This window comes from Schistosoma mansoni, chromosome W, assembly GCF_000237925.1.
Source record: "Schistosoma mansoni strain Puerto Rico chromosome W, complete genome".
Classification (NCBI taxonomy): domain Eukaryota; kingdom Metazoa; phylum Platyhelminthes; class Trematoda; order Strigeidida; family Schistosomatidae; genus Schistosoma; species Schistosoma mansoni.
In genome coordinates, this window is record NC_031502.1 from 2,433,880 (window position 1) to 2,505,968 (window position 72,089).

General features: G+C 35.9%; 3 protein-coding genes across 3 annotated transcripts in view; 1 reads left to right on the plus strand and 2 right to left on the minus strand.

Moving 5' to 3' along the window:
• Window positions 1–2,706: 2,706 nt before the first annotated feature.
• Smp_038330 (hypothetical protein) lies at window positions 2,707–4,893 on the minus strand (the record flags this gene model as incomplete). The annotated part of the gene is made up of 5 exons (XM_018799913.1): window positions 4,605–4,893; window positions 4,460–4,573; window positions 4,293–4,421; window positions 4,160–4,259; window positions 2,707–2,797 (listed from the first exon to the last, which is right to left on the minus strand). The coding sequence occupies exons 1-5, from the start codon at window positions 4,870–4,872 to the stop codon at window positions 2,707–2,709; spliced, it is 702 nt and encodes a 233-aa protein (XP_018653779.1). The 5' UTR covers window positions 4,873–4,893.
• A 3,493-nt stretch (window positions 4,894–8,386) lies between these two features.
• Window positions 8,387–45,036, plus strand: Smp_038340 (putative palmitoyltransferase ZDHHC). The gene is made up of 7 exons (XM_018799914.1): window positions 8,387–8,545; window positions 11,136–11,662; window positions 15,451–15,584; window positions 35,757–35,853; window positions 38,835–38,916; window positions 42,335–42,492; window positions 44,542–45,036. Exons 1-7 carry the CDS (start codon window positions 8,485–8,487, stop codon window positions 44,800–44,802), a joined length of 1,320 nt encoding a protein of 439 aa, XP_018653780.1. The 5' UTR covers window positions 8,387–8,484; the 3' UTR covers window positions 44,803–45,036.
• A 1,483-nt stretch (window positions 45,037–46,519) lies between these two features.
• The window catches only part of Smp_142990 (serine/threonine kinase), a gene marked incomplete at its 5' end in the record, with an annotated part of 29,768 nt that continues 4,198 nt past the window's right edge, over window positions 46,520–72,089 (minus strand). Inside the window, 12 exons of the mRNA XM_018799915.1 lie at window positions 46,520–47,173; window positions 49,152–49,275; window positions 51,237–51,524; window positions 54,177–54,486; window positions 55,951–56,072; window positions 57,502–57,651; window positions 59,333–59,577; window positions 60,725–61,255; window positions 66,092–66,177; window positions 66,217–66,269; window positions 66,320–66,388; window positions 68,329–68,431. Of these exons, the coding sequence (XP_018653781.1) occupies window positions 46,944–47,173; window positions 49,152–49,275; window positions 51,237–51,524; window positions 54,177–54,486; window positions 55,951–56,072; window positions 57,502–57,651; window positions 59,333–59,577; window positions 60,725–61,255; window positions 66,092–66,177; window positions 66,217–66,269; window positions 66,320–66,388; window positions 68,329–68,431 (2,311 nt within the window). The 3' untranslated portion in view covers window positions 46,520–46,943. The remainder of the gene's footprint in view (window positions 47,174–49,151; window positions 49,276–51,236; window positions 51,525–54,176; window positions 54,487–55,950; window positions 56,073–57,501; window positions 57,652–59,332; window positions 59,578–60,724; window positions 61,256–66,091; window positions 66,178–66,216; window positions 66,270–66,319; window positions 66,389–68,328; window positions 68,432–72,089) is intronic.

The window sequence follows — 72,089 nt, forward strand, 5'->3', positions numbered from 1 at the left end:
AATTGTTGCACTGGTTGTTAGAAGGGGTATCGGCCTCGTGACTCCCTAAGAATTCCAGCTTTCATCCTGGGGCGTAAAAATTCTTCCTTCAACTCGGAGGACAGAGTTTACATGGTTTAATTTTTTAACCTGGTTGGCGTTTTTTAGCAAACTTTTTATACAGGATTGAATTTCCGACCCCATGCCCAATCCTCCTCCTTTATCCGGGCTTGGGACAGGCAGTAGCCGTAGAAAAGCTACAGGAGTTAAAACTAATTGTTCAACCAACTTTAATTTGTCACTGTCACGTTTACAGAATATTACTGATAATTCTAACGATGACGTGAATACTGTATACAACAGCTCTTCTTTTCTAGCTTCAGCTATCTAGAAAATAAATCTTGGTAAGTAAATTTATTCGAAGACTATAGTATAAATTTATATCCGATGTAATTCAGTTAAACATGAATTGATTTCAATAATAATCAACTGAGCATTTATCACAGGTATAAAATAACATTGAATTAACTAAACAGAATCAAATGTCTTGAAATTCACCGAACAGAATCCTTTTCATAGTAATATGTAAGTTCTAGAAATTGGTTTCTTTTTAAATACTGTATTTGGAAATATAAGATTTTTAACAGTTATACGATTCTATAAGTAGCACGCATACACTAGAGAATTAAAGTTAACAGGTCTTAAAGATATTTAGTTCCGTGATTGTTTCATAATTTCCAAAATATAAGGTAGTGACTGACATGAGTAACTAGAAGTACGCAGAAAGTGGTTGTAATAATTTCTATGACTAATTTAACATGTGATATAAATATGAGGTGACCATTAAGTTTCAACGATTTGGATTGTCAATAATGATCCTGCATAGTGTCAGCTCCAGAAATTAACTTTTCAAACCATCTGTCTGTTCCGCCATATTGTAAAGTTAAAATATGGGTATAACACTGATGATATTGGAATCGGGTAATCTGGTGTAAAGATAGAACGAATCTCGTTAGCAACTATTATCAAATGTTGAGACAACACTTATATAATTCGAGTTAACAAAATATAGACACTGCATAGCACTATAATCGTTGTCAAGATTAGAATTTATGATTTAAGTAATTATTTATCCACACCGAATCATCATGTAATTTCCTTAGATTTCTTTTAATAACTGATTCGATCCCTTAAAGAATAGAGTGGTTTGATTTACACTAGACACTATCACGAAACACATAATTGGTGAGCAAATCGTAGGATACAAATGAATACATTTATCACAAAAGAAAACTCGAATCTATTTTTCTACATGAAGCTTCTTCAATAGGACTAGAATTAATAGATTACAGCGACTACCAAAGGTTACTGTGTCTCAGTAGAGATTCTCGAAAACTACCAAGCTGTGAGAGGCTAAAGGTTAATTTGCTGGTTGATGTTAGAAACCATTGAATATCAAACAAGTGATAAACAGATTGGGCGCTGGATGAGAGCTACCGAAGCTAAACATGCTAGGAAAAAGTTGCCCGGTGCATACTGATTTTCAACGGTTACAAGGTCAGTCCGTGATATAAAATGCAACAATCTTCACAAAACCGCTAGTAAGAATTAGACCATTCAAAATAAAATATATCTCACCAAGTTATCTGCAAGGGTGACCTTGTGTTTTTTCGAGAAGCATACAACCGAGCGACTACATTGATCACACCCTCTTTTCATATCTTAGTTTTTTAAATATTGGGAAGGTATGCATCGCGGACTATATTGATGTATACAAGTGAAAAGTCAAAACAGCATTCAAACTGAATAAGCTAAATATCTTAGGGAGCCAAAACTATCAAATTATTATTTTTCAAATTAATTTGGTTTGCAGCTAACGGTGGAAAGCAGGAGGCGCACTTAACTCATTAGAGACTCGTCAGATGCACGTATTTACCCCCTTGTATTTACACGTACTCGAGTCCAGTTCCTAACGATCTTAAAGCCAATGTATCATCTATGAAGCTGATTAGTTCAGATAACTACTAACCTGTTCTGAGGGGATGAAAATATTAGCGACAGTTTGCATTTTTGCTATTAATGCTTAGGAGTTTGTATAAAGTCTCTGATGCCATATACGTATCGTGAATGGATGCCTCGATTTTGTCTTTCAGTTACACGAATTTACTTTGTTTGAACGACTAATTTCAGAAAAGAGTAACGAGTGTTACTAAGTAAACTTGAAAAAGGAGAACAGAAAAAGTAGTAAAATAAGTTGTTCATATTTAAAAAAGTTGTTGCTAAAAATGTAATTGGAATAGCAGTAGTGGTAGTAAACACAAAAAACCTTGTCAGTTAAATATAGCTCGTATGTACATGCCAATTAAGTCAGTGAACAACACAGAGGAGAAAAGCCACTGAAAATTTTGAACAATATTCCCAATCGGTTTAGTTATTATCATACTGTACAGTTTTAGTGGGTAAAAAGTGAGGAAGTAAAATAACACCAATATTCTTTTCATACAAATACGAGTAGTATAGAATGTTACTGGCTATATATATATATATATCCTGATTTTGAAGGACTTGACATAGTAGAGAAATAATCATACATCTTTAACATGGCAGTAGTTTTTACTAACAATAGTCTGAAATAGTTTAACAGTGAACAGAGAAAAAGACGTAACAGCTGTTACTAAGATAATTATTATGACTATGAGTATAGATATTATGAATTGCGAAAATTTTTCAACGACCCCAACGTTGTTTGACCATCCCAAAACGACATACAATTTGACGGAAGTCAGACAACCGAAGGCCTCGGACTGAAGGACATTGTCTACCAATAAATTACCAACATATATAACAAAAAGAGAACATTCCGAAATTAGACCGACAAACTGGAGTTGAAACTTTATGCACATAAATAACAAAAAACTTAATTTTTCAACAAGTTCATTGTATCTAGACGACTTACCGATTAATAAAGTCATGAGAAGCTCTAATCCTCGCAGCTTCATTGTAAGTGAAATTAGAGCGAGTTTAAGCACGAAAGCAGATACTAAAGCGAAATGATTATCAATGAATAAACGTGCTGAAAGGACGGCGACAATGTGTAAAACTACGTGACTATGCTTTGAAGGAAGTTTTGTGGTTTTTGAAACGTTCTAAGGAATCAGTGTTTACAACCAGTACAATACTTAGTTTGTCCAAAGCTCTTCAGCATCCTAAGAAACTCGCTGTCAACTCAAAACGCTGGTGTTCCTGACTATTCTTTTAGGGATTCAGTCTGTCATAGGCAACGTGGAGCAAGACACGAATGTTTGTTGCTAAATATCAAATTAGCACAGCAAAAAAGCAGCAAGATAAGGAGCAGGGGAAATGCTACAATGATACCTATTGAATTTGAAAGCTATACATACAATGAAACAAAAATATTTACATTACATGTGAAAATTATATTTGAAATTCAAATAATTCCGAGGTTTCGTCCCGACAAATTTGCTGGACGAGAAGTTGGAATTATTTGAATTTCAAATGCTGAGATTATCTCAAATATAATTTTTACATATAATAGCTTCTCTATACTCAGCACGCAATTTTCGACGAACTATTTGTTCTAATATTGACATATACACGTACAGAAACATTTACAGTTAGCTCATTTATATTTTTCGAACTATAATGCCTCACTCTTACGGTTCGATAGGTTTCTAATCTTCCTAAATGTATTAAGCTCTTAGTGAGAACCAAATCCCTATAGACTTGGCCAAGTGTGAGGTCCTAGACGTGCACTGCGATAATGAATGACAGGAAACCAACTATACATGTCAGTGAAGAAATAGGTGAAGGTCAAGTAGTTTCCTTGTTTAACCTGTACTGTTTAGCTGAAACGCACAAATACTAATTTAAAGCACTATCATGTAAAATCACAGACTATAGATGCTAGCTACTGCGATTCCGAGTATTGGATAGTTTGCCTTCTTCGATATCACAGATTAATGACACAAATAATTGAAACTCATTCCTAATTGTGGCTTAACTGTGCTTGATAATATGCAGTGTAAGTATAAAGAGTGGTCAAATAGAACAAAAGATCTGAACTACTTTAGGCGAAGATTCATGACCTCTTAAAACTAGTTTACTGTACACTTGACGTCAATAAGTACGAAATATGAAACTTAAGACCAGTAGTACATACATGAACTCTGAAAATCGACTTTGCCATGGCAAAAGACCAGAGAAACTTGAAGACAATCCGCAATGAATAGTGAGGTCAACGTCAGGAACTTTAGTTAATTCTAAAATTAAGGTTAGGAATCGAGTGAACAGACCAGTAATAGTTTGGTTGACCCTTTCATCCGTAAGAGTACTGGTAGATGTGCTTAAATAACGTGCAGACTGACATATCTGATCAAATCCGTCATCACAATTAAGATAGTTCACAGTGATTTTTGACAGTACTGTAGATGGATTAAAATCATCCATATAAAGTGATTACCACGACTCAAAGGACTGTATATGACAGAAGATTTAATCCCGTTGTTCTTTTTTACAGAATAGTCTTTTTCCTTGATAAACTGTTCAACGCTATCTCTTAGATGTAAAATATTGCCTTTGAACATTAGTTTAGTATTTGAGCTTACCCTTCATATCGGACAGCGACAGGTACGAAACGCCAATCGCTGAGCACCATATTACCAAATTCGCAATATCCTGTGCAGAGAATATTTCCTCAAAAATCACAAATGATATATGTTGTGGTATTTTCGGTAACTTTGTATGATTCTTTTCAAGATCAGACCAAGATGATTGAAAATAAGCACTCAGAGAAGACTTCAGTATAAGCAACTGGAGGATCTTAAGGACGAATATTTTTAGCTTATACACAAAAATAATAAATGTAAGTATCATGATTGCAGATGCTTCCAAACGTTACACAACTGTTTGAAAATCCTCTTAATTATCAAGCGTCTATATCCAACATCCAATATCTTTGCTATGAGCCTTTTATAACCCATTGATTGTTTGGGATTTCCCCTCGTTGTTTCGGCACAGTTCCAGGTCTCTAGTGCTGCTACTCGACTGAACTAGTTTTAGTCACATTGATGGTTATTTGTAAGTATGTTTATTTTGTAATCTAGATGAGTGAGTTTGTCATAGGACAGTAGGGATTCTGAAAACAAATACCATCCATCGCAAGCCAGAACGATGGGCAGTTGAAATGTGCAAAACGATGAAAAAGATATTCGAATACATGGGAGATAAAAGGAGACGATTATCTGAGGAATAGGTCAACCTTATCTAAGACTCTCACCTACACGATGTGATTAAGACCTTCTCAGTGAACAGTTTTAAAAGACGACTCGATAACCACGTAAATAAACATGATTTTCAACTTGGACACCACACAACCACATAGCCTCTTGGGATATACCATTTCTATTAGTTGACATCCTCACAACAAAGCTCTCACTTCGTCCAAGATTTCATCAATCATTACTGATTGTGGAAAACCTTCAGCCACTTTATTGTTCCTCAACCCCTTCAATCTGCCTATTTGTATCATCCGATCTTTTCGCTTCTTTTTTTAAAACCATCCATACAACAACCAACTAGTCAACCGTCCTCTAACCTGAAAGCTTATGGTTCTATCAACTTCACTGGACAAGTGTTAGTGACTATAGGAAGAGTATATCGTAGCCCACGTTGTCTTGATGACGACTTTGTCTTAAGTCATATCTATCTTGGAGTTAGGCTGATTGCTATTTGATTGTCGGACATTTCAATGCGCCACAAATCAACAGGGGCTCACAGCTTCAGGTAGATGTGTTTTACGGGAACTTGGTTTAGACCATTATTCGGAGTATACTTGTACTAAGTATCGCAAAACTGACGAATATCGACATGGCACTCGTGTTTACACACCATTGTAACGATGTTACTGAAAGTTAGTATCTGTTCTCACTAGCAACCAGTGATAACTTTGTACTGTGCTTTAGGTTTCGGACACATAAAATACAGTATGATCTCCCTCACCTTGCCTGAATATCTGACGGGCTAACATACTGGTAATTAGACACTGTTCTATCTCAAGAAACTGATCAGTCATTGCATATTTATTGATTGAAGACGAATAGAACATATATAAAGTCCCATTCCAGTCCGTAACATTACCGTTTCTCCCATGGTGAACATTGCTCTCCATAGATCGATAAAGAAAACCGAAGGCTATTGAGAAGTGGGAAACGCTTATTAGACTTGTTCTTCTTGAAAAGTCATCAGTAATTTAGATTTGATGGGAATCCGAGATAATCGATTATCGAAATTTTTGATACACAATCTGAATCGGACTTGGTCAAAGCTGAGACTTATTCAAACAATTTCAGTGACAACCACCCTGCGGCAATTCTTAACAGCGATTCCCACAACCACCTATAGAGCCTGTACATATGACTAAAGGAGCTTTTCTTCGACTGCTATTTAGCCTCAGACCTTACAAATTACCGGGTCTTGTTAGGTTACATTAACAATTCCTTCTATCCATCGCAAACAATACTTCAGAGATACGTAATGTTGCTCAACATATGCCTTTCGAGAACTCAACTTCCTAGGGATTCGAAAGGTGCTTTAGTTAAGCCTATATTAAATATGGAAAGAGGTAGATGGTGTCTAACTGCTGACCTATCAGTCTATCAAGCATAGTGGTTCGGCTATTTGGAAAAAAAATTAGGGCTAATTTACTAATTAAAATAGAAACATACATTCTGTTAAAACCTGAGCAACACTGGTTCCGTAATAAGGATTCATGACTAGCAAATTTACTGATAGAGGGGACTGGACGATTGTTAATTCTAATAGCCCCCAAATGCCCTGGTATGGCCGAGAGTGGGGAGAGCCCACTCTTCCTCCCGAAATGCTCTCACATGGCCACACGTATATAGCCTCTGTCAGGGAAGTCCTACTCACTGCCTTCTCGTGGCGGGGGTGTTGTTTACGAAAGTGAGAGGACGAAAAGCGAATGTCCGGCGCTTTAACCGGGTTGGTGGACACGGAGGGTCCACCTAGGAGAGTTGGAAAACCCTCATTCCAAACCTATGGTGCACATGGTCTCCAGTATCCTGATGGAACGAATGGCGAATGAACCTGCTGCTGGTCAACGGCTACCATGGGACTGCATCTCCTCACGATGCTCCACTGCCTTATGGATCAGACCTTTCGTTCAAAGGCTCGGGGTGTGACCCCCTAAGAAAACCACCTGCTTCAGTTCGGGCACCTGGGCAGTATCACAGCCCTCAAGCAAATCGGATGAGATTTGTATGGCGCATATGTATCTGGTGCTTCCTTGTACCAATATTTATGTGTTTAAATAAATAAATAAATAATAAATAATTCTAATACTAACGAGTGCATTCTAGATAATACAGAGTCTACATCCAATACGCTGTCCGACAGATGTAAGATCAACTTCAAAAGAAGACGTACAATAGATCACAGACACTGAAGCTCCAATTTCAGCAGTCGCGGATGTACTGTTTATATGAACCAATGACTCCTTTGTATTGATGACTGTCTTAATTTTGAATTCGAAATACAATACATTCGTTCATGCTCATCTAATACTTCTCGATTAAATCGCGTTATCGCTGGGATTACCAGTTCATACCATAATTTAAATACTTCAAATCATTACAGTTTCTTACTTCGGGCTTATTCAGAAGTTCTAGACTTTCGGAATAACAGTTGGTGTATTAGCGTGGACAAGAAAGTTTATTTGTAGCCGAATCGTACACCATCTAAGTGAAAGCCGGTCAGAAATAGCGTACTTTAGGACACAATCTTAGGTCCTCTGCTTTTTCTCTTCCATATAAATATACTACCAAGATTGCTGAATTCGTCGACACTTGATAGAAAATTATATCAAAATCTTGGGAACAGTAAATATTGAGGCTGATCATTTTGGTTTCCAAACTGACCTCAACGGACTAGTTAGACGTTCTTAAGGTTAAAACTTAGGAATTAACTCTGAAAAGAATGTGCTAATACACATCAAACATACCACTTTTTACCAGCATACTATTAACGGTACATCGCTTCCATGTGTTCAGAAACAAAATGACTTAAAAAGAACAGTAGCTCATCACCCGCTTGAGAGGGACATATCAGAGGACATATCAGGCGAGTAGAAAAGTGAAGGACGAACGAAATGCCAGTGACATACTGGTTTCACACCGAGTCATCAATTCTTGGAACCTACTACTTGATGAAATGGTGTCCTCACTTTCAATTGACCCATTCAAGAGAAGACCGTACACTCATGTAAGCATACTTGTAAATTAATAGCATAGGCCATAGCCCTTCTGTCCTTACTATACAAATCTGGATCTGAATTCTGCTGACTGATATTGGGCATTGGACGCTGTCTACACTTTCAACATATACGGTACAATTAGTTGACTCAAGATGAATGAATTCTAAATACTAGTTGCCGTATAACGCAACCCTCGTGATTATAGAGCACAACATATGAGTCAAAACTCTTCGGAATCTTCGTTATTACAAAGTGCAGATCGAAAACTCACCACCGGTATGCATTTTCATTTTCCTTTACGTTTTCATTCGAATTATCTGGTTTCTAATATTACGGGAGAATGTTTTGTTCTCCAAGAAGTCCTTGTTCAACAAACATGGTTTCTCATGAAAATTCGAAATTCTCAAGTGTCTTTTCTTACTAGAACTTATATCTACTTCATTTAAATGTACTGGATAGTAGTATCATTATTTTCAGTTAGTTGTTGCGTCGTTACGTAGATTTTCATATTGTGTCGATGTCTCTGTCATTTTGGTCTGGTTGATGTGTCCTTTACCTCTTATTGCATATTCCTATAGCTTATATAGGATATGACCGTATACCAAAGGACCGCAGACACTGTACTTTATCATATTTGATCTGAAGTGTAAAATACTGACCAAGTGTTTACAGTGGCTTATAAATTTGAATGATGAATCATTGCAGTTGGAAAAGTCGAAAAAATACACGAACATTCAAATTCGTAGAATAGGTGATAAAAACGTTTAACATTTTATGCAATCTTATTTTGCCAAAGTGAATTCGCCTGATATTTCTTTTAACTCACTTTGGAGGTGGTAGATAATCTACCTGTATTCACTCAACAGTTACAGATGTACTGAACTTTGTTCTACACATTCCTTGTGAGAACTAGTGATCCTATCCTGTTGCTTCATCCAAACGAAATACCTAGTCCGAAAATTCTCAATATGGTGTCGAAACTCCTGTTCTATAGTTGTCATTGTTGATTCATCCTTAATTCTGTTAATAGTTCACGCTTCTAAATCAAAAACCCTTTCAGATAGTTAATATAATATTAAGATCCATTTTTCAATATATATGGATATATGGATTTGTTTTCCTTTTAAAATATGAGCCTAGACATTATTTTTTACCGATTTCATCATTGACTCATGTCTTTTAGGCTATCCTTAGTGTCAGTAAATGGTTGTGGACTAATAGGAAACATTGAATTTTTCATACTTTTCTTGCGTTTTGTTTATCCAGAGTAACATTGTGATTTTGTTGCATCAACGGAATTAAGCTTTCTTAATTTTAAGATTCCTTTGCTATTTAGAACATTACACAAATGAAGCTAGTATGTTAAAGTTTCCTATCGCTATATCTAAAACTTCCTTTCATCCTAGTAGCTTATCTCACTTTTTCGCTCTTGTGATATTAAAACACCTCTTGAGCCCAGAAAATGTCATGGATCTATCATCTTCCTTTCTTTCTCTGAAGTGGGGTTGAATAAAGTAGAGCCTTTTAATATACAGCCTCTTTGCTGTACAATTAACTGAATCTTTGCTTCTTGGTAATTTATTCTTGGCTATAATTCATTATAAACGTACACCAAACCCTTAGTTTTAGCAAAATCTATGGTTTTAGCCTCGTGATCATTTGACAATAATTATTATTTGATTACTTAAATATTGGTACGAAGAAAAACCAGATATATATGTGCCACTTACAAAATTTTCATTTCATTTAATTGTGTGGTGGGCTATGACACTGCTCGGGTGCCCAGACCGAAGCAGGTGGTTTTCTTAGGGGGCCACACCCCGAGCCTTCGACCTAAAGGTCTAGTCCACAAGGCAGTGGAACACCGTGAGAAGATGCAGTCCCATGGTAGCCGGTGACCAATAATTGGTTCATATGCCCTTTATTCCGTCAGGATACTGCAGCTCATATGCACCACTGGTTTAGGATCAGGATTTTCCAACTCCTAGATGAACCCTCAGTGTCCACCAACCCGGTTAGAGCGCCGGACATTCGCTTTCGTCCTCTCAATTTCGTAAACAACAGTAATGCCACGAGAAGGCAGTGAGTAGAAAAGGTCTACGAAAGCGAATGTTCGGCGCTTTAACCGGGTTGGTGGACAAGGGAAGTCCATGTAGGGGAGTTGGAAAACCCTGATTTCAAACCAATGGTGCACATAGGCTCCAGTGTCCTGATGGCGTATGAACCAATCGATGGTCACCGGCTACCATAGGACTGTCGTGATCAGAAAAGGCTTTTGCATATAGTTCCTACCGGTCACTAATTAATTACGTAGTTAATGAAATCCAGTACGCGAGTCGCAAGCTTTTGTTAATTCGTATGACGTTGTGCTTAAAATGTTCTGTCGTGAAACGCATCGTCTGAACTTGCTTGTATTCTTTAATTCCTTGACCCACTGCTTGACATACGAACTTGGATTTCAGCCTTCATATCATTAGAAAAAATCTATTCACATTCAAGCAATAAGTTATTTAGTTTTGTGAGGATGAGGTAGTAGCATACTCAACGTTCTAAAAAGTCCGATATAGGTTTTAGAATTAAAGTTTGTAAATCGCTTCCATTCATATTAGTAGATTTGATGTTAAGTAGTATGTTTTTGTACTACATTCTGGGAATACACTCATATATAAGTAAACAGTTTAGTTTCGAAGCCTAGTTGAATGGTCATCAAGATCGTTTAAGTTTCAACTCGTGTCTTCGATAAATATCTGATAAAATCCGTTCAGCGTTTTATTTTCGTTTCTTCACATCAATCTAAAACACTTATTTTGATTGAAGCATTATTTTATGTTGCATATATGGTTACTTTTTCAACTTTTACATTTAGACAATCAAGCTTCAGACCATGGCAACATGAATTCGATTCCTTCCGTTTATAGAAAGGGTCTCTCAGTTTCGTCTTATCCACAAGAAACATTGAACAAAGAAACCGTCCACATCAATTTAGATCCTAATACAGCGCCCGCTCGATACCGTGGCATTCGTGATTTAGATTTAAATTCGTGGGATGACGAAGCGGCGGGGAAATTACGTGTATCATTTCGTCCTTCTGGAGATTTATACGACTTTTTATCTCCATGTAGACGTTCTTTCGGTCTTCGTGCTGTAACTCGCTCTGTAAATTCGCGGCCTCTAAGACGAACATTTGGTGTTATCTGGTTTGTTAACGACTGTTGTGGGGTTGCTTGTATTTTTATCACCTGGCTTCTTATTCTGTATGCAGAGTTTGTTATAGACTTCATAATACTAAATCATTCTCCATCACATACCTTCTACTGGATAAGTGGAACAATTTACCATTTGTTTGCTATCCTGGCAGTAGTTTCTCATTTCAAAGCATTCAGCACTGACCCAGTAAGTTGTTAACCACTATTTTATTGTCTACAATGTACTGTAATCGTTTTTTGTTGCACACTACTAATGAGCTGGTTGTTACATAATCGGGGACTATAATTTTCTTTAAGATTGTCATTATTAAGCTATTGGTTGCTATAGACTCGAGTTTTTCAGGTATGAATGCATGCTGGTTCACTTGGGGCTCAATAGTAGGTATTTAAATGATCAAACTTATCTACTGCTTTTATTTTTGTAGGGATTAATTCTCGTACTGGTGTTCTAACCTCTAAGTGTTTGGTTAAGATATCCATTTGAGCTTCAACATTTGTGTTTAACATACTAATATTCTCTCCTAAACCACATATTCACCATTCGTCAAGTTTTAGAGCACAGACACGCTTATCGGCGTCCGACAATGATAGTTTTTCTTGACTTGAAAGCAGCATTTGACTCTGTAGACCGAGAGGTTCTGTGGCAGTGTCTGTCATTGAAAGGTGTACCTGAGAAGTACATAAACCTTGTGAAGGCTCTTTACTCGAACACTACCAGTCGAGTGAGAGCTTATGGCGAACTGTCATATGATTTTACAACCTCAAGTGGTGTCCGTCAAGGTTGTCCACTATCCCCATTTTTGTTTAACTTCATTATAGACCTGTTGCTGCAAATAACACTCTCTGCGACTGAATTTTCGGGAATTGATCTCCTACTAGGGGGACCACTAAGCGACTTAGAATACGCAGATGACATAGTCCTGTTTGGTGAAGACGCTGACAAAATGCAGAATCTTCTGTTGGAACTCAGTAATAATGCCAGGATGTTTGGGATGCGTTTCTCCCCATCCAAATGTAAATTGTTACTCCAGGACTGGCCTGCGTCAACACCCGAACTAAGGATAGGGAGTGAAGTAGTCGAACGCGTGGACAACTTCATTCATCTTGGAAGTCTGATCAGTCCTAATGGGTTGGTGTCTGACGAAATCTCAGCACGGATTCAAAAAGCTCGTTTGGCTTTTGCCAACTTACGTCACCTATGGCGAAGACGAGATATCCGTCTATCAATTAAGGGGCGAGTATACTGTGCGGCAGTTCGCTCTGTTCTACTTTACGGCTGCGAAACATGGCCATTAAGAATAGAAGATACTCGGAAGTTACTAGTATTTGACCACAGATGCCTTAGAAATATTGCTCGCATCTGCTAGGATAACCGGGTAAGTAATAGCGAGGTTAGACGCAGGGTATTAGGGAATGATGGTAAATCAGTTGATGAGGTGATGAATCTTCATCGACTGAGATGGTTGGGCCACGTGTTACGTATGCCTGAACACCGATTACCACGACGATCTATGATGACTAGTATTGGGGATGGTTGGAAGAGAGTTAGGGGCGGCCAAACCAAAACATGGCATCAGTGCTTGAAGTCACTAACTTCTAGCCTGAGCCATGTTGGCAGATGCAGACTACCTGGTTGGGGTCCGCGTGACTATCGTAACCAATGGTTGGAGACTCTAGGTGACATGGCTCAGAATCGATCACAATGGCGTAGGTGTATACACTCTTTATCTTCCCTTAAACCTTGAGATTAAAATTGCTTCATAACTTTCTTCCTTCCTATACTATATCCTTATATACAACCTATAATTTATATACTACCACCACCACTAAATTAACTACTATGAATCCGGTGTTAATCTTGTTGTGCTAACGAGGTATGGCAACTTGGACCGATGCATAAATGTGCCTGGTCCTACGTTGTAGCTGACTGACTGACTCTCTCCTAAACTGTATTTCTACAAAAAAATCAGCGTTGTAGATCTGTAACATGAATGAATCCTGTAATGTCCTGAAATGATTAAATAAAACGGTTGGTTGAGAGTTTTACAATAAGTAAGAGAAAATTCATCTGGTGACATTTTAGCGTTTGTCAAAATGAAAAGCTAGGGTAAGAAAGCGTCAGTATAACCACCAGATTTTATAATGTTAGTGCGCGACGTCATTGTCTTGTAACCCAAATTAAGTTATTGTTAATTTACTGATTGCTATTAAAGAGATATACAAAGACTGATTGAATATGTTTATTAACATGCTCCGAAGTTGATATCTGTTGTTTTGTTGGATCCGACTCCCAATTCACTAAAGCTGGTGGTCATTCTGTTAATTTCTTTCCTTGCTTTATTCGTGTGGGGTGTATTAACTTGAAACGATATCCATTCCTGTTACCTCGTACGTTGACTATGACCAACTGGTGATCATTTCCCGATCTCATGTTTGCCGATTTCCTCTTACTTTTGATAAATTAAATTAACGCAATATTTTGCTTCATTTTAATATCTAAAATAGAAACATTCTTACACAAATATCATTGATATTCCTGACAAGATGATGAAGTAACTAAAAGCTTAGTAGAACACTTAATCGCAAATAATATTTTTACTACTTATATAGCAGTGATTTAAAAGACTGAAATCAGCTGCATATCAAACGATACATGAATGGGTGGTCGAAAGATACGACATCAAACTGTTTTGTGAAACGGTAAATGGACTACATAGCACTTCAGTACTACTAAAAAGTACAATCTTTATAGAATCCTAACCGAATTATGTTTGTGACGTGTCAAAGTTTGTTTGTGGAAATTTAAGTTTTCAACTAACTGAATACATATTCTATAAAAAGTGTGAAAATGTTTTCTGTCTTTTGTTAACTTGTAGCTATAACCGTTATACACTGAAGAAGTAAAAACCTTAATAATAGTTGTTCTACCCTTCATGTAATCTACGAAGTTAGCTTAAATCTGGCTTCGTGATCCAGCTGGATGTTTAACATATGCTTGTCAGTAGTGAACTTGATCTTTAAGACATTACAAATCAGTTGAAGTGCATTCAAACTTTGATTTTTTTCCAACTACATAAAGTAATGTAGTGAAATGAATCACTTCCAAAATATATATAAGCCTATATGATATATAATTATTAACTGGCTGGTGTCCAATATAGCAAACTGTTTTCAGTGACCATATATTTCATGTTTTAGTGACAATAAGCGTTGTCTTTGTTATTTACCGAACAAAGAAAATAAATTCACTTCACCGCTATCAGTTGTGTAGTCTTTTGTACCAAGCCATTTAAACACAAGGATTTTGTGCACAGTGTAATGAAGAATCAGTTGTAGGTCAACTGTAGGTCAACTCAACCATGACTAATGTTGCCATATTTTATTGTAATGGATATAAATACCTTCTGCTTATTATATATATATATATATATGTCCTTTTTAGATTTGCTATTAGTATTAATAATCCTATTCTCTGGAAACCCTTCACAACAGTAAACACCACCAATTACTTGGGTTGCTTAATGATAAAATACGCTATTATCTGAAGATAGTGAATATCATTTAAAACATGTATAAACCTTTCACTGTATACAGCTACACGTGATTCGACGCAGATCGTGACCACTTATCTGTGATCATACTGGTTGGATTCCAATGTCATGTTTTTCGAGTCCTTAGTGGTAATTGAATTCTATAGATTAGGTTGCTATGTGACCACTATTCCAAGTCATTCAACATCGTATGCAGTACGATTTAATGTTTATTGATTGAAGGTACTCGGTAGGAATCTATGGGTCTGATTCCCATACTGATTTCCATTTGTCGGCAAAGCGCTCTCGGAGTTATGAGGAAACTGCTCCTCTCTGTGGGATCTGAACTCGCGTCACTTAGCTCTACTCTGAGATATTACTATCAGAAATACTTTTAGTCATTTTGTTAATATTTTTCTCCTTTCCATTTTAAATTTTTTATAAGGGTAGCATTCCAATCGGTGCAGCAAATCAAGCATTTGCAAAATGTTTACAACAGTATTCTTCTTATTTATCTGCTCCTCCTATACGTTGCACAAAGTGCCTTACTATTAAGCCTATTCGTGCCCATCATTGTCGGTAAGTATACGCTATCTGTAATATTTTAATTGATTAGAACATTCTGACTGCATTTGTTATTTTTTACGGCTACAATAAATTATATTTTAAAGATGCACTGTCAACTGGTTCACAAAAGGCTGATAGTTTAGCAAAGAATAAGATGGGGATTTATGTCATTTAAGCTGTACGTGGTTTATTTTACATAAAAACTTATTTTTACTTTCCAACTGACCTGTTCGAGATTGAAAATTCATAGTGTCGTGTAAAACATTGAGTTCATTTTATCTGACTAATATTGTGGATCATGATTTAATAAAGAGATGTACAATTCAATAACTGTTAAAATGAACAAATATATTACTGGCAGTCGAATCCATGACCCGTGTTTCGTCTTATGTACGATACACCAGCTGGACGTGCCTGCATCCCAGAGTTGATGTTCATTCAGGGACCCGCACACGATGTTTATATTACCAGCTAAAACTGGTCAAATTTCAGTCCAAGATATCAACAACGAAATCATCTAAATCACTTCAAATTGAATGAAATCTCTTCTTTTGATCATTGTAACAATTTTAAGTATCAAACGTTCGACTCATTGAACCATGAGATCACATCAAATGTTAACAACAATGTCAGATATGACTCAGTGTTGATACAAAAAAGAATTGGATAGTTATCATCTAGAGGAGTAAACACTTCACTGCACCTCAACATGTATACAATATGGCGGGATATTTTGAAATTCCACTAAATTTTATCACTACATAAAATATTAAATTCACCTTTTTTGTTATAGATATTGTATTTTAGTAGCCTCATCTACTCTCTTTTTAGAAATAATAGTTAATAATACTGTCCGTTATCTTACTCCTTGAAAAGTATGTTTTAGACTTTTAAACCAGCTAGTCTACTGTGAGTAAACTCAATAATTTACTGATATTATCATCTGTTTAAGCTTTAAAAACCAAGTATTATTGTTGAAAAAAATTTAACACCTAGTCCCTAGTACAATAACCCATATTTTGCTGATGAGTCACATTTATTTTCCGGATCGAAATGTACCGTAAACAAATTTAGATCAGTTTTATTTTACAAGTATTCCTTAATGGTTTTTAGTTGTATTAAACAATGGCAAATATCAAGTTTCTCATTCTTTAATAATATTGTTCCTTGTATTAATGTCATTTAGTTAAACATTGACAATTAAACGGATCCAACACACTAACCAAGTCTAGGTTTATTTACTCGACTTTGAGATTCAATTTTTCAATATCGTAATATTACTCAATTGCCCAAACTTAAACTCATGAGGTAGGATTCGGTCTGACAAACTAGTAGTTGGAAAAAGAAGTTTCATAATCAAAAAACTATAATTCTACTGAATTTGCAGTTTGTATATCTGTTGTATCATGCGATCCACTGTATCAATATCGTTATGTAATTTGCAGTCATAAAAGCTGACACTTGAAATGTCAGGCATAATGTTATGAAAATAGATAAATAGAATGTAGTGTAATTTGGATCTTAATGTCACATATTTCAATAATAACCATTAAATTTACCCCATTGTCTTTAATATTATTGTAGTACTTGTTCCTCAAATGGTTGATCCCTTTATACGCCAATTGAATGTTGGTTGGTTTTATCTTGAAGTTTTCATTTTCATCATTTTATGTCACCTCATGTTGTTGCAAAAGACCATGAACCATATTATCAGTCTTGGTGTTATTCAAGCTATCCCTTTTTGCCAAACTAGATCTGGTTTATGTATTTTAACCCTTTTATTTCAATTGTTCATGTCTACATAAATAATAATGAAAATAATATTTGAAGATTCATTTCTGAAATAGAAATCATTTTATTAAGATCACAGTCAGTCAGTCAGCTACAACGTAGGACCAGGCACATTTATGCATCGGTCCAAGTTGCCATACCTCTTTAGCACAACAAGATGAACACCGGATTCATAGAAGTAGATAATTTAGTGGTGGTAGTATATGAATTATAGGTTGTATATAAGGATATAGTATAGGAAGGAAGAAAGTTATGAATCAATTTTAATCTCAAGGTTTAAGGGAAGATAAAGAGTGTATACACCTATGCCATTGTGATCGATTCTGAGCTTATTGAAAACATGGAAGCACTGGACAACCGTTTGTTTTAGTATGGGAGTCTTAAACAGCGTCCATCCATGACCCCACTTCAGGGGATTAAGCCTAAAACCTTCGGTTTCTCGCGTGAACGCTTAACCTCTAGACCACTGAGCCTGTATCCAATGGTGCACATGTCTAGCTTCAATCAATTCATGAAATCATTTTAAAACGGTTTATACTTTGAGCATATTATTATATTTATATATTCTTATAAACATTCAAAACACTATTCCTATGTGCCTATTTTCGAATTTTCTTGTTGTTGTGACTCAGTGGGAAATGAAACTTTGAACCGATAAATGACAATCTTGTAGTTCTGTATTATTTAATTGTTCATTAGTGGGGTTTGCTCAGTGATTACTTCTCAGATTCAAACTCGTTTTCAAGTACTTTAGTCTGAGCGGTTGTGTAGCACCACTTGCTCTTACATTTAAAGTCTGCTTGAAATCAAATACATGAATTTGTACCTGGTAAATGAGCTGTTTTTCTTGTTCATTAATCTCTTTATATTACATAGTTTTACCAGAGTAAATAATAAATTGTCATCAAAATAAGAGTATTCAAGTTACAATATGTCAGGCTACTAGTTGTATTCTTTTCAATCATAACTCAACTTAATTGATTTCAGTCTTTCACTAATAATTGTTGTCTTTAAGCTAGGCAAAGTGTAAGTCTTAGTTTTCGGTCGTGTGTGTGTGTATTCACGTCTAAATGTTAGATACAACTGGTGTATTTGTATATTGAAGTTGGTAAACAAATGACAAAATATCTTATTACATTTTGTAACTACCTTTTAATCAGTGTTTTCGTGAACGATATGAAAAATAGTCTTAAATGGTTCATAAAAAACTGGTCAGAACCACGCCTATATATATAAGCGCTGACGATTCTGTCCAAACTGACGATAAAAGCTCATAAAAGTTCATAAAACGCGACACCATCAAAAGCATCCACCTGAGATGAAAATCCTTTTTATCATTTTAAGTATATTTATGCGTGTATATGTTTTGTCTCGTTTACTCAACTTTCATGTTGTCTGTGAATTTAAAATACGATATAACAGCTTAATATTAAACTAATTAATCGACAGTATTCATTCTAAAGGGCACCGATTAATGAACGTGAGCATTGAAATGAGAAATACAGTTTTTAAGGTTTTCTGTCTGTTTGCCTGTACAATCAATCGAAAACGTTGTTTTCTAAACGTCTAATACGAAGTCCACGTTCGAGTTTTATAACGATTTGTTATTCTTATTACCTCAGTCATGCCATATCATACGTTTATTTCAAATAGCTATGCGACAAAGTACTTAAAGGAATTCTTAAAAAAACGTTTGAGAAATGTTTGTCGAATGTTACATTGAATAAGTTTTAAATGTTAAAAACACACCTTTTTAAAGTTAGAAATTCGTACTCAGTATTCTTTATTATATGTATTCCCAAAAACATTGTACTTTTTACTATCCAGAAAAACTTAATGAACCTTGGTTCTGTTATTATTATTATTTATTATTTAAACACATAAATATTGGTACAAGGAAGCACCAGATACATATGCGTCGCACAAATCTCATTTGATTTGTGTGAGGGCTGTGATACTGCCAAGGTGCCCAAACTGAAGCAGGTGGTTTTCTTAGGGGGGGCCACACCCCGAGCCTTCGACCTAAAGGTCTGATCCACAAGGCAGTGGAGCATCGTGAGGAGATTCAGTCCCATGGTAGCCGGTGACCAACGATTGATTCATACGCCATTTGTTCCCTCAGGATACTGGAGCCCATATGCACCATTAGTTTGGAATGAGGGTTTTCCAACTCCCCTAGGTGGACTTTTCGTGTCCACCAACCCTGTTAAAGCGCCGGACATTCTCTTTTCGTCCTCTCAATTTCGTAAACAACAATAATGCCACGAGAAGGCAGTGAATAGGACTTCCCTGACAGAGGCTATATACGTGTGGCCATGTGAGAGCATTTCGAGAGAGAGAGAGAGCGGACTCTCCCCACTCTTGGCCGTACCGGGGCATTTTGGGGCACCTTGGTTCTGTAGATTGTTGACATCCGTGATAATCAGTCAAATGACCAAGTTTTATTTAATATTAATTAGATGAACAGATTAAACTTATTAGTTATATCTAATGCGATTATTATTATTATTATTATTATTACTAATTAACAGATGATTATAAAGTACATCTATAAATCAGATTATCAATTATTTTAGTCAAAACAATACTCAGATTTACGTTTGATGAGTAGAAACGTTTAAAGTTTCTCAAACTAGTTATATTAAGTAACAAATTCAATCACATTACAATAATATCTGGAAAAAAATGATTTTGCTTCAGAGGCGCTAGTAATTCAATAGTTCATACTTGAGCTATGCATACAAAAGCATCAAGTTGTCATTATATCATGTCTCTAACACCTAATATTTCATACACAGTAAATTGATTATTGATACTTCCTTCTAAAGTTTTTAATAATTAATTACTCGTTCTTATCACCTTCTTAGGCAATCTAGTGTCGATCTGTAGTCTTCTGCGACCAGTTTGTTACATGCTTCTACTTCCTTATAATTTTGTTTTTAGTGCTGCCGTCTGGTTCGCTCACATCCTTATTAGTGTAAACTACTAATCGATGGTTATTTCTATCGTTCCATTTTAATTCAAATCAGATTTTGTTTTAGCTATCCTGTGGTAAATCTGTGTTTGTGTGACTTAAACATTCACACTTATCTTTCACAGTTATTGAGTTATAAATTGGAATTTTAATCTATTCGTTATTTCTCAAATAGACAAGTTACTTGTATTAAGATAAATTAAATTAAAGTATGCCACCTCATTAGTTGATGGATTAAATAGTGTCATTCTTATTTTTCCCTGTGTGAATCAATCCGATGTTGATATTTTTTGTTATTAATTTTGTTGAAAGACATTTCACATCAATTATTTACTTAGTGTAAACCGTAGTAATAGTTTCTGTCATAGTTTTTATTGAAACGTGCGTTAAAAGCAATGACATGATAGATTTATTCATGTGGTATTTACTATTTACAATCAATGAATAATCGTCAACTAAGATTTACATAAAAATAAATTTGTTTACTAACGTCCTGGAATGACTAATTAGTGAATACTTAATTGAAATAGCCAAATAGTACTGAGCTTTAAAACCCTCGGTTAACTAGACTGTGGAAGACGAAATCGTAGTTATTCACGTAGAAACTAATTGATCGAGATATTATGAGTATTAATTATTCATTAGTAAACATAATTTAGGTGATTAAATACTCAGTAAATATGTTTCAGTCTGGTCCCTGTTAGCTTTCATTAATACAGTTAAATCCTAGTAACATTAACTAGACTGACAGATATACTTCGATGAATAATAATGCCCTGGTACGGCCGAAAATGGGGAGAGTCCGCTCTCTCTCTCGAAATGCTCTCACATGGCCACACGTATATAGCCTCTGTCAGGGAAGTCCTACTCACTGCCTTCTCGTGGCAGGGGTGCTGTTTACGAAAGTGAGAGGACGAAAAGCGAATGTCCGGCGCTTTAACCGGGTTGGTGGACACGAAAAGTCCACCTAGGGGAGTTGGAAAACCCTCATTCCAAACTAATGGTGCATATGGGCTCCAGTATCCTGAGGGAACAAATGGCGTATGAATCAATCGTTGGTCACCGGCTACCATGGGAATGCATCTCCTCACGATGCTCCACTGCCTTGTGGATCAGACCTTTAGGTCAAAGGCTCCGTGTGTGGCCCCCTAAGAAAACCACCTGCTTCAGTTTGGGCACCTTGGCAGTATCACAGCCCTCACACAAATCAAATGAGATTTGTGCGACGCATATGTATCTGGTGCTTCCTTGTACCAATATTTATGTGTTTAAATAAATAATAAATAAATAATTAAATTAATCACCAATTATTTAGTAGTTGGTATACATATTCGGCTATTGTAAACTATTAATCGTTTCTTAATCATTAACTAAACTATAACTCCTGTCAGTTATTCATAAATAACATAGAGTCGTGGATAAATTTGCATAAATTCATAATGACATACTTTACATTACCACAGCGACAAGGTATTAATAAGATAAATGGCAAATTAGTTAAAATACTAAAAGTATTAGTGATAAGAAAATAACTATACGTAGAGAATTTAGCTTAAAAAGAATGGAGAAAATTGAGAAATAAAAAATTAGTTATGACTTTTCAAAACACCAAATTTGAACGTTTATACATAGATGAAACGCTACTTCATTTATATCATTGTAAATTGTTTACACAGTCTGATCACATAAAGTTTCTGACCATAGATTATCATTATCGCTTGAAATTCAAACAATAAAATTTCACTTCCCGATATGGTTTAGTGAAACAATCAATGGCATTGATGCAGTGTTGAAGTTTAATTTATCCTTAGCCTTTTTCTAACATTCTCTATGCTAACGAAACAGTAGTATCTTTGATTATAAAAGTTGGATGAAATATTTCTAAATTTTATGATTGCACTTAAGTTATCTGTTAACAATCATTAAATCTGATCAATGAGATTGGTCAACACATGACGCTGATGACTACTTAGTGATGAATTAATTTTAAATATGTAAGTCCTACAGGATGTTGGTTTCAACCTTTCAATCTTTCACTTTTTACACGTATGCGGGACATTAATTTACCTTAGATGAATATCTACATTAGATTCCCTTATTTATTTATTTAAACACATAAATATTGGTACAAGAAAGCACCAGATAAATATGCGCCTCACAAATCTCATTCGATTTGTGTGAGGGCTGTGATACTGCCCAGGTGCCCAAACTGAAGCAGGTGGTTTTCTTAGGGGGCCACGCACGGAGCCTTTGACCTATAGGTCTAATCCACAAGGCAGTGGAGCATCGTGAGGAGATGCATTCCCATGGTAGCCGGTGACCAACGATTGATTCATACGCCATTTGTTCCCTCAGGATACTGGAGCCCATATGCACCATTAGTTTGGAATGAGGGTTTTCCAACTCCCCTAGGTGGACTTTTCGTGTCCACCAACCCGGTTAAAGCACCGGACATTCGCTTTTCGTCCTCTCACTTTCGTAAACAGCACCCCCGCCACGAGAAGGCAGTGAGTAGGACTTCCCTGATAGAGGCAATATACGTGTGGCCATATGAGAGCATTTCGAGAGGGAGAGCAGACTCTCCCCACTCTCGGCCGTACCAGGGCATTCGGGGGCATTAGATTCCCTCCCAGTGTCTATTTTACAGGACTTCAACAAAACCCAGATCAAGAACACGAGATTAGCCTGACTAGAACGTCAATATATTTCCACATCAAAACCCGACACAATCCAAACACAAGGAACAGTCAATCAATAATAATCAGGATATGGGAGTACATAACACATAAAACCTGTCACACTATCTACATGTCTGACTCAGCAAAACAACCAATCATTATCATTCTCGCCCACACATCAATCATAGAATGTGAAATTTGGGTGGCATGGGTTCAAAACCCATTGGTAGTATCAGTTTCATCAGTACTACAGATACACCTTGGTAACCAGTCCCAACTATCAGGAAACCTAGATCTAAGTTTTCCTGTTGGACTACCTCAAACTATCTAACAACCGCGAAACCTTTATGAGAGATATACCTATTATTCGTCATCGGAGGACACTAAGGGTCCACCTAAGGGGGTCGGAGAACCCTGACTCTAAACCAGTGATGCACATGGGCTCTAGTATCCTGAAGGAACAAACAGCATATAAACCTACTGTGGGTCACCGGCTACCATGGGACTGCATCTCGTTACGTTGCCCCACTGCCTTGTGGATTAGACCTTTAGGTCGAAAGTTCTGGGTGTGACCCCTTAGAGTAAAATCGCTTGCGACTTCGCGAAAAGTCCCGCTTATAATCACTTCGTTTCTTCTGTCTCCTTACAACTCGTTGAAGCCCGTCGATCTAATCCGGGTGGCCTCGAGTTTGACCACGGACGACGACTGTTACGTAATGAAATTGGGCAAGGCTTGCGTAAGGACTTAGAAGCCTGGTGATCGGAGCGTGCCAATGAGTTGGAAGCAGCAGCTGCATCTGGTAACTGCAGGAAGCTCTTTCAACTCATCCGAGCCACTGGCAGCTAGAAGTCTGTGAAGATAACGGAATACCAATCACCAACATATATCGACATCTTGGACGATAGGCAGGGTTTTTCGAAGAGCTGTTCAGCCGTTTTTCTGTCCTGGTGACATCAGTCAGACTGTCCGACCCTACATGGTCTGTGACGACAGATCCAGGAAAGAACTCCAACTCCCTAAACGCTACAATTCGTCAGGTCCAGATGATTTACCTCCAGCCCTTTTTAAAGATGGTGATGACTTTCTGGTTAAGGAACTGTCTGAGTTGTTTACAAAGGTCTGGCAGTTAGAGGGTGTTCCAACTTCATGGAATGAGTCAATAGTTGTTCCTATCTTTTAAAAGGGTGCACGTCGTTTCTGTTACTGGTATCGAGGAACAATTCTACTCCCGGTCGAGTCCAAACCACTGGCTTCCTTCATGCTTCGTAAATTGTTCAAGACCCGAAAAAAATTGACTCGCGAGGAGCAGGCCGATTTTCGTTCTGGTCGATGTATTGATCACATCTTCACTCTCCACTGAATGTTAGAACACCGTCATACTTGTCATAGGCCAAGAATCGTAGTGTTCCTTGATATCAGAGCCGCCTTCGATTCATTGGACAAGACTGTTCTCTGGGATTGTCTATTGAAGAAAGGTGTGTCTGAGACGTTTAATAACATCTTCAAAGCCCTATATACATACACATCATGCAGAGTGAAGGCACACAACCAGATCTCTACATTGTATTACTCAAGCTATCGATGATGTTATGGAGACAGCTCTGATGGATGTAAGTAATGGTAGTGTGGATCCGTTGCCTAGAGAAAGACTTCTCGACCTTTAGTATGCAGATGATATTGTCTTACTGTGCGATGGTACCCAAGCTATGCAATCCACACTTAATCAGTTGGAAATTAGTGTCCATAGGTATGGTATGTGCTTTGCACCTTCCAAATGCAAAGTACCTTTACAAGACTGACAGGACCCTGATCCTGCACTCACCCTGGGTAGTGAGAAGATTGAAGTAGTTGAGAAGTTCGTGTATCTAGGTAGCTGCATAAGTGCTGGTAGTGGCGTGAGTGATGAGGTCAATTCACGTATAGTGAAAGTCAGAGCGGCCTATGCCAGTCTGGACCATCTTTGACTCTTTCGTGATGTTAGTCTGGCTGTAAACGGTTGGATCTACAACGCGTCGGTGAGAGCAGTTCTGCTCTATGCTTGTGAAACCTGGCCTCTCCGAGTTGAGGATGTTGGACGACTCTCTGTGTTCGATCATCGTTGTCTCCGAAGGATTGCTGACACCTAGTGGCAATACTATGTTAGTAATGCAGAGTTTCGGCAATGAAAGCTCGGGCACAGCAACGACAATCCAATTAGTGTCACCATCCTGAAACATCGACTACGGTGGCTTGGACGTGTTTTATAAATGTCGTTCCGGTGAATTCCACATCGTGCATTATTTCCCGATGCCGGGACTAGTTGGAAAAGGTGAAGAAATAGTAAGTGCATGACATTGTGTCGTGGTATGAAAGAAATCTGTACAGGAATGGTATTTATTGATCCTTAACGACTCCTTCATTATGATGTTACAAATGGTGCAACACTGGCTTGAGACGTTATCAGAAATGACTCAGTGGCCATCCTCCAGTAACTTTCTCTTACTTTCTTTATAAAAAATCGACATAACTTCCTTAACTGGAAAATTTTTTTACGGTTGTACCTTTGCTAACCGAACTGTCTCTCCCATTATTATTATCTCACCATCATACACTAATTTCTGTTCGTTATTGTCCTTCTTTTCCTTATACACACTTTATATTCTCTATCTCTTCACAACCTCATTGTTATTGTGTGGTGCATATGTATTTGGTGCCTCTTCGTACCAATATTTATGTGTTCAATTAAAAAAGTCTCATATATTGTACATATGTCCTGATACAGAGTAGCATTATTACTACTATCAGTAGTATAATAGTTGTTGATTTACTTAAGAAGCTCATATATTTTCTGGCTTTTGGCATACTTTTGTAATCTATTTTTGTTATCATACGGGTATTTACGATGCGGTAGATAATCTCAGGTGTTATTGATCTATCATTGACATACATTCTATGGTTTGTCAAGATTTGGCACAGTAGTATTTGATTGGATTTCAGTACATACGTTTCTGTGGTGTTTTTGATTGTCCACCCACTGATTTTGTGCATAAATCATCATCGTTAATAAAATCTGGTGGATATATCGACCAACAGTTAGCAGTAAAATGTATGGTTTTTTTCATTTATCGATGAGTTATTAGTTAATTAGCCTGTAACTGTGTTTCTATCATTGCTACAACTCATCTGTAGTCTTGTCAAACTGCATTCGTCATATTTCACCATTTTATAGCAAATAAATTATGAAAGTCTCATATTGTTGTTACGATTAGAAAATTGTTTGTAAGTATTGCAACTCTTAAACATGCACTTTTTAAGTTAGATGCTATAACCAATTATTTATGACCTTATGTGTTGGTATCATTCACAACTGATTATATTGATTCAAATATTTCATTTTCACTTTGAGAAGCGTTAGGGTTTTTGCCTATACATATTCAAGTTCGTAACTTGTTTTCCAGTTACCTGTTATCCATTGTTCTAACTACTTTGTAGATGGATTCTACCTTTTAAAAAGAATCCAGTTTATTAATCACTTACAATTCTCCGTATTTAACCTCAGAACTTTAGGTGCCTACTCTCTATCTGTATCAAGTTCAATGAACTAGAGTGTTCAGTCAATTATATGTCAAGTTTAAGGTGTCTTGTCGCAAGCTCGAACCCCGTCATATCTACCTCTGTTTTTTCTTTCGGATAATATCACCGTCTCTCATATTTCGAGCATGAATTGGTGCCAAATAAACTAATATGTATCTGGCAATGAGTTACTGATGGTTGAACAGTTATACGCAATGTAGAATCTGACACTTGTAACCAAGAAAACTAAAGGTTCTTCCAAAAATACACATATTCCGTCACATAATTATTTTTTAATGTGTATTTCAATGGTGTTATGAATTACTAGCAAAGCATACAATGCTAGAATGACACTAGATTAGTTGATTAGTTTGTTTTTAAAGTGTTCATTTCTATTGATCAAATAATAATTTTTCTTGTAAAATAATATAAGTGAACAGACAATACAATTTGACCTCTATTACCCATATTTATATATGAATGATTATCTATTGTGTGTTTGTATGCTTCTGTCAGAGCGACCCGTATTTCTCTTATCAACAGTTACAATTATTTTATTCATTACAAAATGTAGCTAATACAACTTTAATTTTAGAATAGCATAATATCACAATTGATTGATCACTGGGTGGTGATCAATCCCATTGTGATTAGATCTCAGTCCTACAGGAGGTCGGTCACGGCCCGAATAGCTCAGTGGTAACGTCTCTGACTGTGAAGCTGAGTGACACGGGATCGAATCCGCCAGGGAGCATCAGTTCCCTCAAGATTACAGGTACACCTTGCTGACGAGTGCCAAGTAGCACGAAACCCGGGTCCAGGGTTTCCTGTTGACCACCTCCAACCACCATGTTACCTTAATAGCATAATATGTTTAAATATGTATATTAGTTATAGAAGGCGGTATTTTAGGCATCCCAAGCTTTTTGTTATTGCTTAGAATTTTAAACTGATTGTAATTAAAACCTAGTCTGACAAAGTTTTGTCCAATTCTTAAATTCTTAAAATTATTTTTCAGCCTGTTTAATTAGTGGCCATAAGCCGACATACCTGAAAGTTTTCACAGTTAAACAATATTTATTGTTGTGTCAAGTTTGTTTCACGCCTGCTATTTAATCTATAGCTTAGTATCTCTAACTCGGTCAATTACACCTCCTCTTGGTTGTTTATTCTCAAGCTTTTCTCTATGTGGTCCCTTGAGTCCAAAAGTTAGCAATCAGCTTCTATCATATATTTCAAACATACATGGTTTATGCACAGGCATACCGATGAAATGGAGAACAGCAACTGTACATAAAAAAGTCAAAAGTAGCCGTGATTAGGGAAGTCTGTGAGTAATAGATTGGCAATAAATTAGGAATAATAAATCGTGTGACAGTAGTTTATGGGTTAACTGTAAGGTTATGATAAACGGATTACATAGAGATGGTAATCTAGTTAATAATAAGAAAATATATAATAACAATCCATAAATAATAATAATCCATAACATTTTACTGTTTCATATATCAAGAGACAATATTTCATAATACTGAAGTGTCCACACTTCTTATTAGATACGAAAAAGTTATTATCTGATATCTAGGAGAAAAGAAAGTACAAGGACTAGTGAAAAGAATAAACTTAAACGCTATCAAAGTTGTTCGGGCTATTAAAAATTCTCGTAGAACTATGGGCGGTTATTTCATTATCAATAACCTGGTAGGAAACCAGTTTAGTTATCATTAGTCTTTTTGACTTTTGGATTTGATATGTACGAGCTTTTTGTAGGCTTTCATTTCTCGAGAATCGTTTCCCTAATGTTTAAGTCCAGTCGCGTGCACAGAGGATTCTTGAGTCGGGACAGTATGTGCTATTTTTAGTATAGACTTTTTCTTCGTGTTGTTTAAAAGTAGCATACCTTAAAATGCTAATTATCCGTAGAAAAGACTTCACTGATTCTATATACCGACACATGGAACATTATGACTTACATCGTATTTGAAATTCTTACTACTATTTAACTAACCTTCTGATATGCTTGAACTAAATCGATTCCGCGGTAACGAACGAAAGCCAATGACACAATGACACGATAAGCTATTCTAATCTGTTGTTGCAGGCCCCGCTAACTAGATGAAGAAGTCCAAGGCAAGTAGGGGAATATATGTATTCTGTAAGCAGCCGAGTACAAGCAATCAAATAAGGGAAAAAGTCAGGCGCATTTATACAGCAACAAATTGTCCTTGAGCATCATTAGTAAATAGCATACATAAAGAAACAATGGACCAATAGCGTTTAAGATAGTTTACAAGTGGGAAATATGACGTGAAGTTAAAAAGAACGCCTTTGGCGCGAAAACAGCTAAATTCAAATTTCCAAAATAAAATTACAAAACTAAGCCATTTACCAAGTAAGTTCTGGGGATTTGACATCCTCAACACCTTCCAACTATTATAGAACTTCAATGAGCAAGTTTTCCAGTTTTTCAGATTAATTTTTATCACAGATAAGTTCAGTTATGATGACAAAACTCTCTAATTCGGTCAAAATAAAGTTATGAGTTTTGATTATTCAAATCCTATCGAAGCCTAAGTTTTTTTCACATACACTTGAGCTTTCCCCTTTACGCAACTATTATAGTTATAGAAAATCGTATATAGTTAGTACAGTTTATATTATCTATCAAATACATCTTCCAAGTACACACGATTTCGTTATTACTTCTGAATTTAAAACTGTGTGATGTATAATACGATGCAAACAGGTATAAAGCTTTGGGTCCTAAAATTCTTGTTTTCAAACTGTCGTCGTCCAATAATTATCAAAATGCTGTCTTTTAACTTCACTTAGTATTGTTTGTTTGAATCTTCCCATTGATGTTTAGGACTGCAACTGATCAGTTTCTAACGCGATGGCGTTTGAAGCGAAAGGTACTGGATGTGAGTCCCAGAGTGAACATCAACTCTGAGATGCAGGTACATCCAGCTGACGAGTCCCAAATGGGGGAGAAACGCGCCTCCTGGATTCCACTGCTAGCTACTATCCATCTTTGCATACTGTCTTTTATTTTCACTCAGATGAATGGTGAAACTTTACAATAGATTAAAATAACAAAAATACAAATTTTTGGATCTTTTTTTGAAAACGTGTTTATTGTTCACTTTTCCTCTCTGTCACACAGACAACTCATTTTGTGATACTTTATCCCATAATTACTCCATTCAGGGCTCTGTTAAAAAACAAAATTTCATTTATGTGGTCAAATTATGTTCACTTAGTGCGTATATCACAGTAACAGCGAAATTAACTGAGCATAATTTTTCATGATATAAAAATTTAAGTTAGAATATGTTATTTTTCAGTGTAGTTGTACGACTGGATATTGATTTGCTTAGTCATTAAGTGTTATCTCTTCAAACGTTTATCATATCAGCATTAATTGAAATCATGAATTTATCAATGTTAGACCACCAATGAAACCCGGAAGCACTGGACGGCCGTCTCGTTCTAGTATGGAACTCCTCAGCAGTGAGTATTCACGATCCTGGGTTCGAGTCCTGCGCACGAGATCGTGTATGCGCACTGCTTCATGTAAAAATATCTTAACAAGTATATATTTGACCAGATTGTTCGAAATGGATTGTGCAAATACATCACATTATTCTGATAACCTTCGTCTTCTCATTGCATTACCGAAAATTATCAAAAAGACCAATTGTTTTGAATATGTATTTGAAGATGATGTATTTGAGTTATATTAGCCAATCGCGAGGAGTAGTTTCTGAACTACAGTTATTTAATATAGGAAGAAATATTTTTTTTCTACGGATGGATTTCATATTACTTAGACGTTATGTAAATACCTCACAATTTTTTAATTACTGGTTTTTTCGACTCACATAAATGCAACCGATATTATACCAACTAATAAACTTGTCGTGTTGACGTTTAACCGTAGCGGCTATTTGATAAAGTATACATTCATTCCTAACTTTTGACTTTGTAACTGCTCAAATAGTTAATAATCTCTTCTCATTAACCATAATTCACTTCACATAAAAGTTCAGAGTTATCATTTGTAAATTGGCTCCCTACATTTCCAAAACTTTTTATTCAGTCTATTACTTGATAAACAATAATCACTTCAGTTTAAATGGATAACCTGAGGTTAAAACTTGAAATTCAGCCAAATCTTTTTATGTTACTTGACATTCGTTAATTGGCTACCGAAATACCTTAGGAATTGTTAGGTTCTAACTACTGAGATTTCCATCCTTTTTTGTTATATTTTTTAGCTACTTATATATTGATCAGTAGTAGAAATGGATTTAGTGACAATGTATTTATGGTGATTCCTTATAATTCCAATGCTTGTCTTTTGTGGATATGATTGATTAACTAAATTATATTCATATAAATATAACTCTTTTGCGTTGTATTTCTTGCTTTAATTCCATAACTAGCTTCCCAGAATTAATTATTTTCACTGTCAAAAGTTTCAACATTTTACTATGACAAGAACAAGAAATTAATGTTTTCTTGTTATTTGTTTGTCTTGATATTTTAAATAGGTTGCACTTCTGAAACCCTTCACATTTTAGCACACTTTTATTATGTCTGATGTTCAAAGTACTCGGTTCTTTATTAGATATTATTAGGTTCAAATCCCAACTCCTTTTTACTTCGTTCATGGAAAAACCTGTAAAATCACTAGTCTTCACATATTGTGTTTAGAGGAGTGTAACTGGATCAATTCTTTATAAATGATTTGTTTTTTCTGTATAAAAAGTGACACAGTTTATATGTAATTCTGTGGAACAAAAGTTAGTCTTAAGTTGGCATTATGGAAAAGCACAAACTGTGATAGTAATAATAATGATTAATACCTGCTAGATAAGTTACATGGTCGCACGAAAAAGCATACTACTAATTGCTAGTTCATAACTTGGTGTCAAGTAAAATATTATTTTCACAAAAACGAAACAATCCTCTCACTATTGAATTACAGACTACGGAAATGAACTATGGTATAAGACGACGAATTAATCTCTGCATATAACAGATATGTTTCATTTTTAAAAAAATCACACACACGCAGAAACATTGTCGATACGGAATTAAATCTATTATTTAACACCGATTCCCCTAACGCTAAGGGTACATCTTACTAATGAGTTTTAAATTGCACAAAATTTAGACTCAAGGTTTCCTGTCGACTACCTGTAATCACCTAATACTGTCAGAATAAATTCATTTCTCATTTTATTTAATATTCTATCTATAGTTTAGACTTCTCGCTTGAATGACTTTTTATTATTATATAAATTAGTACATTCGTTGATATTTCTAACGAATGATCCGAATTTCATTCATATTTCCATAGGTCGTTAAGGAAAAATGCTTTTATTGTTAAAACATTTCAACAAATTGTTCACATGACATAAATCAATATAGAATAATATTAAAATTTTATGATGATAAGTTTTGACATTAAGTAAGATTTGAATCTTAGTATGTGTGTCATAATATGTGAACTTATCAAAGTTAATTTGAGAATTTCGGGCGAGACTATAATTTATGGACGAACCAATCAGATTTAGGACAACAGGTCTTGGATTTTGACGCGAAATCCATTCATCCATTTCGCCTAACCACTTGCCGGCATTTTAACTTATGTCAGATCATGATGAAAAACCTAAATTTAATTCCTAACCTTAACCCTCAATTGTAAATCATAAGCCTTATTCTTCAAACTGCTTCATAATCTTCATTTGGCCCCTGTAAGTAGATGGACGTTCTCAAGGTCACTTTAACGTCGCTCAAAGGTTGTCCATAAATCATAGTTTCACCGAATTTTGTTTTTTTTTTAATTTATCCACAGACTATTTTTATATTTTGACAACTGAGTTGAGATTGTTTCAATCGCCAATCAGTTGACGAAATCTCAAATTCTAGTAAGTGCGATTGGAGAGGGGAATTCGTGATGCGTGTATCGTCCTATTTCGGATTCGTTATCCGAATATTCTCGCTTTATAGTTTTAACGTTCATATTGTGATTCTACACCACTATGTACCACTTTAAACGTCATGGTAAAAAGCGCATCTTTGACCTCATTGTTAGTTACAATTAAACTTTATTAAAACATGTGTTTAAATGGCACTCATGAATTGAACCATTTTGGATTTACATGACCCAGCCATAAGCATTATAACCCAAACTATCACTGATAGTAACAAGAAATACCTACTCATCTATGGCCGAAACATAAAATCCAGACAGAATATCAGCCGTCCAAGAAGTATATACAGGTGTCCCTCAACATAATAGTAATTTCTTACCGTAGGCAGGCTTTGTACGTCCGTCTTATAGACGGGGATTACTTACGCCTGTTACTCCTCGTAAAGGAGCATAGGCCGTCCTGTCCTGGACAATCCTTTCAAGTCGCTGTTCAAACTTTTCATGTCTGCTTCCAATTATGCGCAACGTGTTCGGCCTTCCTCTTTTCCGTTCCCTTTCAGAATTACAAACGGAAATACTCCATACTTAATCATAAATGCAGCCCCCCCCCCACAAGATCATAACACAGTTAACCTGCCTGTATCAAAAAGTTGTCGGTGAATATGTATCAGTAGAATAACTAGAGGAGAAGAATAGTGAATCGGGGACGAGATATACGGAGTCGTATTCCCATTTGGTCGTGAAGCTTAGCGTAGTTTATGTCGTTAGAGGGATATGCACTCGACCTCGTTTGTTACCAAACCGTAATAAGGTGTAGTAACAATATCAATACATATGACGCGGACAAAAACGTACACTGACTTCTCATATTATTAATATTATCAATTGCAATACAGTAGCAAATGTCACCCATCAATTCAGTTATCATATGATTTCTGGATTAGTTTTATCCCACATAAACTCCACGTATGTGAACTCGAATACACTAGTAGCTGATCGACGCTACTTACTCTACTGAGGCTTATTAGAACATCTTCATATTTCATGGTCCTTTATTCTCACATTGGGTCGGCACCACAGACCAATTCCCGTTATATTCTACCTTACTTATTTTCACGATTTATTCCGCTATCATACCCATAAACGATTTATTACTGTTTTCACGGTGTTTGAAAGCGCTCATGCAAACGTGTCACTTCATCATTCAGACAGTCACGACACATATACATGTTAATTTTCTGTACACTGATTACCTTGATCATAATTGCATGCTAACATTACCATTTTTGTTCGGAAATATATGACATGTGATAGCCATATATCCACAAAAATGAACGATTATGATTATGCCATTGATGTGATAAATGATCCAGAACAAAATAAAGATGATCGATCCTAGCAAAAAGCTTACTAGAAATAAAGGTATCCACAGACATAATAGATGATATCGAAATGGAAAATGTGTGGTGTGATAACATAAAAATGACCTCGACGACGTGAATAAGTGTAATAATAAGGTAAAAATGACATGAAAAAGAATGAACCGAACTCACTTCAAGGCGGGGAAATTTTACTTTACTGAATAGTGAAAATAGTTCAATGAGTTTCGAATGTCGTAGCGTGAATGCAATGTCCATAAAATTACAATTTGATAAGTGAATAATAAGATTGCGTAAATGTCATATTTTAATGTCAACACGAACGGCAATAACAATTCCGTGTTAGGTGGTAGTGTGACAGTCATGTAATAACGAGACTATGACGATTATTTGAATCATTATGGAACAATCCGCCTGATGGATCAGTGAGAAGAGGTGACAAGAGGACTAATTGTCGATAAGATAATACGACTTAAGTATGTCCATGTCGCTTCTGTACCGGCTTCGATGGATGCGTTGGACTAGAGATTGAGTGGCTCGTCGATTATATCAGACACGTCTTCGTGGCAACTTCATGACTAGTAACCAAGTATTTATAGATCGCCGAACGGATGAAATTATAGTACTGACCATATAATTTTAAATGAATCAAAAGACCCTTAATCTATAAACCTACCCTACGACCCGAGAAAAACATGCAATACACCTATAAATTTGTGGTCAAGAGAAAAATGTCAGTACTGATAACCACCCTCAAATCACTTATTCAAATAATACCAGTGCCAATAAACAATCCTTATAAAAGCACCAAGAATCCCAACAAAAATGTTAACCAAACATAAAGCTATAAGATTAAAAAAAGATCAGAATATTACGAGATAATTAATATTTAAACGTTAAAAACACGCAGTTCGGGCATTTCTATTCGAAGAATTTGTTATCGAGCTTTACTCACCTCTGGTACCCCTCGTGGAGAAGCATAAGATGCCCATTGGCACTCTTCACCAAACTCTGTCCTGGACAATCCTTTCCAGTTGTTATTCATCCTTCTCATATCTACTTCCCGGAGTTATGTGTTCTTCGGCCTTCCTATTTTCCGCTTCCCTTCACCATTCCAAGGTAGGGCTTGCCTGGTGATGCAGTTTGGTGATTTCCGTAATGTGTATCCTATCCATTTTCAACGTCTTTTCCTGATTTCCTCTTCAGCTGGAAGCTAGTTTGTCCTCTCCCACAGTAGGCCGTTGCTGATGGTATCCGGTCAGTGAATGTTGAGTATTTTGCGTAGACAACTGTTTATAAATACTTCTCGATGATGTTTGTGGAACTTTTCCCTCTTCAGCTCCGTACAGTAGGAGTGTCTTGACGTTCGTATTGAAGATTCTCACTTTGAAGTTAGTTGACAGTTGTTTTGAGTTCCATATGTTCTTCAATTGTAGAAATGCTGCCCTTGCTTTGCCAATCCTCGCCTTTGCATTTGCATCAGATCCTCCTTGTTCATCGATGATGCTGTCCATGTACATGAAAGATTCTACATCTTTTGGATGCTTCAGAAACGAATCCAACCAATTTAATTTTTCAGTATCAATAACCGGAAAAGATATGAATCGTTAAATAAAAGGTCTTCACTGATCTTCTTACTGTTTATCTAACTGATCAGATAATATATATAACCATTTTCTTCGAATTTGTTCTATTAATTGTCGATATTTTCATAAGTAGTAGTATGTTTGTGTCATGTTTTAAATCTTTTAAATAAAGGCAAAGAAATTCAATGTTTTACATGTGCTATAACATTATAATTCGTAATGTTTCATTGCATATCTTTTTGGTTTTAATTTTTATTACTTATATATGTATTTATCTGTTAGTATTTGTCAACGATGTATACGTAAAATGGATCATCATTGTCCATGGGTAAACAATTGTGTCGGTGAAGGAAATCAAAAATACTTTGTTTTATTCGCTGTAAGTAATCATATTGAGTATTTGTATTTCTTTGATTGTTCAATTGTTAAATGATAAGTTTTGTTGATTGTCTTTTTTCCCCGTCGCCACTGATACGTCTTACTGATTGAAAGCTATATTCGGATCCTAAGCTAGTCTTGTACTCCCAAGCTAGAACTACACAGCGACTTGAACACGAGAGAAAAGGCACAAAATATGCAGGAAGCACTTTACTCCAAAGGTTCATTAATGTACAGAAAATATAGGGTTTTTATAGTATTTTAGAAGTCCTTGGGTATTCTCGAAAATTCTAGAATACTACTAAGCATAGTAGCAGTGTAGTAATCAGCCAATCAGAAGCTCTGCATATGACTTTTCATTTTCGCGATGTTCCCAGCAAAACTTCTAATCAAGCGGTGATTGGATAAAATGCTTCTTAATGTTTCCTGAGCTTGTCATGTCTATTGCGAGAAATTTGCAGGATCATCCAAACATTAAATTAACTACTATTATTATTGTATGATCTTATATTTTTATTGAAAATTAATTATAAGCCGAATAAAATGTTTCTGATTCACATTTTTTCTAACTTGGTTCTTTGCTACGTAATGGGGGTTGTTAACCCCATACCCAATAATCCTCATTTATCTGAGCTTGAAATGGTCAGTAACACTAGAAGGACTCCAGGCAGAGTTTAGATAAAATTTACACAATTTCTTTTCCTCGAAATTTCACTTACTTTTTTTCTCTCATTAAAAACGGACTAAAGAGTACTTCTTAAGATATGTATATATAGCTATATTTTTTTTAAATCTATTTTCAGTTACTGTTAATTTATTACTAACCTATCACTCAGTTCTCTTCCAATTATAACGTAATTATGTCCTTATTGTAATTTCTTAATCATGTTATGTAGTCAGGATTTTATTTTAAATTGTTATGAGTTTGTGTCATAATTGAATTAAGCACAATAAAGAGTTGGTCTGTTTTCTACCTTCGTCTTCTATTTGACCATCGTGTTAAACGTAGTTCAAGGACCAATAAGTGTCAATATCGTGCTTGTTGTTCATTGGTTAATATGTTAAACTGGTATATGAAAAGTCACCGGTCCTATTGACAAGAGAGAGGTTATACACCTGTCTTCCTACTACGTGAAGTCCAGAAAATAACCTGTTGTTTTTCTTCCTACATAACTAATTCATTACGTGAAAGTATCTAAAAATTGTTCGTGAAACTTCAAGAATCAGAATAACAAATATAATCACTAATCATAATACTGTAGTGCATACCGAATTATTTTTTTTTTCTGACTGATATTGTTGGCCGTGAAATCAATTTTAAACGGTAATTATTCGGGTTGTTAATATTCGTTAATTACGAGCTTATTAAAGCTGTATTTTACATGGTAATTGAGTGAGTGAAATAGCTATTTTAATGATTACACTTATCAACACTCACCTCTGCCAGGGTAGTCCTGCTCACTGCCTTCTCGTGGCGGGGGTGTTGTTTACGAAGTTGAGAGGACGAAAAGTGAATGTCCGGCGCTTTAACCGGTTTGGTGGACACGAAAAGTCCACCTAGGGGAGTTGGAAAACCCTGATTCCAAACCAATGGTGCACATGGGCTCCAGTATCCTGAGGGAACAAATGGCGCACGAATCAATCGTTGATCACCGGCTACCATGGGAATGCATCTCCTCACGATGCTCCACTGCCTTGTGGATCAGATCTTTAGGTCAAAGGCTCCGGGTGTGGGCCCCTAAGAAAACCACCTGCTTCAGTTTGGGCACCTTGGCAGTATCACAGCCCTCAAGCAAATTGAATGAGATTTGTGAGGCGCATATGTATCTGGTGCTTCCTTGTACCAATATTTATGTGTTTAAATAAAATAATAATAAATAAAACACTCACTTAACACAATAATATCTAATGTTTATAATATGTGAACCGGCATAGTTGCTTACGGTGTGGATAGCTTTTCATTATCGGAAAATTCATCATCTTTATGTTCTACATCAATGTAGGTTAACACTTGAATATACAATCTTGATAGATTTCACAGTATACAAGCGAATCGAGTTCGTTCTTTTACTGAAAAGTTTATTCAATCAATTGTAAAGATTATTGTTTGTTTCAAGTCTCATTTTAACAATTAACACTGATCTAAAGAATGTTGATCAATTGATAACGCTAAATAATAATATGTTATGACTAAGGTATATTTGTTAACGAAATTAAATATAATTTATAAGAAGTTTTGTCTACTTCAGAGCGAATAGTTTCACAGTATTTTGGCGCCGACTTGATGTAAGACATTAATAGGAATAATATTCCTATTTAAATCTCATTGATTCTTACTTCCACTAAACATTTCAATTAAATAAATACTTATAAATAGACTAAACAAACGATCATTCAGGAAGAAGCATCTACGGTTTCTTATTTTAAAATATTTATGAATGGACCAAACCAAAGATAAATATTATGTAACTTTCACCTTATAACTGCTTAATGGTATCCAAAGGTTATCAAGTTTTCCAATACATTTAAGACTTTGAATATTTTCACAGTTGAATTCACGAGTCGATGTAAACTAGACCACCACTAAAAAACCTGAAAGCATTGAACAGCCGTTTCGTCCTAGTATCGGACTACTTAGCAGTGCGCATCCACGACCCCGCACATGAGACTCGAACCTAGGACCTTCGATCTCGCGTGTAAACGCTTAATTTCTAGACCACTGAGCCGGCGTCCAACGGTGTTAATATCTAACTTCAATCGATTTATGATCTTGTGTAACCCCTTAAATCGACTTGTGTATTCAACTGTGAAAATACTACAATCTCCACAAGTCCCCATACTTGAAATATTTTTGAATAATTTTATCTATTTGTTTTTTGATTGAACTCATATCTGGCTTAATGAAGTGAAAATAACAAAATAGGATCGCCATTAATTCATCATCAGTTGTTATTCTTTTTTTTCCGTTCTCTTACTTTTCAGTTTTATATTTGTCTTATGTCATTTACTGCTATTGGAATGTGTATTTATTTCCTTTTACAATGTTTGGGTTCCGATTGGGATGGTAAGTTATAATATTAGTAGCAATAGTGGTAGTATTTAACAATTTCACACAGTGTATGTTTCTTTCTAATGTTTTCATTTCAGTATTCTTATTAAACAAGAATGTCAGTGTTATTAATGTTATTAGTGTCTAACTTCAACCAACCTACGATATTGAGCAACCATTCAATAATGTCTTCAGTGAGTTGATATCTCCTAACAGACCTGGTTGAACTCAACTGGGGTCACCGCTTCTCACTAGAACTCCGGGAAATACTTCATGAAGCCAGTCACTAGTGAGCACATGATCGTTATCAGAAGGGGTTTGTGGAGATTTTAGTGATTTTATAGAGTTGAGACAAGGGTCAATTGAAGCTAGACCACTATGGAAAACCTGGAAGACATTGACTCCGTTGGATACCGGCTCAGTGGTCTATCGGTTAAGTGCTATGGCACGAGACTGGTAGGTCCTGGGTTCGAATCTCGCGGGGCGGGATCGTGGATGCGCACTGCTGAGGAGTCTAATAATAGGACGAAACGGCCGTCCAGTGCTTCTAGGTTTTTCATGGTGGTCTAGCTTCAATTGACTCATGATCTCAATTCTATAAAATGTATTAGTTAAATTTTTAGAGGTGATTTATTGAAAGGGATTTGTTATAGAATCAGATCCTAAGTAGGTTACTCAATCAAACTCCCTTATTTGCAATTATATTTACCAGATGCCTCACAAAAATAATAGAACATGGCCTTGGTAACTTCTTTATAATGGCTGGAAAGCGTTTCACTCAATCAGCTCCCGATGAAAACCTCTTAAAATCTTCTAAAGAAATGAAGAATTATGCGTCATACTTGTATTGAACAATTATCTATTTTTTTAATCGAGTTCGATATATTCTCAGAACCGTCTATAAAGCCAGAGTCACCCATAAATACTATTATCTTCTGTACAGAAACTACCCTTGAAAGTGAAGTTTCTTGTCTTATTCGTACCTTTCGAGGAACTAGTAAACAATTCGGAAGTCATTATCAAAAGTTCGAGTACTAGGTGGATCGAATTTAGTTCAATCAGAACTGAATTAATAACAATAATCAGTATGGGGATTTGTGGATATTGTTACATCTCAGTTGAATTCACGAGTCGATCTAAGCTAGACGACCATTAAAAAACCCGGAAACACTGGACAGCCGTTTTGTCCTAGTATGGAACTCATCAGAAATATCGACCCGGTGGTCTAGTAGTTAGGCGTTTGCACGCGAAATCGAAGACCCTTAGTTCGAGTCTCGAGTGAGGAGTCGTGAATACGCATTGCTGAAGATTCCCATCCTAGGACGGAACGGCCGTCCAATGATTCGAGGTTTTCAATGGTGGTCTAGCTTACATCGATTTGTGAATTCAACTATGAAAATGACAATAATATTAACAGTCAAAATTACGATGAAATAAACTTCATTCATCAAAACAGTGCATCAATCAACAGAAGACAGTTAATCAAACCTTTACAAAAAACCAACACAGATGTATAACAAACATTTTTTTAAAAATTCACTTAGTATTGTTTGTTTAAATCTTCCTATTGATGTTTAGCACTGCAACTGGTCAGTCTCTAATTAGCATATGTGCATACTGTGTGTATTGCCTCGATATAGCCTAAATTCATATGCACTGTAAGCAAAGATGAATAGTGCCTAGCAGTGGAATCCGGGACGCGCGTTTCATCCTATCTTTGCTTACAATGCTTGTGAATCTAGGCTATATCGATGCGATACGCTCAGTATGCACATATACCAATTAGAGACTGACCAGTCGCAGTGCTAAACATCAATGTGAAGATTCAAACAAACAATACTAAGTAAATTTCAACTTCACCCCATTGCACAAGCAAGCGGCTATCAGGATTCAGTAGTTAAGTGGATAACGTGATGGTGTTTGAAGCGGAAGGTACTGGGTCCAAGTTCAAGAGTGAGCATCAATTTTGGGATGCAGGTACATCCAGCTGACGAATCCCAAAATAGGGCGAAACGCGCATTGTCCTGGATTCCACTGCTAGTCACTATCCATCTTTGCTTACAAACATTCTTTTGTTTACATAACCAATAGTCAATTGATATGTATATATATTTATCCACTTATAATATCAATCAATATTCATCTAATCAAATAAATAAAAAATCTCATTTTTATTCCTATTCCCATTTATAGTTTACAAAATATAATAGTTAATGGGTATTATATTTATTAACATTTATGAAAATGTTATCATCCTATACATATGACTACAGAACACAAGTAAAGAACTATTTTATAACATTTTACAAAATTATCCATTGTATAGATTGACTTGTATCTGTGTAAATAATAGTTTAACTTTCAGAATTACTGGTAGAGGCAGTCTAAATTTTGTTTAGTTGAAATCCTGACATTAGAAAGGTCTATTTATGGATTAACGAATTGCTTCTTCCATCTATTGTTTATTCATTATATCAATCTCATTTAACCTTCTGATAAACTTGTTTGAAAACTTTGTAGCAAAATATCAATAAAACAATCATGAAGTGATGGATTGTTGATTTAAAGTTTGTTGATAATTACAGGTAACATTATCAGAGTCTATGAGATAATCATTGATTATCTTTAGTGATATGGTTGAAAATCTGTTGTGGTTACATTTATTCTCCATCGTTTTCTGTCATTTATTTCAGACATATTGTTCTCTTGTTTTATTTATTCTCTTCAAACAATATTCTTTAAATGAATCAGTTGATTAATAGCTAGCAAGCGAATCTAGAACGTGTTTCGTCGCACTCTGGGTTTGTCCACTGGATATACCCGCTACCTATATCAAACAGCTCTTACAAATAAATTAAAATACTCCTATTGTACAGCTCAGTAGCTATCGGGACTCAATATCTGAATGAATAATGAGTTTGAGGCACGAATCTTGGTGTGAATATCAAAATTCTGGTACAGGCAGAACCAACCGACGAGCCCCTTACAGGACGAAACGCGCTCCCTAGGTTCCAATACTGGTTGCTTTCCAACTGTGCTTCAAATGCTTGTAACTTCTGAGTAATATTGAAACAATCCGTGCAGTATGCAAACATGCCAAAAAATACTGACCAAGTGTACCTCCCAACATCAATGGGAAGATTCAAGCAACCATTTCAAATGAATTAAGGTGCTTATTTTCTATGTTTAATATTTTTTACGATTATGGACTTTTTAATTTCTGTCATATCCATTTTCGTAATTTCATTTGGTGTGCTGATATGTTATAAAAATTCCTTGACGATTGATAAAATGAAAGTTCCTACCGTAGTCCCCAGGTTTTCAGTGATGGCTGACTTGTTTATCATATGCTGAAAATATTTTCATCTAGTATTCATTGTTGCTAAATCGATTTGTGCGGACATGTTTCTTTATTTTTTCAATTTTCTTTCAGTCTGTCAACAAAACCAAATTTTCAATATACTAGGCAATTTTAGTTCATTAGCATGCAGTGCATTTGCCCTAGGATTGATATGTGAATCCTTGATGTTCGGTATTTTTACTTTAGTTATGTGCATCAGTCAATTGTGTGCGATTTCAAATGATGAAACAGTAAGTTATATGCACCTGTTCTCTTGTATTAATAATCTCAGTTTTCATGAAACTCTCCGTTCAATTTAATGTTTTTGTCTCTTTTCAAATTAATACTGATAATGTTATGTAGATAGACAATGATAGCTTCACAGCTGAACTGTCCGACTCAGAGAACGCGAATCCACTACAAGAGGTTCATTTAATAACTAGATTTTTAAGTCACATCGTATAAGGTTGCTTAGAGATACTGACCAACTGTTGTTTCTAAAGCCTACCACTCACTAAATCCAACATGTGGCTTCATAACCATTATGGATATCTTTCAACATCATATATGAAGTATAGCTAATCTGCTAATTCTCGTATCAGTTAAAGGCAGGAGAGCTTAAATTAATGAACATTTAAACGCTCTCACTTTCTTCCGATTCTCTCCTTTTTATGTAGGTCGACATAACATGTTCATAGTATATGCAATCTAACTGTATTCAGTGTTTATTAAAATATGTCATGTAATCCATTATTATTTGCTTGAATGAAAATGAACAGTTGCTAGCAGTTTGTAGACGTATCAATCTCGCATTCACGATATTTATGTGAATATTACAAAAAATTCCGTCAGAGAATTTAGCTTATTTTTGTACTCATAGTCTTTCAAACTGCACTAATATCATTCAATCAGTCCTAAGTAGTATCTTAAATCCAAGAGCTTATATGGTAGTTCAATCAATGTTTTCACTGTATCTTGTAAGTACAAACAATCTTCATTTACACTTTTAGTGAAGTGACAAATAGCCTTTATTCTATATTCGTCTTTTATTTCGTTTGTAATGGTCGGTACTTACTATTCACTTTGATCAGTTTCAATTAAGATAATGTGTTTGACAAATAAAATTCCATAAAAGTACTGCCTAAAAGGATGTCAATTATGTACATATTCGATCAGTTCATTAAAACTAATAATGAGCTGTGTAATAATTCGCTTGGTATTAGATACAATTCACTAGTACAAGTTATAAATGTTATGTCCTATAGCCTGCCAATTGTCACGTGATAACATCGCCAGTCAGAACACTGAATTATCCGACTTTGGCCCTGTGCCAAACCAATAACGCGTTAACCGGTAAGAGCAGCCAAGAGTCAACTCTGAGTCTTTAATGGTTCTTCTTGCCTTGCCTTATTTGTTTGAGTCCAGAACACAATCTCGGCTGCTACATGTATTTCAGACATACTCAGTTTATATCACAAGCAAATCAGAACGCATAATACCATAAAATAAAAAATAACAATAATACAAGATCAAGCCAAAAGTGGCTGTGATTGTGAGAGGCTGTAACTAATAGATCGGGAATAAGTTAGGAATGGTAAATGGTATCGCAGTAGCCAATAGGTCAAACGAAAGATATATATATACATATATATATATATATATTACAGTGTTTCGATTCTTTTGATGTTCATCTTTTTAAATTCAACTGTCTGCCCTGTTATGTTGTTTGGTAACTTGGTCTAACATGTATGTGTCATCCCTAATGTTGATCATGGCTGGTGATTTATCAAATCCATTTCTTGCCAAAGATGAAACAAACAACGTTATTGTTTTGTCAGTTTTATCAATCAAAATTTTCATTTTATAGTAAGTATCTTGATAAAAGCCATCAACCGTGATGGCAATATTTCACAACTTAAATAAATATCAACCTTATATATATATATATTATATATATATAGGGCGAAAGTATAATCTATGGACGAACAAATGAAACTAAGGATAGAATATCTTGGATTTTGGCTCAAAATCCATTAGTCCATATAGTTAAATAGAATTTTGGGATCATAGCTGATATCAATTTGTGATGAAAACCCTTTCTCTAAATCCAAATCCTAATTCCTCATATTAATTATTAACCCTCTTTTTACCCTGGTTAGTTGTATCAGGATCATTTTAGCATCTCTCGAGTATCCTTCATAAATTATGGTCTCACCTGTATAATGCTTATAACTAACAGTTTGTGTTCAATGCACCTTTTTAATTATCCTTCTTTTCTCCATCTTTTTTCTTAAAAAAAGGGCATTGAAAACATTAAAAAAGAAGAGTCATCATGGGAGAAACAATCAGCCAGAAAAAATTTTATCAAAGCTTTTGGTGCACCATTTTCATGGCGATGGTTTAGTCCATTCTCATCACCTTCATTTGTTCCGACAATACTACCAGGACTTCCAGACGATGTCAATTTAACTAATATGATATATTTAGCTGAACAAAATGCAACTCGACAAAATAAAAATGAATTTCAGTCAGATTTTAATCAAATTGGATATATTGTTTGAAGGATAATTTTTTTCTTCTTTCGTTTCTTTCTGTTTTCTATAATCTTATCACAGTTCATTGTAAGAAAAAAACGATGAGTTCACTTTTAATCTTTGTATAATATAGTACTTGCAGAACTACCTTCATATGATCGGAATATCTTCCTTGGGTGTACACCTTAAAATTATTGGAGTCTTCGTGGTGTTACTTGTTTGTTGATAGGGTTATGTAAATAAAACTATTGATCTTTATTGAATGATGTCATCAAGGTCTATCTCATGTTTAAGGATAGAAGATACTGAAAGATGATCACAACACTATAGATTTTGTCAGACCATACTTTTAAGATTTATGGCATAACAAAATGATAGTTTATCTGAATAAGATAAATTAATAAGCAGTAATGACGTAGATAGAGATACAAAAATTATATGAATAGATACCTATATTTGAGATGAAGAATTTGAAATAGATATATGTGTACTGGTGACTAAAGCACGTTGCTTACCCGCTACTTAAAATCCACACAGTTGATTCGACAGGTTTGTGAAGCAGTCTTATACATCCATTCTTCATTAATTTCAATATAACTTCAGTTAGTACCATTTAGTCAATCATTACCAATATTAAGATGTCGCAAGATTACGTATCGGTTCCATTTCCTACATATCAGTACAGTTATAAAAGTTAGCTTAATAGTGCTGACTGGTGGGAAGTATTGTTCTATTTAGACAAATAATGATAGGATACGAGTAAACCATTGTATTTGATTTCATTTAAGGTCTCTGACTAAGAATTACAAATGTTATTGCGAATCCCAATCAGAAATGCTACACAGATTATTCAACAATCTTTATAATTTGATGCAATCTACAAATTGTTAGCCAGAATTGAACAATGATATAGATCGTGGCTGAGTGCGCATGATATATTTCTCAGTCAGTTAGTTAAGGTTCACATTATCGAGTAATACCGTTTATTTAGATCACACCTGCACTCAATGTTTGCTTGTTGGGTTAATATGACTAATGTTTTAAAGGTACTTTTATTAATCAACTATTTGACAACCTTTCTGTATTGGCGTTCGGATATTAATAATTACTGGAGAGTGGTCATTGAGTTCAGGCTAGGCTCTGGAAAACAACGATAACAAGATCATTCTCTAATTGTGGAGGGAATAAATATAGAATCATAAACACTTGTAAATAATGTTTGAAAAACTGCATTTTGCTACAGTCATTATCAAATAGGAAATACGCCACCTCGATGACCAGAAAATCTAGATGATCGACGTACCATTAAAGTCTATACATAGTTAAGTCTAACAAAAAAATAGCCTTTTCAGAACAATCATGATGAAGGCTAACTAAAAGAGAAAATCACCGTAACCTTTCACAGAGTTAGTGGTCTTCGAGTAAAGAGCGTTCAGCTGAGTAGTGTATTTCTTTGGTACATGTTTTAGTGCAAAGGAATTTTTAAAATACCTGTAGATCAATGTGATACAATTTCAAGAACTGTCGTTACAATCGAACTTCAGTAAGTTCATCTGTGTGAGAACGTGATGAAGGATGAATTTCAGTTTCAACAGCCTTGATTACATTAGATGCATACGAGATTATAGATGATAGTAAGCGGATAATAGTCAAAATTGCATTATTCCTCAATATGGTTTACACATTTCAATACTTGATTTCCTATTAATATATGCTAATCTTAACAGTTTTCTACATTCTGTAATGCTACAAATAATCATATATATTTTTGTAAATTATCTCAAATATATTGATTATCAGAGAATTAAATAAAAGTGCCCCCAACAGACAAAATAATGTTCCTGCTATTATTATTTTAAAAAATAAATGCTATCAAGCAAGAATGAATAAATATATGTATATGTGTAAATGGAAATCGAATTAAAACATTACATCGTCTGTAAGAGATAAGGGCGACGGGAATAAGGTCAAAACTTTTCTGGTTGAAAGTAATGCTAATTAGTAATTAAATCAGGAATCGAAATAAAAAGGAACGATAAATACTACAAATAGAGATTTTTTTGAACTAATCACTGTGTACAGTGGCGACAGTAGTATTTATCGTCCTTGTGTACAGAGATTAGTTTTTGAATCTTGCGGAATCTGCGCTTAAACACTATTACAGTAGATCATCGAGCCAATGTGGTAATAAGCTCAGTACACATTTCAAAAAATTCCATTGTTTGATGTCGTTTAGTTCTTCGGTTAATCGGTACTTCTTGACAATTAGCTGAAAACGATCGAGAAAATTCAGTTGTATTTGGACCATCGGAGCAATTGGTTGGACTAGCAGATCCAGTGCTACCAGAAAAACTACCATCTCTACTATATGTTGAAGTACCCATAGCAGCTGGAGGAGCTAAAAACAAAAGTAAATACAGAATATATATATATACGCCTGTTACCCCTCGCAGGGAAGCATATGACACTCACCACCACTCTCCATCATTTTCACATCTGCTCTCAATTCCTGACGTAGTATGTTCTTCGCCCTTTCAATTTTCCGTTTCCCTTCAGAATTCCATGTAAGGGTTTGCCTCGTCATGCAGTTTGATGATTTCCGTAATGCATATCCTATCCACTTCTCGATGTTTGTGGTACTTCTCCACCTTTCAGCTCCGTACAGTAGGATTGTCTTGACGTTCGTATTGAAGATTCTGACTTCGATATTGGTTGATAATTGTTTTGAGTTCTGTATGTTCTTCAACTGCAGGAATACTGTCTTTGCTTTGCCAATCCTCGCCTTTACATTTGCATCAGATCCTCCTTGTTCTTCAATGATACTTCCCAGATACGTGAATGTTTCCACATCTTCCTCAGTTGTTCCATCGAGGGTGATTGGGTTGGTGTTCTCCGTGTTGTATTTGAGGATCTTGCTTTTCTCCTTATGTATGTTGAGGCCTAGTGATGTAGAGGCTTCTGCTACACTAGTTGTAATCGTCTGTATTTGTTTGTATGTATAGGATCGAAGAGCTAGGTCATCTGCCAAGTTTAAATCTTCTAGTCGATCCCGAGCTGTCAATTGTATTCCGTTCTTCCTCTTAGATATAAAGGTCTCCATAATCCAGTCGACCACCAGAATAAAGAGAAAGAGGGAGGGTAAGCACGATCGATCCTTACAGAATTCAGCTTGTTGATCTTGAAGTTGGGTGTCTAATGCGTGTTTCATCCGGTTCAGCAACACTCTATTGAAAACTTTTCCTGGTACTGACGGTAGTGTGATCCCCCCTTTGTACTTCTCACATTTGCTCAGATCTCCTTTCTGTGGTATCTTGATGAAGTAGCCTTCCTTCCAGTCCATCAGCACTTGTTTTTTCTTTCAAATCTTTCTGAATAGAACATGGGGCATCTTTGCAGTTACTTCTTTGTCCGATTTCACTGTTTCAGTTGGTATGTTGTCAAGCCCTGATGCTTTCCCACACTTGATTTGTCTGATGGCCATCCTGATTTCTTCGATCGTCGGAGTGACATTTGTATGAAGGTCTGTAGGTGTTGCTTCGATGTCCGGTGGATTCAGTAGAGCTGGTCTATTCAAGAGTTCTTCGAAGTATTCTACACATCTGTTGCTCTTTTCTTGAATCTCAGTGATTGCATTACTTTCCTTGTACTTGACCGATCTCTCTGGTTTACTATATTTCCCTGCTAGTTTCTCTATCGTTTCATATAGTTGTCTCATATTTCCTTCTCTTACAGCTTTTTCCGTTGTCGTTGCTAGCTCTTCAACGTGCTTGCTTGTTTGCTTCAGTATATTCAGCTTGTGTCTTGACTTTCTTTGTTCTTGCTCAGCTGTTATTAATTGCTGTCTTCTTGTTCTTCCTTTCTCGGATCTTGTCCCGGATTTGCATAAACATCCACTCTTCATAATAATGCTTCTTGAGGTCCAGGACCTCCTGACACGTTGACATTAGTGCTTCTTTGATTTATTTTCAGTTGTCCTTCATAGTAGTTCCTCCTTTCAATAGATCCTGTTGTTGAGAGTTTTCTTGAATTCCTTGGGTTTGTTAGTAGCTCGTAGAAAAACTGTATTGAACCTTTGTACTTCATTTTTCACTAGCTGACCAGTGTTAATATCATTTATTTTGTTTGTATCAGTTACTCTTATTTCATTTTTTTTTCAGGAGTTTCCGTTTTATTATTAATCTCACTATTTTCTTATCTTCTCAATATTTTGATACAAAGCACGGCGACTTGTGCGAACTAACATTCGTCTGAAAATTTATATGTTGTAGATTTTTTAATCCGTAATAACATTAAAATGTCTTTATTATTATTGTGACTATTATTATTTAATACCATTGGTAAAAAAGACATTAAAAAGAAATATGGTTGAAACTTACTTCCACCACAAGAATCAAGGCATACTGACATATTGTTTGAACGTAATCTACCCATCGCTGTTTCCGATTCTAATTGACTTTCATCGATACACTTAAAATCGAGGAGATATGATCTTGCATCGACCTGTGAACGTAAAATATCAACTTTAAAACTCATTGGAGTAAATAATTTGAAATAAGGAACAAGTATGAACATTAGTAAGTTTATTCGTTCTATTATTAATAGAACCTTCCATTTTAAATACGATGTGTGATGTTTAGTACTTGGAGCTGAAATTCTATCTCTAAAATTGAGACCTATTGGATTTAATTATCTACGATCTAAGTCACTGTTATATTCCTATATCCAATGAGTCAAATCATATGGTATGTTTAATAAAAAGTTACCTATTTGTATCAGTAGAAATCACCAGCTCTACACAAAACTACAATGGTATTCGTCACAAAAAGTAGGGTGAAAGAAAATCAAATATGGTATTAGTTCAAAGTATTAGATTAAGGAAGTGACTAATATCTGCATGTATGTCAGGACTTTATTAGATCTAACGATGAGATGATAATTTATAGTTGAAAGTCTTATATGAGGTAGTTAAAAATCAATGGCAGATGTTTAGTTACATTCATTTTTTATTTTCTGAGTGATGATAATCCAATATCACCAAATATCGACTTAAATAGCTTGGGTATGCTTTCATATTGTGCATTACTTCCTGATTCTATGACTAAGTGGATGAAGTTGAGAAGTGGACACTTTGTAACATGGTCCTGTGGTATGAAAGATAGCTGTATACAACTGGTAATTGTAGACACTAAGATTTCCTTGATGAAGTCCTAGAGATCAGGAAGCTCAGTAGCAGTCGTGGCGTAGTTTTCTATTGAATTTTTTTCTAAAAGTGAGATCCACTTCCTTGATTTAATGAAAAGCACACTTTTGATGTTCTGTTACACTAAGTGTTTTGTAAAATAAAAGAAAAATGGACTTCATTTAAACCCTGAGCGTACATCCGTTAATTTGGGTCCATCAAACCACGTCAAGCCTTTTGTTTAAAAGCAACAAGCACTATTCTCGATATTGCAGAAAAAATACACGTCATATTTTCTTACATGGTCTCCAGTGTGGATTAATGACATGGCAGTAGGCCCGACTAAACAGACACCTGGCATCATTGTTGATAAAGTAGCCTGGTTGGTTCAGATAACCTTGTCAGTATCCATGAGATAACTGTGACCAATACTAGGAGAACATTGGTAATATGATTCAAAATCATTTGCAATGAAGCAAATGCATCTATTCATCATCCTCACCTAGACTATGAGTTTCAATATTAGGAATTCACCTCCCTTATTTTGCAAACCTTATTCTCTGTACTTAATATATTTTTCATACTGTTATTGATATTATCAGATTGGGAGTTTGTGGAGATAGTAATATTTTTTAATAGTCGAATTCATGAGTCTAATCTGTGTCGGGTAGAGACAGGTATCTATCACAGATAATGGATGAAGGGGTCGCGCAATATCATGAATCGATTGAAGTTAAACATTAACACCGTCGGATGCCAGCTAAGTGGCCTAGAGGTTAAACATTCGCGGGTGAGACCAAAGGTCCTGGATTCTAGCCTACGTGCGGGATCGTGGGTGCATACTGCTAGGATGAAACGGCCGTCCAGTGCTTCCGGGTTTACAATGATGGTCTAGCTCAAAGCCGACTCATGAATTCACCTATTAATATTATTGATATTACGAATTATTTGTTGATTTATCTTAATTTTATCTCCTAGTACTAATATCCGGTGGTCAACTTGAGCCAATATTGCATATTCGCGCCGGGTTCATGATTAACTGTTTGTATGAATCCGAAAAACCAGATTACTGACATCAATTATTATTTTGAATAAACAAGTCATAACTAACAATAAATTACGAAACTTTTAAAGACAATCACTTTTGGAACAACAAGAATCATACACCATATTTAAAGCTCTTTTAAGTTCAAATGTATCGATAAACATTAAAGAACTATACATATTCATGATATAACATGTTATATAACAGTGTTTGAAAAAACAATAATCACCAGCTAACCTGATAAAGTTGTAATACAAGTCGAGAATAATGCTGTAGTATTGGATTCCATTTTCTTACACGTACATTAAAAGGATTAACAACTTTCCATTCATAACCAAGTGAATTCATTGCTTTAAATACTTCATGCATAATATCCCATGGTCTAGATTGAGAACGTATACCTAAATGCCATTTAAAACGTTTCATTCCACTAGCTGCTGCAGCTCCCGATGTAATAGCTGATTGTGCTTGAGAAGAAATTTGACTTGGACAGTTCAAATCACCTGTAACAATTGACCCAGATGCCTATAATTAAACAAAATAGAAAGATTGAAATAATAGATTGTTATAAATTAGAAGTTGATTCGGAAGATATAAGTCTGAACAATGTTTAAGTTCAAGTGAAACAAACAAGTTACAATTTGTAAACCATCGAAATAAAAAGTTTAAAATTTTATAAACGATAGGCAGAAATATATGAGGAACCTAGCAATGACAACAAAAAAAGCTATAAAAGAAGGAAGTGTGAGGCAACTAAATGACAGAAAGAAGAAGCGAGTAGGGAAACAAAGTAAACCAGGACGACCAGTCAAGAATAAAAAAGGCAAACCAATCACTGAGATTCGAGAACACCGGAACAAGTGGGTAGATAAATTTGGAAGAGCTCTTGGATAGACCAGCCTCACTGAACAACAGAGGACACTGAAGCAGCACCCACGGACCTTCCTACAGCTGTTACCCACTAACAATCAAGGAAATCAACATGGTCATCAAACATATCAAGAGTAAGAAAGCAACAGGACCTGAAGACATACCAGCTCAAGCACTAAAGCTAGACATAGAAATAACGCAAAACACCCTTCATATTCTATGCACAAGAAAAAATGCCAACAGACTGGGAAGAAGGAAGGTATCATATTACTATCGGCACCAGGAAAAGTTTTTAAGTATTGTTGAATCGGATGAAAGACTTAGTAGACGCACAACATCGAGGATCGGTCGTGCACAGACGAAATAGCAACAAAACGGATCATCGTTGAACAATCAAGTGAATGGAACTTATTACTATACATCAATTTCCCTGACTGTAAAAAAGCGTTTAACAGTGTGGTTAGGAAAGCCTTGTTGAATCATCTTCAATACTATGGTGCACTCGAGATCGTCAGCATCATACGTAATGCACCGACCAAATCACATTAGATGGGGAAGCTCTGGAAGAGGTAGAAACTTTAACGTACGTGGACAATATCATCGGTGAACAAGGAGGATCTGATGCAGAAGTAAAGGCGAGGATTGGCAAAGCAAGGAGAATATTCCTGCAGTTGAAGAACATACGGAACTCAAAACAATTGTCAACCAATATCGAAGTCAGAATCTTCAATACGAACGTCAAGGCCGTTCTACTGTACTGAAACGTGGATAACTACCACAAACATCATCGAGAAGGGAGAAGTATTTATAAACAGTTGTCTACGCGAAATACTCAACATTCACTGGCCGGATACCATTAGCAACAACTTAATGTGTTATAGGACAAACTAACCTCCAGTTGAAGAGGAAATTAGGAAACGTTGCTGGAGGTGGACAGGACATACATTGCGGAAATCAACAAACTGCACCACGAGACAAACCCTAACTTGGAATCATGAGGGCAAAACGGAAATAGGCAAACCAAAAAAACATTGCGTCGGGAATTGGAGGCCGACATCAAAAGAATGAATAACAGTTGAGAATAACTGCAAAGAAGAGCCCAGGACAGAGTCGGTTAGAGGATCCCGATGAGTGGCCTATGCTCCCCACGAGGGGTAACAAGCGTACGTAAGTAGTACAAAAGGTACTTTATTATAAGTTTATACAAATCCGATAGGTATTAAAACTCATAAAGTTGATAACTGCTTCGTTATTTGTTACGTAAAGTTATAAGATATCAAGTATAGAATTATATTTCAAGCATTGTGTTTAGAATTGAGTTTTTTGGAGTTTCTCAAACATGGAACTAGCAGAAATGACAGTTTTCATAAGTTTATGACTCAATGATAGACAGTCAAATACCGAAATAATTGAGCTACAAATCAACAAAAGTTTCACTTTTTTATGACTCTGGGCTTTCGGGAACAGAACAAGTACAATAAATGTAAGTCAGGGTTATCTAAATACCGATGGCCGATAAAATTGCACGAATCACAAGTGTGTTGCACCTAAGGACCGATGTTTAGATATGGTATATATTACTAAGGTTGGGCACCATACAAGCATTTTTATACATTTCTATGTACAGAAATTAAAAAACAACCACAAATTGTTTTTAGTTGTACCGTATCTAAGTTGCGTGTGTCAGGTTTGACTGCCTCCCATATTTTTATTTAACTTAGTCATAGGCATATTTTTAGAGATAACGCTCTTACGGTTTGACCTTATTGAATACTAAATCACTGGTCACTGAACTTACACATCATTGAAAGAAAAGTATGCACAATCTTGCTTCACAACAAATCCACTACATTCAACTTCTAAAATTAAATTGCATATAAGGAATGAATAGCGGCTGTAAAACTAAAAACAAGCATCTTAAGTCAATATTCAAATTGGTTAAGAAAGGTTATTTAGTTGTAAAGATAGCGTTAATCCTACAACTATAAAACTATAATTTGTAGATGACCTATGAGCGATAAAGTGGGGTTGATGAATTAACGAGAATCAAAATACGGTTATAAATAATAATTAGAAGATAGAGTTTGAAGCTGGGGGTTAATAAAGTTGAGTTAATGTATTCACCAGACTAACATCAGCTATAATCCCAAAATGCTATTTAGCTTTATGAACGATTGAACTTCGTACAAAAAAAACAACTGCTATCTTGTATCTGATTGATTCATCCATAAAATATAGTCCTATTTAATTAAACATTAAGTCTGGCAAATAATGTATAAAAACAGACACTGAATAAGGATTTATTACCAATGAATCCCCCATTGGATCTAATGTTCTTGATAACGGTGGTCCATCAGGCATTCTTTCTGGATGAGGTCGTGTTGGGGAGAGACCTCTTCCTTTTAATCCAATTATGCCAGTATTATTACCATAATTTGGACTTAATGATTGACTTCGACCACCACCAGGCTGAGAATGAGTCAGTGTACCACCACTAATAGGTGGACTATTTGATGTATTTGTTGTTGTTCCTGCTGCTGATGAGGTTGATGAATCAATCCCAGTAGCAACATAAAAATTATTCACTTCTTCTGGATTTAAAACTGATCCAAAACGTCTTTGAAATTACAAAAAAAGTAGATGATTAGCATGAAAATATGGGACAAAAAATATTCTGCTATTATAGTTTTATATTCATTTTGTCTAGTTAACTTAATAGACTAATTACGGCAATATATGTATAGAGAGGTCCAGGTCGCCGGCTATATTTGATAACTTATTTAGTCAAGTAATAATTTGTGAACTTACGTTTGAGCCGCACTTTAATTGTGAGGTTGATGATAGTATTCACTTGCCCAAACCCGAATAGGTAGAGTGGGATTGGAACATGTGACTTAGTGGCTGACAACTGAGAGCAATAACCAATGGGCTAAGGTCTCACTAGGATAGGAATAATAAGAACAATTCAATTTGTCTTATACCTACATCAGTGGATGATTCACCTAACTAGTGGGCTGAAAAGTACATCTTCAAGATCCTGTTAAGTGTTTATATAGATCTGTAAGTAAATATCATAAAGTATACAGTTGACTAGTCAGAAGAAAATTTTTAAAAAAAACAAAGCTTCTTCAATTTATTCAATCACAAAAAGTAGTTAAGAACGATTAAAGTGTAACCGTTTTATAATTTCCGAATACAACCTATATCATTGTGCGTATGTTGTGATGTTTATGAAATCAAAATTCTGCTTTTTTTAAAAAGTCATAACTGGACATGTTAATATCCAGCTGTTTATAAAAACTAACAAGATACACTAAATATTTTGCGGCAAAGATATCATTTGATTGACTGGTGCTAATTTATGACTTTATAAATCCATGAAATACATGATTGAACTATTAACATCAGTTTCATACAAGCTAAATTCACACATTAGTTAAGCTTGGATTAAATATGTGTGTAATATCCTAACTAAATCGAGTATTTACCGTTATTAAACAATATAATTCTCCCTAATTGAAAACCTACACTTAACTTCAACATTACCCGTTTGGTGATTTCAGCATTAATAGTTGTTCTGAGAGAAACAGTAGTCAGATATCAAATAACTAAGACATTATTCGACCAGATGACTCTATACAGCTTATATTTCAGTCCACAGCAAGCGAGACGCTAAGACCGATGAACATAGGACAAACATGTTAACCACTGCTACTGACAATAATTACGTTCAGAAGTCCTTAAGCTTTATCAAGTGTAGTTTACACGATGTGACTAAAAGTGCGATTTAACTGGAACAAATTCAAGTGTCCGCAAACATACTTCATAGTCTTTTTTTAGTGGTAACGCAAGATATTTTTAGTAGCTTGGGTTTTCCAGAAGTAAACACTATGTTAACAAGCCTTCATATGTTTTCTGCGTCCAGTGGTGTCAAGAAAGAGAGTACTTAGTATATATACTCGTTTACCTGATGGGCAGAAAAAGTTTCCGAAGTCGAATAATTCAGTAAAAAACACCATATGAAATTTAAATATTCCCAAATTGTAATTACAACTGGAGAGTAATAACAAGTGAAACTTACTTATTGTCTATGATAAGATGATAAGCAACTGATAATTGATCACTAGGATCGTTGTTTAGTAAGGCAGCGAAAACTTCACGTTCTGTTGCATTGCACGCTTGACAAACTTCATAAACTGCTTCCTAAGTCAACCAAAGAAAATTATGAAAACATTGGTTATAATAATTACTGATGACAAGTATATACATGATCAAAGCAAGCATTGATCACAGAATAAAACTCCTTGGAATCATTTAGTAGTTGGATCCAATGTACTAATAATAAGTCATATAAAGTTTACTGCCGTGCTTTTGTTTGAAAAACGATTCACTGTTACGTTTTTATTGATAATTCAATGTGATGATTCGTCATGTGGTCGGTCAAATCCTGCACATTAAGTCTGTAGTATGACCGGAAAGCCAAGTATCTTTTAGTACTAATGTATTTTATTAGATGCTTCGATAGCTCAGTAACGAAGTTTCAGAGCGTGGGATAGGACTAGACCGTCTCAAACTTTGAGAGAGGATTAATTCCCTTAATCTTTCAGAAATATCCTGCTGAGTCCCAAGCATAACGACTGTATTCAACCACTTAGCTATGATAATCAACTGGTCGTATAGAGCTACTGACCCTTTCTACTCATGTCGTTATATTTTTGCTTGTCGCTGATCTGGTTTAACGTCATTCGAACAGTGAGAAACTTGTGTTCCCAAAGTGAAATGTTAATTGACAATAATACGATTAATAGTAATAAGTTGCCAGGTACTTGTATATGAGCCACAGTTTAAGTGTGAGGGTCAAAACCGAAGTAGCTAGGTAGACGTTCGAAAGTCTTCATAGCCGAAAATAGTACACCTTAAACACTAACCTACCGCTCCCAGATGAATTCGATCCCGCGTCATCAGTTTCACAACACGACATGTTACGGTCGAGTTATTTAGGCTGCAGCTGACCTTCTGTACACCTGGGGTGAATTTAAAATTCATCACTGAATAGTAAGCAATTTCAAATTTGTCTAGTCCTTTATCATGCTGGTCGGATTTCATCCGTCAATTAGCCATGTGACCACTAGTTCAAGCGACTCGACATTTATTGTGTCTTCCTATCGGAACTGAACACAAATTAGTGGAAAGACAGCACTTTAAATATGAAGTCATATCCCGTACATTATTTAACCAATAACTCGACCACATGATGTCTGCCACAACACTTTGATAGTCGTAAGTTAATAGCTTTTCTAGGTAGGCTCTGAGTAACGATGACTTCAGAAGAAACGGTTGCTAGAACTTAATAACGAAAGTCACGAAACTAATACAATGTTCACAGTTGAAAGGGACAGGACCATAATACATCGAGTAGACGTTAAGTCTTGGTTTTAGGTAAGAAACATTAGAGTATTTCAATGAAAAATAATCATAAACACTAGAAAAAACAGTAACCACAACTATCAATAAGTTGGATTGTATTAATCTTAAAGCTTACAATATAAAACAGGATAACCATCTTTGATGTGCTTTAGTTCTAATACATAATACAAAAAATTACAGAAGACATGATTTGGAAAAACATTACCTTGTCAATTATTGAAGCATCTTCATCGCGTTCTTGAGGGAAAAGATGACTAGGAAGATCAACTGAGAACCACGGATGTCGTCTGATTTCTTCTATGGTTGCACGTTTAATCGGGTCCACAGTAATCATTCTTCGGAGAAGATCCCTCACCTAAACACAAAAGTGACATATATATATATATATATAAACTGCCCCCAAACGCCCTGGTACGGCCGAGAGTGGGGAGAGTCTGCTCTCCCTCTCGAAATGCTCTCATATGGCCACGCGAATATATAGCCTCTGCCAGGGAAGTCCTACTCACTGCCTTCTCGTGGAGGGGGTGTTGTTCACAAAAGTGAGAGGACGAAAAGCGAATGTCCGGCGCTTTAACCGGGTTGGTGGACGTGGAGGATCCACCTAGGGGAATTGGAAAACCCTGATTCAAAATCGAATGAGATTTGTGAGGCGCACATTTATCTGGTGCTTCCTTGTACCAATATTTATGTGTTTAAATAAATATATAAACTATTGGTTTACTATGAAATGTACAACTAATTTATTAATGACGAGTAGTTGCAGACTTTGGATACTCAGTAGTTGGTCTAAACTACAATAGAGTTGTGTTTGTGGAGCATAACCTACAGCTAAAATATCTGTTAGCAAAAACTAAGACGAAATAAGTCAGTGTGAATAATTTTGGTCAAACTATTCTAACTAACTAAGCTTTCCTATCACTATCACATGAATGATATTTTCAAGAAATCACATATGACAGAAACGGGAGAACAAATAGAAACAATGGCGGTTTGTGCTTTAAAGGGATAATAAGACATGAACCGAAATACCAAACTCTGAAAAAACAAAAGCGAAATGAAATAAGTCGTGAAGGTTTAAATACAGTGTCAAGAGTAGTGGCCATAGAAAAATATAGACTACAGAATATGCGTTACCACTTATAAGACCTTAGACAATGAGGCAACCATTCACTACGCGGTTTAAACTAACGGTCAGAGACCTTGCAAAGAGCTCCATTATATAACACTACACACTCAAGCAACCTAGTACTTCAGTGAAATTACATACTCAAGTGACAGTCTATATAAAACCTTCCAAGCCATGTCACTGTAGACGGGATACACTAGATGGCATACCTGGCTAGAACCCTACCCTTAACGATAACATAACTAACTTATGGTGAATCCACACTAACAAGATCTCTCAAGGAACAAGCAATACAAATGAAGCTTTAATTGTTGGTCTCGTTTTATTCATATTCATAAAGGAGGGGTGATTGTATGAGATACGATGGGATGTGACTATTTAACATGTCTTATCCAAAACAACCTAGTAGACCTCAACAAACTGCTGTGCACCATTTTTTTACTTTGACATGTAGCTGAATATCTTGCTAACGCATAAAAGGTATCATTATTTGTCAGGCGTTAGATGCTTGGAAGTGGTAGTAATAGAGTTAAAACAGTGCATGCGATTTCGAATCACTGGCGAATACCTGCATAGCAACTTCAACCAACAGAACCTGATCAGCATCAAGGACCAGATAAATATGACATTAGTTAATATACAGTAATAAATTAGAGTAGATGCCATCAGGTTAGTCTAGTAAGACTGATACAACTTATGAAACAAGTACTATGGTTAAGGGAATGGATTACTTTGACAGGAGAGCAATCAGGAATACGATGTGTCTAACGTTCTCTTCGAAGACACGGGACGCAATAAATGATCCTTAACAAAATAAACGTGATTCAAACCTACCACATAAGACAAAAAGCAAAACAATTTTTAAGTGAGGAACGTGGATGATAGTTTCCCAATACAAAAAAACACTTACACCTGAACTCAAAGTTTCTGGCAAATGGAAATAGCCTGCTTTGATTTTTTTGAAAAGTGTAGGTATGTGTTCATCATCAAATGGAAGTGTACCACATAGTAATGCATACAAAATTACTCCACAAGACCATACATCTACTTCCGGACCAGCATATAACTTTCCAGATATTACTTCAGGGGCAGCATAGTTCGGGGATCCACAAGAAGTACGTAGAAACTCACCATCTTGCATTATGTTTGACAAACCTGGAAAAATTTGAATTTTTTAGACACTATTTTATTAAAATATAACTGAACTTTGAGATGACCGCAGTCCACTATACGCTACAAGAAATTTCAAAAATACCGAGATTTGCGATAGGAAATAACTGTACAAAGCTTGGTTAAGTAGTATATCAACTAACAGTATTAGTTAAATCATCCCAGCCTTTATAAAAAATATTTATTTAACATAAATACTATTACAAATGGACACCGGAATAAACACGAATCACACAAAAACCAGGAACCAGGGCCTATAATACAGTAATATGTACCATAAAAATAATCACCCACAAGCAATGTATAACCTGGCAGTACTAAGACATTCGACTAAGCCCGTTAGGCTATGATTTAACTTGAGGGACTGCATTCTATTTAGGCAGCAATTTTTACTATCAATATAATTCCTTGTAACCACGTTGTTGGCTTAATGAATTAAAATGGTTACCTCAAAAAGATACTGTAAACTCATGTACAAGTTTTAAAAAAACCGTATTTAGATATGCACGACTAAAATCAACTAAAGTTCAGTCCACACACTAAACTTAAGGGGAAAAGGAACGCAAACCAAGAGCGTAACTGTTGGTAACGAATACAACAGACCTGATGACAATATCAGGAAGTAGTACAATAAGCAAAAAGTTTATAAGTCAATTAACGAGGAAGAAAAAGACAAACACCATTACACCTGACACTAACAAAAGCCCAGTGAGCTAGCAAACGCCGTAACATAGAAGTATGACTGCAGCATTACATGTAGAGTTAGTCACAATCAAGCAAGAAATCGAGGTTTATAAGTTATTACGAATGAGTAATTAGGTAGGTTCTTGGGCACCACGGATTAAGGCGAACCTGATAGGCTGCCAGATAGAAAACTCTTAGATCGATAACTGAGACTACGGTGCTTAAATCAACAAGCCAGGACTTAAATATTTTTTACTGTCCTAATATCAGCATGGTACAAACAAATTCCCGGTATACAACCAGTAGAATGTTAATGTCACCAAGTAGTCTGACTTGATCAGCTCAAGACGCTTCACTGTTTGCAACTAAGCTCAGTAAAAAGGAATGACACTTGTAGGGTTATTAGCATTACTTATACTGCACTGGAAAAAAAAATAAATCGACTAACCGAAGTCAGCAATTTTTACATTCTGGTTTGAGTCCAGCAACAAATTTTCTGGCTTCAAATCCCTGTGCACAACCTTATGACGATGACAGTAGGCGACTCCAGAAATTATTTGCTGAAAAAACTTTCTAGCGTCTTTCTCAGAGAGTCTTCCGGACTTCACTATGTAATCGAATAATTCCCCTCCACTGACATACTCCATTATCATAAATATGTCAGTCGGAGTACTAATGACCTGATACAACTTGATGATATGAGGATGTCGGAAAAGCCATAGGTTCAAGATTTCGCGACGTAGCTTGCCGGCAACATCGAGAGCTTTGATTTTATCCCTGTTCACTATCTTGACAGCAACTTGCACTCCGGTAGATTTGTGAATTCCAACTTTGACTTTACCAAAAGTTCCGACACCAAGTGTTTCTCCGATTATATAGTTCCCAATACGAACTTCTGGGTTACATTTTGGGGTACCGCGTCTTCCATCCGCCATAGTTTGAAAGCCGCTCCAACTTTTAGGCCTTTCAGTTCCAATGTCTAACACCGGGAGAATAAACGAAAACCAATTGATTTTTCTGCTCTTACATTGCTTTTTTTGAAATAGACACTAAATGCTAGCGTTTTACTAGGTAACATTGATTTCAAAATTAGAATGGGCATTATTTATTATTGTGATTTTGTAGTGTACAGCTGCGAATCTTTCAGTATTGTAGCGGTAAATAAATCCTCAAGATTAGTAGTTCCTTAAGTCTTTGACATGTGATATTGAATTCATTCATTTCAATGGACACATTTAGCCAAAGGCGCTCGGTCACGTATCCACACCAGATAACGAGTCGGTACACAGCGCTACGTATCTTCTACAACCTGTAAGTCAGTTTAGACTAAACCCGGTATATCGATAGCCAAATGTCTAATAATGCCACATGTTCTCTCCACTTCATGATACCATGATAAATTTCAAAGTTTCAGGGTACTTCAGATTACAATTTCACTGTCAACAGATTTAGATGCCAATAAACGTGACAGATTCACAAACCCAGAAACCTGAAGTACTGAATAACAGACGACTACAAATGGTGTGCGTATCTCCCACATCATTATTTCGTGGTTCTACAACCAACGAAAATAGTTTTTATCATTACTAATGTTCGGTTCAATAAGAAGTTCATGAAATCAGTAACTCAGGAAAAAATTGTCAACATACTCACTTAGTCTCAATACATAATGAATCTCGTAGATTCAGAATACGTTTGGTCGGAGAAAACTCTAGACTGTCTGCAACGGTCTCTATATGGTAATCATGCTGGTTAACACAAATAGGAACGTGACGAATTACTAACCACTGGAGCTGCAAACTATTTATTTACAGTTAACCAAACGTTGGTTAACTCCAAAACATATTGTCTGGGCTTACATGAATGCGCTATTCGTCTGAAGACATTTACTGGAGTTTTGCATATGCAGGTACACAGTCCATGCTGACTTACTGTTGTACGAGATACGCAGCATGAAGTGCCCGAACGTGCCCTGGTACAAGGCATGACTGAACACTCTCAAACACTGATGTCCAGTAAAGATAACGAGGCCAGTCTAACCACCGAAGGCTCACAGAACTACTTGTTTTCTACAGAATGAGCAAACTTAGAGTTAAAAGTTTATCTCATTGTGTTTGAGGTGATAAAAATTTAATTCCACATCAGAAGTCCCCATTATATGTGACTGATAACCCTTCTCTGAAAGCAGAAAATAAGATTACTTCCTAACTTATGTAACGCAAAACAGATCGCCAATGCAACGTTTATTATGCATGGTAACCTGTCGTACGACATCCTTACGATTTGCGACGACCTCATATACGTAGAGGTAGATCGCGAAACAAACTAATGGCTATACCGAAATCTTTTCTCAAATACAAGATCATCTAAAATTTAGACTTGCGTTGTCAACAGACCTTATGGTTTATCTTATACTGTTAAGAAACTGACATTATTGCAATCGAGCAACTAGTTCATGTGGAGGGCTTTGTAGTTTCGATGCGTAAGGAAATCTTAATATTGATAACACTTTCATCAACATAGAATGCACAAGTATTATGGTCACGTCATGAATAATAAAGTGAAGAAAACCCACACATACTTTAAGGTCCTGGGATTTACTCACCAGAACCCTAGCTTCAGTCATTGAGACTTGGTCAAAGTATCAATTAATAATAAAATCTTGAACCATGAGGCAAACCCAGCACGAGGGCACCTCAAGCTATTAAGCACACTACAACAGCTACTAACGATCTACGAACACGGTCCATCTGGAGAAGCTGCAGAAGTGACAAATCTCAAAAATGAAGAAAACCTAGGCCTATCACCATCGTTGAATCAATACTGAATTGCTGAAACACGAGTAATAAAAAAACTTATTATCCGCTTATCTATACTGGAAGAAATGTAAAGAGGTTTACCGACCTAACTGTATACTAAACACTTAGGTACCAAGCATTATAGTTTATCAATACTTCTACTGACATGTATTAGATTTCGTCAGCATTACAGCAACTCCTTGAGTGTGTGGAGCATTTTTCCCCTTCGTGACCGGAGTACAGCAGCGTCTCTCTCGTACTTAGCCTTTGTTGTCCAGCTTGTGTCCCATGGGTTTCGCTGATTCCATGTACTGCCAATTTGTATCTCCTCATTTCCATTGCTATTTGACTAGTCTTCCCTGTCTCCCACATTGTCTGGACGTTCCATGTACCTATAAAGAGTGTTGCTATGGTTGTTATAAGGTGTATCGGCCTCGTGACTTCCGAAAAATTTCGGCTTTCATCATGAGGCGTCATAATTATTCCTTCGACTCCTAGGGCAGAGTTTAAATGGTTTGAATAATTTTTTCTGGTTAGCGTTTTTTAACGAGTTTGTTTTTCTACGGGATGGGGTCGCTAACACCATGCCCAACCCTCCTCTTTTACCCGGGCTTGGGGCCGGCAGTAACTCTAGAAGAGCTACAGGCAGATAGATCAGATTTGTATCAAAAAATTCCGAAGGACAACAGGTGTGAGAACCAGGAGAGGAGCTGAAATAGCTTCAGACCACCACCTGGCTGTGGCCAAGATGAGACTGAAGCGAAAGAAATACTGGCAACTCACAATGACCTTCCTATAGATGTCACTCAACCAACGATAGAAGAAATCAAGATGACCAGACAAATCAAGGGTGGGAAGGCGGCAGGACCTGACAACATACCAGCTGAAGCACTGAAGTCGGACATAGAAGTGACTGCAAACATGCTTCACCTTCTATTCAAGAAGATTTGGGAAGAGGAACAAGTACCAACGGACTGGAAAGTAGGACACCTCATCAAGATACCAAAGAAAGATCTGAGCAAATGTGAGAATTACAGAGGCATCAGTTTGTTATCAGTACCAGGAAAAGTTTTCAACCGAGTGTTGCTCAACCGGATAAAAGACGCAGTAGACGCTCAACTTCGAGATCGACCCGCTGGATTCCGTAAGGATAGGTCGTTCACAGACCAGATTGAGACACTGCGGATCATCGTTGAATAATTAATTGAGTGGAACTCATCACTAAACATTAACTTCATTGACTATGAGAAGGCGTTTGACAGCGTGGACAGGAGAACATTATGGGAACTTCTTCGACACTATGGGATTCCTCAGAAGATTGTCAACATTATTCAGAACTCATACGATGGACTACAGTGCAAAGTCGTGCATGGAGGACAGCCGACAGATGCATTTCCAGTAAGGAGCTGAGTCAGACAATATAGATACTCGACAAGTTGGGTTAACTCGAGTTATTTTTAACTAAATCAATACAAATAACTAAGTACATCTTGACGGCGAAACTCTGGAAGAGGTGAAAACATTCACGCATCCGGGAAGCATCGTCGATGAACAAGGAGGATCTGATACAGAAGTAAAGGCGAGGACTGGCAAAGCAAGGACAGCACTTCTACAATTGAAGAACATATAGAACTCAAAACAACTGTCAACTAATATCGAAGTCAGAATCTTCAATACGAATGTCAAGACAGTCCTACTGTACGGAGCTGAAACGTGGAGAACCACTACATCCATCGTCAAGAAGGTACAAACATTTATAAAGGGTTGTCCTCGCAAAATTCTCAACATCCACTGACCGGATACTATCAGCAACAGCGTTTTATGGGAGAGGACAAATCAACTTCCAGCGGGAGAGGAAATTAGGAAAAGACGTTGGAAGAGGATAGGACATACATTAAGGAAATCACCAAACTGCATCACGAGGCAAGTGCTAACTTGGAATCCAGAAGGGAAGCGGAAAAGAGGAAGGCCAAATAACACATTACGCCGGGAGATAGAAGCAGATGTGAAAAGGATGAATAACAACTGGAAAGGATTGCCTAAGACAGAGTTGGATGGAAAATGCTGGTGGGCGGCCTATGCTCCTCCACAAGGGGTAACAGGCGTAAGTAAGTAATTAGATTTCGTAACACTGCGCCTTTTTTGAACGAAGTGTTAACTAAAGCCGAAAAATCGAGACGGAACCAGTAATATACTTCCCATTTGTTTAGTGAGCTATAAATGGCAAGCGGGTTTTTAACTGTTAATGTAATAAACACGTGGATTATGTAGTGAAGTGAAAATCCATGACGGAAACTTAATGTGAAGTTCTCATATGATCATAAAATTAGTAAAAATAAATTAGTTTCCATGTACTATCGTTGCTACGGTTATTATTTAAAATATGGTAAAATACTGTACTGAACTCTCCACTCACAACCACCAAAGTGATTAGTAGTACCTTTTTACATTACGCCGTCGAATTTCGTACCGCATATATCTGACTCTGAGCGTAACACGACAATGCTTTACTAAGAGTATCTCTTGAACTAAATAGCTCACAAGCAAACCAACCATTGAATTGAATGAATCAGAGTACCCTCAACGGTTTATAATCCGTAAAAACAAATAAGTTAAATCTTGAAGATGCGTATCACAAAACACAAAATAAAGATACTACAATGTCATTCAGCGAGTAACAGGAAACTGTTTGATTCTAATAACATACGGCGACAAACTTCAGTACAAATGACTTTTTAAAATCAAGAGAAATATTTATCATTTGTCAAAATTTATTAGAAGTACGAAGAAGTATTTAAATGCATGGAAAAAGAGCATCATTTAGAAGTCTCGTAAAAATTGAGGCGCTTGCTAGCCACCTTTAAGTATCACTAGATTCACACTGAATAAATAAATTTCTCCGCAATGAACACAGTTCTCTGACCCACTTTTGACCAAGGCTTGTGCTAAATGTTCCTTTAAAAAATTAATCACATTTGGGGGAAAAAGAAAATTCGAATAATGAAACCACTGCTTACCTAGGGTACTTTCGAAAAATGATTCTAATTTTCCTGGTTCAAGTGTTTCATGTTCATATTCATAAGCCTGCAAGAGCATCTCAAATCTATTGAAAAAGATATTTTAGGGTAATGAAATAACGTACTTATCAAAATCTTTACAAATAACGGCCTCTGGTGTTTTCTGATCAACATATTCCTATAGATAGTATAAATTATCAAGTGTAATCATTATAATAAGGAAGTTACCTTCCACAGATCCATAATTTCCGTCCTGTTTTCTTCTGAAATAAGTTCACATAATTGTTTCATTGCATCCTACAAAATAAATTACCAAGGAACTAGGGATACAACACTTACGCATGAAGATGTAATTTCGACTGTTGTAAAGTAGTCAGGAGAACAGCGGACCTAGGTTTAGTGCTAGTTGACATTCGTCAGAGACTTTGAAGAAAATGATGCTCCCTGTGAAATTAGTATCTACGTCCTTTAGCTCTACAGTCAGAAACGTTATCGTCGAACTATTGAGGTCTCGACTAACATCCCATAAGACTGATATATTTATAACTTATTTATTTAAACACATAAACATGGGTAAAAGGAAGCATCAAATATATATGCGCTACACAAATCACTCGACTTGTATGAGAACTGGAATACTGCCCGGGTGCCCAGACCGAAGTAGATGGTTTAATTAGGGGCCAAATCCGGAGCCTTTGACCTGAAGGTCTAATCCACAAGACAATGGAGAAACACAAAGAGATGCAGTCCCATGGCAGTCGGTGACCAACAATAGGTTAATACGCCTTTCGTTCCCTCAGGATCCTGGAGCCGATGTGCACCATTGGTTTGAAATCAGGGTTTTGCGACTCCTCTAGATGGATTCTCCGTGTCCGCTAACCCGTTTCAGGTGCCGGACATTCACTTTTTGTCGTCTCAATTTCCTAAACAACAGTAATGCCATGGGAAGGCAGTGAGCAGAACTTCCCTGGCAATGATTGTATACGCATGGTCATGTGAGAGCATTTCGAGAGGAAGAACTAATTATCCCCACTCTCGGCCGTACCAGGGCATTTGGGGGTCCAGTGACGAATGTTATATTTCTTTAGTCCTTTGGTGCTGGTCAAATTTTATCGATTAATTTGTGCTGTGAGCACTAGTCTAAGTGATTTGACATGGAGCACAATATGTTGAGATGTTAGGCGATGTGCAGGAAAACCTAGTTATTCTAAAAAGCCAAGTCATAATGTTTTAGTTCGAGACACTGAATGAGACAGGTTTAAATCTTACAACAGCGTTAGTCTGAACAAAATTGAAAACATACCTTGATGTCGAGTGGTAAATAGTAGGAGATCTAGGTAAAAAGCCCTTGCTAAATACGTTCGATCGCTTAAAACAATAAGACTTGATTAGTATGCATGACATAAATATAACAGATGTCATCTAGTTAAGGTTATTTGGATATTTATGTTGAAACAGATAACATTTTGGAAGTAGGCTGCCATATAACTAGCAAAACGTTAAAATTGTAAGCATAGGGTTGTAGAGACTACTGAATGTCATTGAAATAATGAACCGACAAATGTTAGAACACCAAATGAAAACCTGGAAACACAGAACGTCCATTTCTAACTAGTATGGGACCCCTCAGTAGTATGCATCTACGAGTTCCCACGAGGGAATCGAACTGAAGATCTTCCATCTCACTCGAGTTTAAAGAAACTACAATTGAAAACCTTGCCTAGTTATTAAGTTCATCCTAATTTCACGTTTGCTACAAAACTCTTTTATAATGAGATATACAAAAAACTACAATCATTAGGGTATAAATATACAAAAAACTGGCAAATGGGATCCAATGAACAGGTCAAAGCAATCCACTGAAGAATCAGTAATGAAAAAGAAGCAGAATATACTTATTAAATCCATTTTTTATTCAAACATGGCTTATTATATGTTTAGTTTTTCTAGTGATATAAAAAGATACATCAGTAATTGCATTCTGACAAAAAATGTATTCACCTTGTTAAGTAAATAAAATAATTTCTTGTAACCAAAGCATTTCCAATGTTTTTACGAAGACTAATTCTTCTGCATCTAAATCCCGTTAATCCAATTATCAAAATAGTAGGCTAGAAGTTCTTAGTTATTGATTACACTGATGGATGAATACTGATCTCTATATAAACACATACTACTGATTGTTACAACATGATAAAGTAGTTCAGTAATCAAACCAACAAGAAATATTTACTAACTTTTTCTCTGGATAGTTTTTCTTCTTTCGATACTCCACAATGTGGTGTAATATCACCCACGATACATTCAGCTAAATCATGCACAATTGCCATTTTTATTAATCTAGAAAAATTAAGTCATTTTCAGATATAACAAAGAGAATCAAATATTTAAAACAATACTGCTTTGTTAAAATATATTCCATAAGGAAAAAAACTGTCAAAAAATGGTAAATAGAAATAAATAAAATACCAATAAATGGAATTATGTGATCACAATTGATTGATCACTGGGTGGTGATCAATGTCATGCGTGTCAAGTCCTTCTTAGTGCTGATCGAATGCTATCGATCAAGTTGAAATGTGGCCACTAGTCTAGGTGGCTCGACACTGCGTGCACTATGTTGAGATAAGATGGTGGTTGGAGGTGGTCAACAGAAAACCCTGAACCCGGGTTTCATGTTACTTGGCACTCGTCAGCAAGGTGTACCTGTAATTTTGAAGGAACTGGTGCTCCCTGACGGACTCGATCCCGTGTCACTCAGCTTCACAGTCAGAGACGTTACCACTGAGCTATTCGGGCCGTGACAGAATGTGACAATCTAACGAACAACAAACAAGGATGCAATATATATTTCAATGAGAATTTAACAGAATTTGTATATTAAATGTGATTTTCATGAGCTAAATGAGCTGACATGAATGAATTAAAAAGCTATTAATCAACAAAATCAAACTCGAAATATTAAGTAAATAAATTTAAAGAATATTTTGTATTTAACTTGAGGTACATAAAATTTCTCACTTTGAAGGAAATTTATACCAGTTTAAAACTACTCATTAGTAACAACATCTGAAAAGATCTTGTGAGGTTCTAGTTTGAAGAAGTCATCAGTGGAGTTTAGTCGTATCATGAGTGATACTTATATACTACAGATGATATTGTATGATGATTGCATAATATAGAAAATTGAATAAAATTTGAAATGTAAAGTACTGAATTATGACTCAGTGGTTTAAAGGTTCCATCATCACTGTAAGATTCTAAGGTTCTGAATTCGATATTTCGTTGGAATGTGGATGCACATTATCGATGAGTCACAAAATAGACATACTTAGGTGCTTAGTGCTCTTTTTGATTTTTTAATAGTTAAACAACTGAATTTATTCATTGAATGGACGTTATCCTTGAACTGAACATTCTTCACGAAAATTCCCACCCTAAAATAATATTCCCTCTATGGAAGATTGGATTGATTGTAAATAAACAAGCACCATATTCAGTATCTTAAATAATTTATACTTATTCAGTTTGAAAAATACATAGGGACTAATAATATGTGACCTATAGTTAGATTGGTGATTTGATGATATTAGTAGTATTAACAGCACGAATTTTTTCGTTCTTGATACCTAATAATTAAACACAAATACATATTCAAAGAAGTTCGTCTCTTTTATAGGTCTTCATATATTAATGAGAAGACGGAGTTGATAAGTAAACTCTAATGTGTTTGCACTATACATTTCGAACAGTCTGATTACACATAAACTTGTCAACAAATTTTCTGCTTCAAGAGGTATTTCCTGTAATTCTAGTGAGAAGCAGTGACCACTGGAGTTCAGCCGGGTCTGTTACGAGATAGTAACTCACCGAAGATAGTGATGGACGATGGCACAATTCCGTGGGTTGGTTGAAGTCCGACATTAACACCGTTGGATGCCGGCCGGCTCAGTGGTCTGTCGGTTAAGTGCTCGCGCGTGACACTGGTAGGTCCTGGGTTCGAATCACACGAGGCGGGATTGTGGGTACACACTGCTGAGGAGTCCCACACTAGGACGAAACGGCCACATAGTGATTCCAGGTTTTCCACGGTGGTCTAGCTTCAAATGACTCATGAAATGAAATATTAAATTACAATAATATCCACAAACCCCCCTTCTGATTATAAACTTAATAAAAGTTCAAACGAACACAAAATTTTAACTATAAATAAAGAAGAGAAAACAGATGAATATAATATGGTTTTCTAATACTGAAGCTATCTACGCGTGTCTTTCATAGCCCTTGATTGTACTGCTCGGTTACTTCTTTCTATGTGTGTGTTAATTCAAACATATAAATTAGTAAATGCAATGGATTGTGGCGTAATCATTTGAGCAATGACTATTTATTTATTTGAAAACAAAAACATTGGTACAAGGAAGCACCAAATACATATGCGCCACACAATAACAATGAAGCCAGTAGCAGTTATTATTAATATGTGTGAGGGCTGGTATACCGCCCAGGTGCCCAAACCAAAACAGATGATTTTCTTAGAGGACTATACTCGGAATCTTTGACTTGAAGGTCTAATCCACAAGATAATGGAAAAACATAAAGAGATGCAGTCCCATGGTGGTCGGTGACCAACAATAGGTTAATACGCCTTTTGTTCCCTCAGGATCCTGGAGCCGATGTGCACCATTGGTTTGAAATCAGGGTTTTGCGACTCCTCTAGATGGATTCTCCGTGTTTACCAAACCCGTTTTAGGCACCGAACACTCGCTTTTCGTGTTGTGAATTTCGTAAACAACATCCCCGTGGAGAGGCGGTGAGTAGGACTTCCTGATACTGGTTGTATGCACGTGGCCATGCGAGAGCACTTCAGGAGGGAGAGCTGACTCTCCTTACCCTCGGTCTTACCAGGGCATTTGGGGGCCGTGCAATGACTAGGCCCATGTAGAATCGTGAGCTTAGTTTTTTCAATCACAATCAGTCTAGCAGTATAGTATAGAAATTGTCTAAGATAAATTCTTAGACCTATACAAGCTATAGTCATTCACAAAATTAAACAGTTTGCCGTAAACTTGAATTTGTCCTGGTAATCTTTAAGCCATTTTATAGCTCAGGGTAGTGCGATAATTTCCTACGTTTCCAAAATTATATTAACCTGTTTTCTCTTCTTTATTTATAATTATTAGTTTGCGTTCATTTCAGCTTTCATTTAATTAACCTTTATTAACGTTCATAGAAAATGTGTCGACAAGTTTATGTGTAATCAGACTGTTCAAAATGTATAGTGAAAATACAATAGAGTTTTCAGATCAACCTCTTCTCATTGTTCCTTTAAAATATATATTCATCAAGTGAATCCACGAAAGAACCATAATCCAACTAACCAAATATGTGAATCATAATAATATCCAGAAATTAAAGTAATCATTGATACACAAAATATCCAACCGAAAAACAATGTAAATAGGAGCTAATTTCCGTCAGTAAAAAATTGAATAATTAATGAAGAGAATAAAAGTTGCGAAATAACCAACGACTATTTAATCACAGATGTCGTAACAAAGGGGTTATGATAATTTTATTACACAACAACTAACGAATTGGATTAAAAAATATTATTAAAAAGTAATGATATATTTCAGTTCGTTAATCGGTATTAGATCTCTTAAAGATGCTGTCGTTACATTGACATTGATAATTGAGCCCACGAAATCAAACGAACCAAGAGTAGATTCAGTGATAACACCTGTAGCCGAAATGTGAATCATAAGATATAAGAACAGTTGAACACGTATTTGCCAAGTTTTTCGGGATAGTAGTAGTAAACATTCATCGGTTTTAAACCTGTTATCGGATTTACAACCACGTTTTAGAGTGCTTCTTTGCAACTTTATCTGTATATTATCCAATTTTTCTTCACTAACCCGCTGTTGATTTGTCGTACACACAAGTGTACAAAATTTGCGAAACAAGCTCTTAAACCAGCAAAAAAAAACAATGC

Excerpts from the sequence above, each read along its gene's own strand:
- Smp_038340 (XM_018799914.1), top strand. The coding sequence starts at position 8,485 with ATGAGTCAAAACTCTTCGGAATCTTCGTTATTACAAAGTGCAGATCGA. Across the intron at positions 8,546-11,135 it reads AGATCGAAAACTCACCACCG|ACAATCAAGCTTCAGACCAT; the intron begins GTATGCATTTTC and ends TTTTACATTTAG. Across the intron at positions 15,585-35,756 it reads ATTCGTGCCCATCATTGTCG|TATTTGTCAACGATGTATAC; the intron begins GTAAGTATACGC and ends TTTATCTGTTAG.